The following is a 72,089-nucleotide window of genomic DNA, read 5'->3' as shown; positions in this document are numbered from 1 at the left end:
TTTTAGCTATTTCCTAAACTAGTAGATCTTCTAATACTTTGACTTGGCTAGGTGGTCTATATATCACACCTACACGAGTTACCTTATGATTATCAAGCTGCAAGGTAACCCAAACTGACTCTAAATTGGTCTTGCTAACTTGTATTAAATTAGATTTCATGTTATCTTTCACATACAGGGCTACCCCTCACCCTTTCTTGCCTTCTCTGTCTTTCCTATATAGAGAGAACCCTGGGATTGTTATATCCCAGTCATTACTCCCATTGAACCATGTCTCAGTAACAGCTACAAAATTTATATTCTCAGATGCCATTATAGACTCAAGTTTATTGATCTTATTCCCTAAACTGCTAGCATTTGTAGACAAGACTCTGAGCTTGTCATTTCCTAACCTATGTGCTACTGGCATCTTCTGGAATTGTTCCGGGGGGCAGTCGGACTGCTGGATTATCATCCCTTTGCCCCCCTTTCCTAGTTTAAATGCTCCTTAGCAAATACTTGGAACTGTTCACTGAGGACATTCATTCCCTTGAGAGAAAGCTGCAAACCATCTTTCTTGACACAAAGCCAAACACTTGGTTCAGACACCATTCACCAAGCCATACATTGAATACCTTAAGATGCATCTTCCTGTCATGCTGAAGGTTATTCACAGGCAAAACTGCAGAGAATGAAACAGTTAATGCAACCTCCCGTATATCATTTCCAAGTGTGTGAAAAGCTTCCTTCACCTTTGGAACCTCATTGCAAGCCAGATCATTTGTCCCAAGATGGACAATAACATCCACCTCCCTTTACTGCTTTGCTTGCCTAACAATATTAGGATACGTCGTCTATCCCTGCTAGCGGTAGCACCAGGGAGACATCTCACAAAACCATTTTCCTCAAACTTCACACCTCTTATGATAGAATCGCCCATTATTAATTTACTTTCAAGGTCAGGGCGGCTCAGCTGTATCATCTAACTTAAAGGGTCAATCAAATGTCTACTGCCTACTACTGATTGATGGTTTAGATTTAAATACAGATTTTTCTGACTGTTTCTAACTTGGAAGATATACAGTCTGTTATCCTGAAAAGAGTAATTGTGAGATACAGAATTCCAAAATATGGATCGGTTTGTTATCAAGAAACCAAAAAAAGCCAATACCTCAGACTCGGTGGCTAACACTGTGCCTGAGTACTTCATATTCCAAGCCATCAGACATACAAACTGATGAACCAGAACCAATGTGTATTTCCAGCGAGTGCCAAGCGGCAGGTCATGACCAAATAGAAGACATTACATATTTTAGTTCAGGTCTTTGTTCAACAAAGCAATCAATCATAGCAGCTGATGATCCAGTCTGTAGTATTCCCCAAAACAGATTTGAATGCCAGAATCGAGTAGCTAGAAGCCCTTATCAGCCAAAACTGAGCATGTTTCCGAGAACTAAAATAGGGAATAAAGAAAGAAATTTTCAGAGTGATTGGTATGGGAAATACAGGTGGCTCGAATACAGTCCAGCAAAAGATGCAGCATTTTGCTTCTACCGCCATTGCTTTTTTTCTAATGATGCAACACAAAGGGGTTGCGCTGATCCAGCCTTTATTGAAAAGGAATTCAGAAACTGGCACAGGGCTAATTAATGTTTTAAAACTCGCCAACAATCAAAATCTCATATGCTGAGCACTTCTGCATGGTCAAGCTTTAGTGAAGGAAAACCTACGGATGTGTTACTAGATGAGAGCAAGAAAGTTTATCTATCAAAAAAAGAAGAAAAAAGGTGCAAGAACAGAAATCTTGTGAAGCGACTGATTGACATTGTTCGTTGTTTGGCAACAGGTGGCAGACCATTTCGAGGTCACAATGAAAAAAACGATAGCAGTCAATCTACAAAAAAAATATGATCCTGTCATGCAAAGACATTTGCAAGAATCTCCTCAAAATGCTACATATCTGAGTAATCGCATCCAGAATGATTTAATTATGGCCTTACATAATATTGTGCAGCAATAAATGGAAAAATGATCTCAATAATTGCAGAAGATACTGCTGACTGTGGATACCATGAACAGATGTCTGTTGTAGTCCGATATTTTAATAATGAACAGCAAGGTCCAGTTGAGCATCTTGTTTCAATTCAAAGGCTCCTAAAAGCTGATGCTCAGTCGATTTTTGACCAAATAAATAATGTTCTTGAAATTATTAAAACCGACTGGTCATCAGTGACCTCTGTGTGCTTTGAAGGAGAATCTACTATGTCTGGATGCACTGCAGGTGTTCAGGTGAAATGTAAAAAAAAGAGAACGGAGACATTATATCTATCCCTTACAGTAGTTAAAGTGTCAGCGCAGGCCATGCGCACAGGCCATCCCACATCGCTATCAGATGTTGGCACGCATGGGCAGCAGGGCACCTTTTTAAAAGGAAAAAATGTATTTTCTTTTTTTCTTTTTTCTTTTTGTTAACCAAAGCTCACACATCGGCTGCTGCCGGCGCAGGACATGCGCAATGGGCATTTCTTGATTTCCCTTACTTTTTAGCTGGTGCGCATGGGTAAAGGCACTCAGTGCCTCGGCTACTAGAGACTGAGTGCTCACGCACCCGCTGCCTGCGCAGGACATGCGCTTTGGAAAGCATCATCTCTCTGATTTTCTAAGTTGGAGCGCAGTGACAGCTTGCGCATGATGTCATAAGGAGACCTCCTCTGCCCTGCTCTCATTTGTCAACAATAAAATAGGGAGGGCAGCTATTCCAAATCTCTTGCGTTCTCATTTGTTACTTGGTGTAGCTTGCTTAACAGCAATTGGCTACCACACAAATCAATCACAGAATTGCAGCATATGTACCACCATCATGTCTGTTGTCTTCAATTCTGCCAAAACCCCTGAAGAAGCCAGTGATCTGGTGAAACATGTTGGGGGGCAGTTGATTGTTTTAAACAATTGTTGTCCACTCCAATGTTGCTTATTAGCTTAGAAGTCCTTGTGTAGGACATTTCATTCAATATAGCAAGGTTTTTGAGCTAAGTGGTGCCCTTAGCAGCGTGTGTGCAGTCATAGGCATGCGCAGCCTATTGCATTAGGGTGTGCACCCTAAAGCACAAACACACACGCTGCATGCGCGTGTGTGTATGTATGTATATATATATATTTTAGATACATTTACACACACACACATATATATATATATGCAAATACACTCTGCATACATACATACAGACCCGCATTCATATAATTATCAATATAAACAAACATTTAAAAACCGTACTAAAACTTTTTTTTATTAAATAAGCATTTAGCAATGTAAACAAACATTTAACATTTTTTAACTTAAAAAAAACATTTAAAATAAATAAGCTGTTATAACTGTAAGAAATCTAAGTACACATTTTTACACAAAGTTCATGGTACATGGGAATTTTTCCTCATCTTTATGCTCTAGAGAAGAAGACGTCGCAGAGAAGGTGTTATGGACTTAAATTCTTCAATTACCTCGTGATAAGTAGCCGACCAAGCCAATTCTTGCTCAATATATAATATCATGAGTGCATCCAGGTGTTCTTGGGACATTGTACTCCGTCCTCAGTTTGGTTTTTACATGTGTCAGTTTTGAAAAGGCTCTTTCACATGAACAGCTTGTCACACTGTAAAGCACTGAACACACTGATAAAAAGTATTAAATCTGTTGGATCGATCTGATTCTTTAAACTAATCAAGCCACCCTTTGATGGCATTTGAGGTGCAACCTTTAGGAGTAGGTCCATCAATTATTTTTTGCTGCACAATATTATGTAAGGCCATAATTAAATCATTCTGGAAGCGGTTACTCAGATATGTAGCATTTCGAGGAGATTCTTGCAAATGTCTTTGCATGACAGGATCATATTTTTTTTCTAGATTGACTCGTGGCTAACAGTTTTTTATTGTGACCTTGAAATTATCTGCCACCTGTTGCCAAACACCGAACAATGTCAATCAGTCGCCTCATGAGATTTCTGTTCTTGCACCTTTCTTCTTCTTTTTTTGATAGATAAACTTTCTTGCTCTCATCTAGTAACCCATCCGTAGGTTTTCCTTCACTAAAGCTTGACCATGCAGAAGTGCTCAGCATATGAGATTTTGATTGTTGGTGAGTTTTAAAACATTCATTAGCCTTGAGCCAGTTTCTGAATTCCTTTTCAATAAAGGCTGGATCAGCGTGACCTTTTTGTGTTGCATCATTAGAAAAAAAGCAATGGCGGTAGAAGCAAAATGCTGCATCTTTTGCTGGACTGTATCCGAGCCACCTGTATTTCCCATACCAATCACTCTGAAAATGTCTTTCTTTATTCCCTATTTTAGTTCTCGGAAACATGCTCAGTTTTGGCTGATAAGGGCTTTTTAGCTACTCGATTCTGACGTTACAATCTGTATTGGGGAATACTACAGACTGGATCATCAGCTGCTTGATTGATTGTTTTGTTGAACAAAGACCTGAACTAAAATATGGAATGTCTTCTGTTTGGTCATGACCTGCCGCTTGGCACTCGCTGGAAATACACATTGGTTCTGGTTCATCAGTTTGTATGTCTGATGGCTTGGAATATGAAGTACTCAGGCACAGTGTTAGCCACCGAGTCTGAGATTTTTTTTGGTTTCTTGATAACAAACTGATCCATATTTTGGAATTCTGTATCTCACAATTACTCTTTCTAGGATAACAGACTGTATATCTTCCAAGTTTAAAACAGTCAGAAAAATCAGTATTTAAATCTAAACCATCAATCAGTAGTAGGCAGTAGACATTTGACTCTTTAAATTAGATGATACAGCTGAGCCGTCCTGACCTTGAAAGTAAATTAATAATGCCTGGAGTGAAATAAAATTCTGCAGCCTGATGAAGGGAAAAGAAACCATTTTTAAACTTACTTACTCTACCTGGCTGCCGCCCGGAACCCGTTCTGGGAGAAAACGCTGGGCTCTGCTCTGGCACTGCGCTGTGACACGGCTGGGCCTTACCCTAGCGTTGCCGTGACTCCGCCTCTGCGTGACATCATGGAACACGTGTATGCGAACGAATACGTTACAGGCAGTGGTGATTGTAGGAACAATATATAGGGGGGACACATAAGATTCCACAGTCAAAAATCGGGGGGGGGGGGGGGGGGAGGCACTACTTATTTACAACACTTAATCATACTACTGAAAAAAAACTAAATAAGTATAAATAAATAAGATACGAAAATACGAGAGTATTGCGGTACGCAGGGATACTTTTATATTGTACTAACCTAATACTTAAAAGACAAGCTTTCAAGAGTTTTCCTTTCTTCCTCGGTACACTTGAGTATTCAGAAACAATCTATTCCTAAGGGTGGGTTCACATCCGTTTCAAACGGAATATAACGGAATGGCCAAATGGAATGCAAAACGGAAGCCTTTAAGAGGCATTCCGTTTTGCTCTGTCCTAATAGAAGTTTATGAGAAAGCATAACGCATCCGTCTGGGTCCCGTTATGTACGACGCAAAACCTGTCGGCAGGACTTTGTTTTCCGTCTTGCATAACGGAAACCAGATGGTTCCGTTTTGATTCCTATAGACTTCTATTATGACGGAAAGCAAACGGTATGCCCCTTGCAGAGTCTGCACTGTACGAGAGAGAGATAGCAGTGGCTGTGAAGGGAGAAGTTCCAGAGCACAATGACCGCCCCAGAGCCTTTCTGCTGCCTGACCAACCGTATGCTGCCACAGTGCCAGCCAAGCCTGCAGGACATCTCAGAGGCCAGGGGTCCACATTATAGCACCGCTACATTTACCTTTATTTATTATCAAAAAGCATCATAAATAACTTAAAAAATTATTTTTTACTGTCACTTTAAGTAGAAGCCAGAATATAATAAAAGACACAAACAGACATATAACTACATTCATAATAAAACTATTTACTTACAAAAGAAGCTATTCAGTCGTCTGCTGTGCCGTCCTCTGCTTGCTTCCGCGGATTCTTTCCCTTCCTTTCTGTCTCTACTCATTGCGCAGGTGCACTGTTATGGGGGATCTGTGGATGACACACTGTTATGGGGGATCTGTGAATGACACATTGTTATGGGGGATCTGTGAATGACACATTGCTATGGGGGGTCTGTGGATGACACACTGTTATGGGGGCATCTGTGGATGACGCACTGTTATGTGGATATCTGTGGATGACACTGTTATGGAGGCATCTGTGTGGAATCTTACACTGTTATGCTGGGATCTGTGGGTGACACTGTTATGGGGGGATCTGTGAATTATACTGTTATGGGGGGGATCTGTAGATGGCACTGTTATGGGGCATCTGTGGATGATGCACTGTTAAGGGGATATTTGTGGATGACACTATTAGGGGGAAAGGTGTGGAATCTGACACTGTTATGGGGGGATCTGTACACAAGGGGTGGAGGCCGGCAACTATTGTTGGAATGCGGCAGGGTCTTTATGTAAAGTTTACTAACTTACATGGCGGCTGCGACTCCAGCTAGTACTCACTGGGATCTATCAAGCATTCAAACTAGGTCGGCCTGCAGCGTAACGTGACGTCACTCACTTCGTCACGCCACACGCACCTGCTCCTCCCACTTTATTAATGAAGCAGGCAGAGAAGGCGCGTGACGTCGGAGTGAATGACGTTACGTGGCCGGCTGGTGGTATTTTTTGCCATGACACGGAGCCGGCGGAGCACGGGAGCAGATGTCATTGTGGCTGTGTGGGGCAGCCGGGGCTCAAGAGGCAGCAGTGGCAGGCGGCAGTGCAGCAGCATGGAAGTGACCCTCAATTTTGAGCCTTGATTAGGTTGTGCCCAGTCACACCCGACACACACCCCGTGCGCGCGCCTATGGCGTCTGGTATAAAGAACTGTGCAGAGGCCCAAGATCCTACTATAGCGTGAAAGAGCGTGAAAGAGCGTGAAAGAGCGCACTCCTTTTACACCGTCGTCAGCTGATTTCCCATAGATAGAACCTGTTCTATTAAAGGGAACCTGTCACCTCCAAAAACCATCCCAAGCCGCCAGCAGTACCTGACAGTAGCCAGCAGCATGTTTCCGACGATAATTTTCTTCCTGAAGGCCAATGCAGCTAAAGCTCAGAAAACTTTATTTTATCCCCTGCCGGCGCGCTTCTCTAGTCATGCTTGAAGTCAAGGGGGCAGCGTCCTCCTTGCTTCAAGTCAAGATAACCACGCCCCCTTCCCGGCCCCTTTGCTGTCACTGACAGTGCTTATGCAGAGAGTTTGCCAGAAGAAGGGTCAAATAAATGATGATGTCAACCAGGCCAAAATAGCGGCCCAGTCATGGAGTGGGGAGGGTGGGAACAGCATGAGAAGTCCACAAAGTCCACAGAGTGGCCTAATGACAGAGTTGGGAGGTGGCAGCAGCCTGAGGAGACCACAGAGTTGTGATGTGGCAGAAGCATTAGGAGACCACAGAGTGGCCTAGTGACATAGTGTTGAGGTGGCAACAGCATGAGGAGACCACAGAGTGGTGATGTGGCAGCAGCATGAGGAGACCACAGAGTGGCCTAGTGACATAGTGTTCAGGTAGCAGCAGCATGAGGAGACCACAGAGTGGTGAGGTAGCAGCAGCATGAGGAGATCACAGAGTGGCCCAGTGACATAGTGTTGAGGTGGCAGCATCATGAGAAGACCACAGAGTGGTGAGGTGGCAGAAGCATGAGGAGACCACACAGTGGCCCAGTGACATAGTGTTGAGGTGGGAGGCAATACCAGTACCAGCTAAAGGTGGTGGGTGGCAGTAGGAGCACCTGGCAGCAGGTGTGGCATCAGGTGGGTGGCAGCATCAGTAGTCCAGAGGATCTTCGATGTGGGGTGTCAGGGTGCACTCCAAGTATGCCACAACCTGCTGGTTCTGTCAGAATATTTATACTGCTCTAAAAAACTGTTTAATTTATTTATGGCAAAACAAGCTAGAATCTATAATAGAAGAGATTCCAACTTATTTCCACAAATAAAAAACAAGAGCTAATGAGAGATCATTATCTGCACTAAGTTGAAGACAAAAGAAAGACAGTTGTGTACAAAATGTATCTATATTTATTAAGAATAGTTCAGTACAATAAAAAAGAATATAAGAATATAAAATTGGTGACAATTCAATAATAATAATCAATAATATGAAATCAAGAAGAGAAAATAAGTAGGATTGAGCGAACCCGAACTGTAAAGTTCGGGTTCGTACCGAACGTTAGGATTTTTGAACCCCAGACCCGAACCGAACACTTCAGTAAAAGTTCGGGTTCGGGTTCAGTGTTCGGCACTTTCTTGGCGCTTTTTTAAAAGGCTGCAGAGCAGCCAATCAACAAGCGGTTAACTGTCTGACCTTAGAAGCCATCACAGCCCATGCCTACTAATGGCATGGCTGTGATTGGCCAGTGTAGCATGTGACCCAGCCTCTATATAAGCTGGAGTCACGTAGCGCTGCACGTCACTCTGCTGTTACTAGTGTAGGGAGAGGATTCTGCTGGTGATTTCAGGGAGAGAATAGGAGGGACTCTTTGCTCAAAATCAAAATCTACCTCAGCGATCTACATACATTGTGTTATGTGGGTGCAGGGCACAATTTTTTTATTCTGCCCTGAGCCCAGTGACTGAAAAATAATTACTTTAATAAGTCAGTTTCGGTGGGCGGAGACGGCGGCCATTTTATGCAAGCTCAGTGCACCAGCGCTTTTTTGGCAATATACAACATCTGGATTAATCCGTGTGCAATTTAAGCTAGAAATACAGCCATCACTTTCTGGGGTTTTAAAAACACACTTTTTTTTGCCCAAAAACACTATTTTCCTGATCTGCAAGTGTTAAATTCAAGTTTAATATATACAGCTTTCATATTCTGTTACCAAAAAAACACTTTTTTGGCAATATACAACATATGGATTAATCCGTGTGCAATTTAAACTAGAAATACACCCATCATTTTCTGGGGTTTTAAAAACACACTTTTTTGCCAAAAAACACTATTTTCCTGATCTGCAAGTGTTAAGTGTAAGGCCGATTCATTGGCCTGGATTTGTGGGAGGGGCTGGGCTGCCTACTTCAATGGCTAGCGCCCCTCCCACCTTGTACGTCGTATCAGTGTTCGTTCCCTGAGCGCACGTACCTGGTTTCGATCCTGCAGGAGAGGGTAAGGAGCGTTCAGGTCCAGGCAGCGCGGTCGGCCCCTTGGTAAGTGGGGACCCCGTGCTCCGGACGCACTTACGACGGGAGAAGAGCTCTCCCCCCCCCCCCTTCCGGGTGCTGGAGAGTTGCGCTGCTTGCAGCCGGGGGCGGAACATGCTGGGGAGCTCTCCGCTCCGGTAATGAGCCAGGGGGCCGCGCTGGTTCCCCACGTGGCGGAGCGCACAGCCGGCGCGGGTCAGCCCCTTAGGCGAAGGGGGGCACCCCCGCACTCGGCGCTCTCCCTGGGAGCAGTGCGGCCTCCCACGTGGCACACATGTTTTCCGGGCGGGGGGCAGAGCCATGATGTTTAGGGCCTCCCCCTGCCCGACTCTATGTCAGGGGGTTGCGCTGGGTCCCCACGTGGTGGAGTGCCCAGCCGGCGGAGGGTCAGCCCCTTAGGCAGTGGGGGGCCCCCCGCACTGGGCGCTCTGCCTGGGGCAGTGCAGGCCCCCTCGTGGCACACATGTTTTCCGGGCAGGGGGCGGAGCCATGATGTTTAGGGCCTCCCCCTGCCCGGCTCTATGTCAGGGGGTTGCGCCGTGTCCCCACGTGGTGGAGTGCCCAGCCGGCGGAGGGTCAGCCCCCCACGTGGCAACATTTCACCGACCGATGGGGCGGGGCCCACGTCAGTCAGGGGCTCCCCCCTTACCGATTCATGCCAGGGAGCTGCGCTGCTCCCCATGTGATAGAAGCGTCCAGCCAGCAGGTGGGTCGGCCCATAGGTGTCGGAGGGCACTCCCACACTGGGCGCTCTATCAGGGAGTCGCGTATGCTCCCCACGTGGCTCACGAACGGTGTTGGTGTGGGGCGGGGGCCACCGCGCAGAAAGGATCCCCCTGCGCTGTCCCACGATGCCAGGGAGCATCACGCTCCCCACGCGGCTATCGTTGAGAGGCGTGGGCGACCCGGTGGCCCCGCCCCTCACCTACATTAAAGTCTGGCACGGGCCGCCGTGCCGCATAGATAGGCAGGGATCAGTGATAACACTAAGGTCGGTCCGGGGGAACAATGTTAGCCTCTGGCTAGCCTCCTCCTACTGGCTGCTCACAAGGTTCACTACCACGTCTTTCATGTCTTACTTATTCGCCTGGTTCTTTCCAACGCGTGCACATCCAGTGTTGATGATTATTGTTTTGCTTCTAGGTCCTAGTCTGTCTTACTTACGTCCTGAGGTTGTGGCCTGTCGGCAAGGTAGTAGGGGTACATGTGGGGGTAGGGGGAGAAGAGGCCGTACAAGCGGGGTCGTGTCTCATGCACTGTCTCACGTTCAGGTTGCATTATTTCACAAGGTCCCCGCGGTGGTAATTCTGTAGTTTTCTAAGCTGGTAAGTATATCATGTTCTCTCTGTGTGGTACTTCTGGGTGTCAGTTACGGTCCACTTCCTCACGGTCCTTCCGGTGTTATGCGTGGAGCTACACGGGGGCGGGTCACCTTTCTATACACGGCTGGGCAGGTCACTGGTGCTGGCGGTCGTTCAGTGTAGCCGGTCATTTACGTTACTGTTTCCACAGCTGTGATGTCGCATGCATCGGATATCGTCGAAGCGTCTGTGGACGAGAATGTGGCAGGAGTGTCTGAAGGGGGCAGTTTACCGTCCCTGAGAGCTTGGACTATCCCTAGGCTCATGTCGGAACTGACAAAGAGGGGTATCCCCTTCCCGGCTGCGGCCAGGAAGGCGGAATTATATCGGTTGTGGAAAGACTCTGTGGCGTCCAGTCCAGATGTTCTCCCCATGTCCACGGTGCAAACATCGCTCGCGCAGCTACATGTCATGCTGAACGGCCTAACGGCAGCTGTTACTTCCATACAAGCGAGGTTGGAGTCAGTTGAGTCTCGCGACTCGGTCGTTCCCGCTCCCCCCCCTGAGGTTCCGGTCGCCACTACCTCTGCTGTAGGGGAAACCCGTACTACCCTGGCCGTTCCCAATGTGGCTCCCTCTCATTTTGTCTCGACCAACGTCAGGAAAGACATCCTAGAGGGTAGGGATGTTAACCTCGCTTCTTTACTGATAGCATCCAGGGATTTGTCCAATAATAAGGTTATAGCTTGCGGGGAAGTCTCGGTGGTACTGAGAGGCCGTGACCACAGGCTTAACCGCAAGTTAACCATCCCCGAATTTGTCATGGCATTTAGCCTTTTCGGAGATGTTATATGTTCTGCTAGGCCGGACAGGAGGGAGGAACTTGATCTGTACCTTTTTCGCGTTACGGAGTTGGGTCATAAGTACGGAGGAGTTTTGTTTTATGATTACCATTGTTCTTTCTCAGCCAAGGCAGCAGCGGCTTTTACCCAGTTTGGATACATCACAGATTGGTCCAACTTGGATACTGAATTATTTTGCCGGCATTTTGCGGGTCTTAAAGCTCCCCCTGTTCGGCCTGTCAGTCCATCTTCCACTCTACTGAGTGGTGCCACAAATCAGCCATCAGTGCACAGTCATACCATTCTGGCTCGTCGGCTGGGCCACTCGATGTGTTCAGACCTCCTAGCTCAGTCGACAAGTTAGGCCGGCCCATCGTTCAGTTGGGCAGGGCCCAGATTTGTAATAATTATAATTACGGGTCTTGTAATTTTGGTCAATGCCGTCTGTTACACATCTGCACCAATTGCTTTAGGGCCCACCCCAGAGCCGCATGCTCATTAAAATCAGTTAAAGCCTACATGAGTGTGGTCAATACCGATTGTTTACAAATGTTTTTGCAAGGACACCATAATTCAGGGTTCGTGCAGTTTCTAGTTGCAGGATTCTGCAAGGGCTTTCATACGGGGTTAATCACGACACCCGAATTGACGTATGAGTGCAAGAACCTCCAGTCTGCCGACAGGAATCCTGAGTCTGTAGACAAACTAATAGAGTCCGAGTTGGGTAAGGGTTTCTTGATCGGTCCTTTCAAAGTGCCCCCCTTTCAGCGGTGGAGAGTTAGTCCTGTGGGGGTGGTCGCGGGCTAATTTAGTAAGTAGGAGAGACTTATTATCAACCTCTCAGCCCCACATGGTTCCCATGTCCCTAGTCTTAACTCCCTTATCCCTTCTGAGGAAGTGGGCATGAGGTATTCTTCCATCGATCAGGCCATCGCCATTATTTTACAGTTAGGGCCCGGAGCGATGTTGTCTAAGGCTGATATATCGGACGCCTTTAAGTTACTTCCCATTATGCCAGCGCTCTGGCAGTGGCACGGCATTAAGTGGAAGGACCAATATTATTTCTCCACCAAGCTCACTTTCGGTTCTAAGAGCAGCCCCTGGCTCTTTGATCAGTTGGCTCAGGCCCTTCATTGGATTTTAGAACATAAAGTCTGCTGCGAATTTGTCATCCATTATTTAGATGACTTCCTGCTGATCGAGAGGCCAGGTTGCCATCAGACAAGTTAGTTAGAATTAAGGAAGTCATCCACAGGTTTTCTGTCACAACGGTGGTCACCAAGGCGGACTTACAGTCGCTACTGGGCATGTTGAATTTTGCCATGCTCATCATTCCGCAAGGCAGGTCATTCATCTCCCGTTTGCTGGTGCTCCTTGCCACGGCCCCGAAACAAGACAGCCCAGTGCGTCTGGACAGTCAGGCCTTAGCAGACCTTCACATGTGGGACCACTTTCTTTGCCAGTGGAATGGGGTGTCTTTGTTTATCCCTGAGTTGTCCAGCCAATCCCCTGTAGTGTTTTCTGATGCGGCTGCTAGCTCAGGGTTTGCCGCTATTTTTGGCACCCACTGGGTCGCAGACGAATGGCCGGCTGAGGTGAGACAGATCCCAGGTTTCCTACAAACCTCAGCACTGTTCGAACTGTACCTAGAAAAATATAGCGTGCTCATAAAAACAATACCTTTATTGTACATAATTGGGTAGATGGAGCAGAATACTGCTCATTTAGTGATCAAGACTCAAAACTAATTGGTTTTAAGTCTTTTTACAGAAGCTCCTACTTAAGTTTGGATGCCACAATATGATTAAAATAACCTGATAAAGAGAGAGTATACGGTCAACTAGGTATTAGATCTAAGGACAGGAATTATGGGTTATCAGACGGGAGGGAAATCGCTTTCCCTAGATGTCCCTGACAAGCTAGGCCCTCAGCCCAGGGATATCCCCATATGGTAGAGATACCCTGTCCCCGTGCCTATGACTAAAGTTAACCTAAGAACGCCCTACCTATACAAATGATAACAGATTGGAAAAATTATAATGAAACGACCCCGACGCGTTTCACCTGCGCCCGGCAGATCATCAGGGGGTGATAAACAACCCTATTTTGTAGGGCAAAAATTAATACAAACAGTGATATAAAGATTATGAATATCTGATACTTAGCTCCTATTGTTAATCAGTGGGAGTGTAAAGATACTAGGTCCTGCCAGTAGATAGCCTGTGGAGGGATAGACAGGAAAGAAAAAAATCAATACAAATCCTGGCAAGACAACTATAGGTTCTCATCCAGTTTACTTACTGTGCAGGGCAATCCCACTGTCTTATTTCAATGAACTTCATAGGAGAGAGCAGATGTGGCCGGTTTACTTGTTGCCAGTGCTCAGCTTATGAGCACCGGACTTACTATTACTTCCGGACGCCGAAAAGCCAGGCATTTCCGGCTTGTGACACGCATGCAGAGTCGCGATACGTCACTTCCGGTTAATGGAACGCATGGTGAACCGCATGCCACCGGAAGTTATCAGCTTCGGGTTCCGGTCTTTGAACCGCATCTTTACATACAGCAATCGATGGGCCAGATACTAGTACTTATTCTTTAGGGTCTAAGTCCGTCCCCCCTATATGTGGAGAAACCGGAGACATATCTCTAAGATCGATAAGGGTATCAATGATATGTTAATTATAGACCTCTACTGTATATAAACTGCGGTCCACTGTTATGTATTATTGTAAACCGGCTATCTTTTTATCATAAGTGGGAGATTCAATTGATGTGGCTCTATTATGCAGCCCCATCTTAATTTTACAGAGGTCCACATATCTCATAGGTGGTCCATAAGTAAAAAATAGTTAGGATAAGGGTTTAGTGATGAAACTGTCCCTATTTATTATGATACTTCTCGTATCAGCATGGTCCAATACTGGGATATAAGTAGTTTAATGATACAGAGGAAGGTCAGTTTTGGACAAAAAGGTGCCAGTTAAATAAAACAAGTATATGTTAGTCTCTCATTCATTCCTCCTGGTGACTGGGACCGGAATCGATAAATCCATTCAGTTTCCTTCTGGAGTATCTTCCGGTCCCAGTCACCCTTCCTGGCAGGCATTGGGATGACCTCGAGGGCCGAAAAACGGATACATTCAAGATCGCCGTTATGACAGTGATTCATATGGTTAGCCACGGATGTGTCCTTCTTTTTTACAATGTCATTGACATGTTCGCATATTCTGCGCCTAAGTTCTCTATATGTTTTCCCTATATAATCTTTAGGGCAGGTACATTGACCTATATAGATGACTCCTTTTGTTTTACAATTGACAAAGTTGCCTATGGTGTACAGATCTTTTGTCATAGAGCAGGTCACTGTTTTGGTCTGATTGATGTATTTGCAGGCCTTACATGTCCCGCATTTGAATATTCCTTTTGGCTGTCTGTCAAGCCAAGTACCTTCTTTTTTTATTCCTGTATAGTGACTGTGTACGAGTCTATCTCTTAGGCTCCTCCCCTTGCGATATGTGATATGCGGAAAGGAAGAAATAGCCCTCGAGAGATCCCCGTCCATCATAAGGATTGGCCAGTAAGTTCGCAGAATCGCCAATACCTCTCTATTAGCGGAATCATATGTAGAGATTAGGCGAATAGGATTTTTTTCTTCACTGTCTTTTGATCTTGGTATTAGGAGATCTTCCCTCTTACTCTTTTCTGCTACATGAAAGGCCTCCCGTAGGATGGACTGGGGATAGCCCCTTTCTAGTAGTCTCTTTTCCAGTTTCCTCGATTCGATGTAGAAATTTTCCCTCCCTGAACAGTTTCTGCGCATGCGCAAATACTGTCCTTTCGGGATACCCCTTTTCACTGCAGGGGGGTGGTGGCTACTCCAATGCAAGATATTGTTTGTGGCGGTCGGTTTCCGGAAAACTGTGGTGGTAAGACTGTTATTCACCAACCTCACTTCTACATCCAGGAAGGTAATGCACCGAGAGTCAATGACACTTGTGAATGTTAGCCCAATGTCATTATTGTTTAGGGCTAACACAAATTTATTGAACTCCTCTAAGGTACCATTCTAGATCAGAAAAATATCGTCTATATAACGAACTGTACCCCATCGTGGTAGCCGCCCATGTGTGGGGCAGTAGCTGGGTAAATCGCTCTGTCTTGTTCATTACTGATAACGCTGCGGTGGTAGACGTTCTGAATAGTGGGTTGTCTAAATCCTCGCATGTCATGTGTCTCTTGAGACGTTTAGTTCAACTCTCCCTTCATTATCATTTCCGTGTCTATAGCTCGCATGTACCAGGCTCACAAAACGTGGCTGCTGACGCTTTATCAAGGGCTAATTTCTCCCTTTTCTTGCAGGTCATGCCAGAGGCAGATGTCGTGGGTTCTACCGTCCCTCCCCACGAGTCATTAACACTAATGTGACCAGTCACCTAGAGACGGCCCACGCTTTAATAGCCAAGTCCCTTTCACTAAACACGACCAGGGCGTATAACACCGGGTGGAGGGTATTTTGCAGGTTTCAGCGGGAGTGTCCTCAGGGGGAGTCCAGTTTCGTGGAGTATATCCTTGCTTTCATTGGCTACTGCCACTCAGAGCTTAGGCTGTCCCACAACACAGTGAAGACATACTTGTCGGGGGTGCAGCATTTCCTCTCGGTCAGTCATCCTGAACGGGCATCGTTTTTTTCCATACATGCCGTCAAAGCTGCATTGAGGGGTCTGGGCAGATGTGGATCTGGAGGCCAAGTGCGCAGACAAGCTGTCACCGGGCTCCTTTTCCGCAACTTGTCCGACGTCCTGGATAGGAGCCCTTTTGGGGCCTTGCCCAGCTTGGTGCTTAAATCCGCCATTTATTTAGCTTTCTATGGCTTCTTGAGACCTGGGGAGTTTACTTGTTCTCCTGGTAGTGGCAGGTTTCTCACGGTCAGCCAGTTGGTTCAGAGCACTGAGGGTTACGTGCTACTACCCAGGACGTCCAAGACCTCGCAGATGGGTCCCCCAGTTCCAGTGTCCTTTTTCCCCACGTCCCATCAGTGGTGCCCCGTTGCAGTCTTCCGTCAGTTGCAGTCAGCGTTAACTGGGTACGGGCCGGATAGTCCTTTATTGCCGTTTGGAGTGACGCCACTCACTACTCATCAGTTCGTGTCCCACGTACGCTCCTTAGTGGCCAGTTTGGGCGGTGATCCAGCTGCGATCTCAGGACACTCATTTCGCATAGGTGCCGCGTCCGCGGCCTCCAAGAATCAGGTGCCAACTGAGATGTCTATGGCTTTCAAAAGTTTGGTTTTGTGAGTTATGTTGTAATAAATTATTCCTGCTAACCAGTGTATCTTTTGCCCTCTTTCAGGCGTCCCCACTACGGCGCAGTTGCGGCATAACTCTAACCGCCTAGGGAACGGGGTAGTTAGGTAGGGCGGGGGCGCTCTCCTGGTTGCCACGACCACAAGTGTAAGGCCGATTCATTGGCCTGGATTTGTGGGAGGGGCTGGGCTGCCTACTTCAACGGCTAGCGCCCCTCCCACCTTGTACGTTGTATCAGTGTTCCCCACCCACCCTTACTGTCTACTACTCTCAGAAGGGATGCCCTCTTTCAGGCGTCCCCACTACGGCGCGGTTGCGGCATAACTCTAACCTCCTAGGGAACGGGGTAGTTAGGTAGGGCGGGGGCGCTCTCCTGGTTGCCATGACCACAAATTCAAGTTTATATATATATATACAGATTTCATATTCTGTTACCAAAAAAACACTTTTTTGGAAATATACAACATCTGGATTAGTAAGTGTGAAATTTAAACTAGAAATACACCCATCATTTTCTGGGGTTTTAAAAACACACTTTTTTGCCAAAAAACACAATTTTCAGGCCTTGCAGCATTAGCACGTGGGAAATTACAGGCTTATGTACTGCTGTCAAATTCAGTTGTTAAACAAACACTCATTTGGGCAGCAAAATATTAGTTGGCAACCTTTTATGCAGATGTCATTGTGAGATACACCCTTAATACAGCATTGATAAGGAGCATGACGTCATAATACTACCCAGAATGCAATTTTGCTACTGATGTAGTATTAACTGCTCATATCTAGGTGGCACTGTTGTATATGCAATAAGCATCATACCATTAAGGGTTAACTCATAGATGCCTGATATTTTCAATACTTCACAGCTCTGACATCTGGAGGCCTTGTCTCAGGGCTGAGGGACAAACTTTGATACATGAATATATACTTTGAGGAACAGCTAGACAATTCTCACACTGTGAAATTTATGTTCAGATAGGAAAAACAACGAAGCCTCAGAATCCGCAGGTGCGGTGTATTTTCTAACTTTCTAAATGTATAATATATTGTTACAATAACACTAGCTTTTGAACGGCACAGTAATATTCTCATGGACTTAGTGCCCTATCACACTTGCGTTGTCCGGATACGGCGTGTACTCCACTTGCCGGAATTACACGCCAGATCCGGAAAAACGCAAGTGTACTGAAAGCATTTGAAGACGGATCCGTCTTCAAAATGCTTTCAGTGTTACTATGGCAGCCAGGACGCTATTAAAGTCCTGGTTGCCATAGTAGGAGCGGGGAGCGGGGGAGCGGCATACTTACAGTCTGTGCGGCTCCCGGGGCGCTCCAGAGTGACGTCAGAGCGCCCCAGGCGCATGGATGATGTGTACATGCGTTCACGTCATCCATGCGCCTGGGGCGCCCTGACGTCACTCTGGAGTGCCCCGGGAGCCGCACGGACGGTAAGTATGCTGCTCCCCCGCTCCCCGCTACACTTTACCATGGCTGCCAGGACTTTAGCGTCCCGGCAGCCATGGTAACCATTGAGAAAAAGCTAAACGTCATATCCGGCAATGCACCGAAACGACGTTTAGCTTAAGGCCGGATCCGGATCAATGCCTTTCAATGGGCATTAATTCCGGTTCCGGCCTTGCGGCAAGTGTTCCGTTCCGGAACGGAAGACATCCTGATGCATCCTGAACGGATTTCTCTCCATTCAGAATGCATGGGGATAATCCTGATCAGGATTCTTCCGGCATAGAGCCCCGACGACGACGTGGTTTGCATGCTGTGCAATCAGAGCCTGAAGCGAGGCAAAAACGTTCTCAACCTGAGCACAACCTGCATGACCAGGCATTTAAGTGCTAAGCACGAGCTGCAGTGAAGTAGATACCTCAAAAACCAAGAAAGGTCTCTGGCTCCTACTGCTTCCTCTTCAGCTGCAGTCTCGGCCTCTTCATCCACCTCTGGAGTGACAGTGCCACCTGCCACCCCGCAAACAGAAGATCTGCCAGCAACACCAACACCTAGGTCACCAAGCATCTCCACAATGTCCCACGGAAGAATTCAGCTCTCCATCTCCCAAACACTGGAGAGGAAGAGAAAGTACCCCCCTACCCACCCGCGATCCCTAGCCCTGAATGGCAGCATTTCTAAATTACTGGCCTTTGAAATGCTGTCATTCTGTCTGGTGGAGACGGATAGTTTTAAAGGCGGTGGCTGTCCCACAGTACGTCGTGCCCAGCCGCCAATACTTTTCAAGGGGAGCCATCCCTTCCCTGCACAACCAAGTAGGGGAAAAAAATCAGGTGTGCACTGCGCAACTCCATCTGTGGCAAGGTGCACCTGACTACTGATACGTGGATCAGTAAGCGCGGTCAGGGACGTTATATCTCCATTGGGTACAGTGGCGGCTGGGACCGAGGCAGAGTTTGGCGCATGTCCTTTCACCACCGAGGATTGCAGGGCGCTTCAGTTTGCCTCCTGTTGCTTCCTCCTCCTACTCTGCTTCCTCATCCTCTACCAGCTCCTCATCCGGTCAGCGTAAAACCTTAACCACCAACTACAGCACAGCCAGGGGTAAATGACAGCAGGCAGTTTTAAAACGTATCTGTTTGGGGGACAAACCCCACACCGCGCAGAAGCTGTGGACGGGCCTTGAACAACAGACCGATGAGTGGTTTGTGCCAGTCAGCCTTAAGCCCAGCCTGGTGGTGTGCGATAATGGGCGAAATGTCGTAGCAGCTCTGGGACTAGCCGGTTTGACGCACATCCCTTGCCTGGCGCATGTGCTGAATTTGGTGGTTCAGAGATTCCTTAAAAATTACCCCGATATGTCAGAGCTACTGCATAAAGTGCGGGACGTCTGTGCGCGCTTTCGGTGTTCTCACCCTGCTGCTGCTCGCCTATCAGGGCTGCAGCGTAACTTCGGCCTTCCCGCTCACCACCTCATATGCGAAATGCCCACAAGGTGGAACTCCACCTTGCACATGCTGACCAGACTGTGCGAGCAGCAGCAGGCGATAGTGGAGTTTCAGCTGCAGCACGCACGGGTGAGTCGCTCGGCGGAACAGCACCACTTCACCACCAATGACTGGGCCTCCATGCGAGACCTGTGTTCCTTGTTGCGCTGTTTCGAGTACTCCACCAACATGGCCAGTGCCGATAATGCCGTTCTCAGCGTTACTATCCCACTTCTATGCCTCCTTGAAAAAACTCTCCTGGCGATGATGGAAGAGGATGTGGCACAGGAGGAGGAGGAGGAGGAGGAGGAAGAGGGATCATTTCGTAGGGTTTCCGGCCAGTCATTCCCAAGTGGCTCCGGCGGTGGGTTCCTGCACCCACAAACGCCAGGTACACAATTGTCCAGCCAGGGCACAGTTCTGGTGGATGACAAGGTGGAGGATGAGGAGGAGGAGATGGAGGAGGAGGAACCATGTTCACAGCAGTGTGGCACAGAGACCAGCTCATGGCCATCACTGGTGCATGGATAGGGGGATACAGAGGACACTGACGATACACCTCCCACAGAGGACAGCTTTTCGTTGCCTCTGGGCAGCCTGGCACGTCTCCGCAACGACCGCTGAGTGTCCCACATTCTAACTTGTGCTGATTACTGGGTGGACACTCTGCTGGATCCCCGTTACAAGGACAACGTACCGCCCTTAATTCCCTCACTGAAGCGTGATCGTAAGATGCGCGAGTACAAGCGCACGCAGGTAGACGCGCTGCTAGTGGCATTCCCACCTGACAGCAGGGGCACAGTGGAAGCACAAGGTGAAGGCAGAGGGCGAGGAAGAGGTCGCCAACGCAGCTGGGGCACCGCCAGCACCTCAGAAGGCAAGGTTAGCATGGCCAAAATGTGGAAAAGCTTTGTCAGCACGCCACAACAACCAGCACCACCAACTGATATGGAAAGTCTTAGCAGGAGGCAGCATTTCACCAACATGGTGGAGCAGTATATGTGCACACGCCTACACATACTGAATGACGGTTCTGCCCCCTTCAACTTCTGGGTCTCCAAATTGGGCAAATCGCCTGAGCTTGCCCTTTACGTCTTGGAGGTGCTGGCCTGCCCTGAATGTGTGTTTAGCACAGCAGGGGGCGTCATCACAGACAAGCGCAGCCGCCTGTCCACAGCCAATGTGGACAAGCTTGCGTTCATTAAAATGAACCAGGCATGGATCCCTCAGGACTTGTCTGTACCTTGTGCAGAATAGACATGTATACCAGCACTAACCAGCCATTGTTATACTGCAGCGCAATTGCTCATGTTTGTGTTTTGGATATTTCACACTCTTTTGGAGTGTACCCTAATTTTAAAAATTAAATTAACACCAAAAACCTGTGTTGGCTACCTCGTCCTCCTCCACCGCCGCTTCCACCTACACATCTACATCCATCGCCTCCTCAAACTCCTACTCCATATGAAACTCCACCTCATAAATCAAAAAAAAAAAATTATTTGTAAGTATTTTATTTTATGTCATTTCACTACTTTGTCATTTACATTTTCGGGTGAAATTCACCAATTTTTAGGTGTATAGTACCACTACTATACCTAGTAGTCCGGTTAAAAATAAAATAAAATTGTCATTAACATTTTCGGGTGAAATTCACAATTTTTTAGGTGTATAGCACCACTGCTATGTCTAGTAGGATGGTAAAAAAAAAAAATTGTCATTAACATTTTCAGGTAAAATTCACCAATCTTTTTGTGTATAGTACCACTGCTATACCTAGTAGGCCGGTTAAAAAAATAATAATTGTCATTTACATTTTCGGGTGAAATTCACAAATTATTGGGTGCATAGTACCACTGCTATACCTAGTAGACAGGTTAAAAAATAAATAAATTGTCAGTTACATTTTTGGGTGAAATTCACAAATGTTTGAGTGTAATATACCCCTCCTCTACCTAGTTGACAACTTAATAAATTTCAATAATTTTTCTGTTACATTCTTAGGTTGACAGTATACAATTTTATATGTGAATAAACACCTGCTATGCATAGGTGACAGGTAATTAATGCGAGCCATATCCTTTCATTCAATGCTTAAACTTTGAAAAGTTTTTACACTTTTGCGCTTTAATCATTTCTCCCATATTTCAACTCTATCATTTTAAATTTGAAAAAGTGAATCCTCCCTTGGATGTGGTCTCACTTTCTCACGCTCCCTCTTTGGCCTGGAACCCTGATTCCCCGCCACCCGTGATCACCATGGTAGGTGCATAAAAGAACATTGAAAGTTGATAGAGCAGATATTAAATTGGATCGTGAACATGACATGGTGGGGCAGTAAGTGTGCACACGCCTACACGAACTGACTGACAGGGGTCAGCCCCTGCAACTTCTGGGTCTCCAAATTGGGCACATGGCCTGAGCTTGCCCTTTACCCCTTGGAGGTGCTGGCCTGCCCTGCAGCCAGTGTATTGTCTGAATGTGTGTTTAGCACGACTGTAGCGGGTTATCATAGGTTATATTTCCCAATGTTTTGGGGTGTACCCTAATTTTAAAAAATACAAATACATTTAAAACAAAAAGCAATGTAGGCTACCTCATCCTCCTCTACCGCCACTTCCACCTACACCGCTACATCCACCGCCTCCTCAACCTCCTACTCCATATGGACCTGGTCCTCCTAGATCAAGATTATTATTTTTTATTTTTACGTATTTTATGTCATTTCCCTATCCACATTTGTTTGCAGAGCACTTGCCATGCTCTTAACCACATTTTGACAACATTTGCAGCCCTCTAGCCCCATGACATTTTTACAGCCCTTTTAGTGCTCAAAAGTTCGGGTCCCCATTGACTTCAATGGGGTTCAGGGTCAAGTCCGGGTCAACATCCAGGTGTCCGCTCAACTCTAAATATAACCCAAATGTATAAAGCGTGTATCTCACAATGACATCTGCAGCAAAGGCTCCCAACTAAAAATTTGTTTGTTTAATAACTGAATTTGACAGCAGTATATAACCCTGTAATTTCACACGTGCTGATGCTGCAAGGCCTGAAAATAGTGTTTTTTGGCAAAAGGGTGTGTTTTTAAAACCCCAGAAAATGAAGGCTGTATTTCTAGCTTAAATTGCACACTTACTAATCCAGGTGTATATTGCCAAAAAAGTGTTTTTTTAGTAACAGAATATGAAAGCTGTATATATTAAACTTGAATTTAACACTTGCAGATCAGGAAAATACAGTTTTTTGGCAAAAAAGTGTGTTTTTAAAAACCCAGAAAATGATGGCTGTATTTCTAGCTTAAATTGCACACTGACTGTAACAGATCTCTTGGCACTCCGACCGGGTACCTCCGTCGATGGATGCTCCTAACGCTTCCCGATGACTCCAAGCACTCCACTCAACACCGTAAGCACTGCAGACCCCACGAACCGCCGAAGCTTGGCTGAGGTCTCGCCGTCTCCTACCCACCCTGGACCTACAAAGCTCCAGGCTCCAGTGGGTGAACCTCTCTTCCTTCAGAGAGTGATGCAGGAACAAGTAACTGGAACAAGCTCTTAAAAGAGCTAGTAGTTATAGCCAGGGGAGTATAGCAAATCTCCAGCGTATAGCAATCCCCAGTGTCGATCAGTTACCCAAACACAAGCCTCAACATGATGAAGGGTAAAACAGGAACTCTTTATTGAACACACAAGCATTGACTTATACACATTTTCCAACTAGGTTACCACCCACAGGGTTTTGTAAAAACAACCAATAAACACGTACAATACACTCAGACACTCCCACACAAAATCCTCCCCTCTGCCTGTGATACAATCAACTCACACAATGGGTTGATGTAATTATCACAGACAGGAGAATACACAATGTCTTCTGTCCTGGAGACAACCGAGGAGTAAGTCAATTATCTCTCAGGACAAAGGGGAATCGCCAATACACACGTGGGGACAATAGGACAGACATCACTACTCAAATATGCAATGTCCCACCCTTTACAGTACACATAGACATTTAACATATCCCAAAATGGCACATATTTGACCAGGGGTTTAAATGTTAGTAAAAGTCCTTTGTGAACAAAGGAAGCACGGCTGAAGAGAGGGCCCATAATCCTGGGGCAAGAGGCTGATAGCCAGGCTTCTCCACCACCCAGTGGCGAGGTTGGTTTCGTCACACTGACTAATCCAGATGTTGTATATTGCCCAAAAAGTGTTTTTTTTGGTAACAGACTATGAAAGCTGTATATATTAAACTTCAATTTAACACTTGCATATCAGGAAAATAGTGGTTTTTGACAAAAAAAAGGGTGTTTTTAAAAACACAGAAAATGATGGCTGCATTTCTAGCTTAAATTGCACACTGCCTGCAAATGCACCAGATGTTGTAAATTGTCCAAAAAATGTGGATTTTCAATGTCCCAAAAGCTCAGATGCAGTGCTAATGCACTGAGCTTGTATAAAATGGCCGCCGCCCACCTAACTGACTTATTAAAGTTATTTTTTTTCAGTCACTGGGCTCAGGGCAGGATAAAAAAAATTGTGCCCTGCACCCACAAAACAAAATGTATGTAGATCGAGTTAGATTCAGAGTTTGAGCAAAGACTCTCTCTTATTCTCTCCCTGAAATCACCAGCAGCATCCTCTCTCTACACTAAGCACAGCAGAGTGACGTGAAGCACTACAAGACTCCAGCTTATACAGAGTCACATGATACACTGGCCAATCACAGCCATGCCATTAGTAGGCATTGCTGTGATGGCTTCTAATGTCAGACAGTTAAACGCTTGTTGATTGGCTGCTCTGCAGCCTTTCAAAAAGCGCCAAGAAAGTGCTGAACACCGAACCCGACCCTGAACTTTTACTGAAATGTTCGGGTTCGGGTCTGGGGTCCAAAAATCCTAACTCTCGGTATGAACCCGAACTTTACAGTTCGGGTTCGCTCAACCCTAATTAAGACTTGAAATGTTACATTGTTAATTATGTTTTATTTGGTTTTATACAGATTATACACAAGAAGAAACAGAGTGAAGATTAATTATTTAGTTTCCTTTCTTTCACAGTTCTTATCTATTAGGCATCACCGTTCAGCCTTTCCGTTCTCCTGCTCTGTTATAGGTGAGAGGTGAGTTAGGGAAACCTATGTATTAGGTAGAGCCCAGACGGGCAGGTGTTTATTTTGCTATGTTTATGTTTGTGCTGGTGCTTAACCTCCTCCCGTCTCGCTAACGCCGAAAGGCGTCAATGCTGCGGCGCTGCCAGGTCACACTAACGCCGATTGGCGTCATCTCGCGTGAGCCGAGATTTCCTGTGAACGCGCGCACACAGGCGCGCGCGCTCACAGGAACGGAAGGTAAGCGAGTGGCTCTCCAGCATGCCAGCGGCGATCGCTCGCTGGCAGGCTGGAGATCCGAATTTTTTAACCCCTAACAGGTATATTAGACGCTGTTTTCATAACAGCGTCTAATATACCTCCTACCTGGTCCTCTGGTGGTCCCTTTTGTTAGGATCGACCACCAAAGGACTCAGGTAGGTCAGTACAGTCGCACCAAACACTACACTACACCCCCCCCCCCGTCACTTATTAACCCCTTATAAACCCCTGATCACCCCATATAAACTCCCTGATCACCCCCCTGTCATTGATCACCGCCCTGTCATTGATCACCCCCCCTGTCAGGCTCCGTTCAGACGTCCGTATGATTTTTACGGATCCACGGATACATGGATCGGATCCGCAAAAAGCATACGGACGTCTGAAAGGAGCCTTACAGGGGGGTGATCAATGACAGGCGGGTGATCACCCATATACACTCCCTGATCACCCCCTGTCATTGATCACTTCCCTGTAAGGCTCCATTCAGACGTCCGCATGATTTTTACGGATCCATGGATAGTCTCATATTCCACTAACTTGTGTCAAAAAATAAAATCTCACATGGACGCACCATACCCCTCACGGAATCCAAATGCGTAAACATTTTTAGACATTTATATTCCAGACTTCTTCTCACGCTTTAGGGCCCCTAAAAAGCCAGGGCAGTATAAATACCCCACATGTGACCCCATTTCGGAAAGAAGACACCCCAAGGTATTCCGTGAGGGGCATATTGAGTCCATGAAAGATTGAAATTTTTGTCCTAAGTTAGCGGAAAGTGAGACTTTGTGAGGAAAAAAACAAAAAAAAATCAATATCCGCTAACTTATGCAAAAAAATAAAAAATTCTAGGAACTCGCCAGGCCCCTCATTGAATACCTTGGGGTGTCTTCTTTCCAAAGTGGGGTCACATGTGGGGTATTTATACTGCCCTGGCTTTTTAGGGGCCCGAAAGTGTGAGAAGAAGTCTGGGATCCAAATGTCTAAAAATGCCCTCCTAAAAGGAATTTGGGCCCCTTTGCGCATCTAGGCTGCAAAAAAGTGTCACACATGTGGTATCGCCGTACTCAGGAGAAGTTGGGGAATGTGTTTTGGGGTGTCATTTTACATATACCCATGCTGGGTGAGAAAAATATCTTGGTCAAATGCCAACTTTGTATAAAAAAATGGGAAAAGTTGTCTTTTGCCAAGATATTTCTCTCACCCAGCATGGGTATATGTAAAATGACACCCCAAAACACATTCCCCAACTTCTCCTGAGTACGGCGATACCACATGTGTGACACTTTTTTGCTGCCAAGGTGGGCAAAGGGGCACATATTGCAAAGTGCACCTTTCGGATTTCACCGGCCATTTTTTACAGATTTTGATTGCAAGGTACTTCTTACACATTTGGGCCCCTAAATTGCCAGGGCAGTATAACTACGCCACAAGTGACCCCATTTTGGAAAGAAGACACCCCAAGGTATTCCGTGAGGGGCACGGCGAGTTCCTAGAATTTTTTATTTTTTGTCACAAGTTAGCGGAAAATGATGATTTTTCTTTTTTTTTCTTTTTTCCTTACAAAGTCTCATATTCCACTAACTTGCGACAAAAAATAAAAAAATCTAGGAACTCGCCATGCCCCTCACGGAATACCTTGGGGTGTCTTCTTTCCAAAATGGGGTCACTTGTGGCGTAGTTATACTGCCCTGGCAATTTAGGGGCCCAAATGTGTGAGAAGAACTTTGCAATCAAAATGTGTAAAAAATGCCCTGCAAAATCCGAAAGGTGCACTTTGGAATATGTGCCCCTTTGCCCACCTTGGCAGCAAAAAAGTGTGATACATCTGGTATCGCCGTACTCAGGAGAAGTTGGGGAATGTGTTTTGGGGTGTCATTTTACATATACCCATGCTGGGTGACAAAAATATCTTGGTCAAATGCCAACTTTGTATAAAAAAATGGGAAAAGTTGTCTTTTGCCAAGATATTTCTCTCACCCAGCATGGGTATATGTAAAATGATACCCCAAAACACATTCCCCAACTTCTCCTGAGTACGGCGATACCAGATGTGTGACACTTTTTTGATGCCAAGGTGGGCAAAGGGGCACATATTCCAAAGTGCACCTTTCGGATTTCACCGGCCATTTTTTACACATTTTGATTGCAAAGTACTTCTCACACATTTGGGCCCCTAAATTGCCAGGGCAGTATAACTACGCCACAAGTGACCCCATTTTGGAAAGAAGACACCCCAAGGTATTCCGTGAGGGGCATGGCGAGTTCCTAGAATTTTTTATTTTTTGTCGCAAGTTAGTGGAATATGAGACTTTGTAAGGAAAAAAGATAAAAAATAAAAAATCATCATTTTCCGCTAACTTGTGACAAAAAATAAAAAATTCTAGGAACTCGCCATGCCCCTCACGGAATACCTTGGGGTGTCTTCTTTCCAAAATGGGGTCACTTGTGGCGTAGTTATACTGCCCTGGCAATTTAGGGGCCCAAATGTGTGAGAAGTACCTTGCAATCAAAATGTGTAAAAAATGGCCTGCAAAATCTGAAAGGTGCACTTTGGAATATGTGCCCCTTTGCCCACCTTGGCAGCAAAAAAGTGTCACACATGTGGTATCGCCGTACTCAGGAGAAGTTGGGGAATGTGTTTTGGGGTGTCATTTTACATATACCCATGCTGGGTGAGAGAAATATCTTGGCAAAAGACAACTTTTCCCATTTTTTTATACAAAGTTGGCATTTGACCAAGATATTTTTCTCACCCAGCATGGGTATATGTAAAATGACACCCCAAAACACATTCCCCAACTTCTCCTGAGTACGGCGATACCAGATGTGTGACACTTTTTTGCAGCCAAGGTGGGCAAAGGGGCACATATTCCAAAGTGCACCTTTTGGATTTCACCGGTCATTTTTTACACATTTTGATTGCAAAGTTCTTCTCACACATTTGGGCCCCTAAATTGCCAGGGCAGTATAACTACCCCACAAGTGACCCCATTTTGGAAAGAAGACACCCCAAGGTATTCCGTGAGGGGCATGGCAAGTTTTTAGAATTTTTTATTTTTTGTCGCAAGTTAGTGGAATATGAGACTTTGTAAGAAAAAAAATAAATAAAAAAATCATCATCATTTTCCGCTAACTTGTGACAAAAAATAAAAAATTCTATGAACTCACTATGCCCATCAGCGAATACCTTAGGGTGTCTACTTTCCGAAATGGGGTCATTTGTGGGGGTTTTCTACTGTTTGGGCATTGTAGAACCTCAGGAAACATGACAGGTGCTCAGAAAGTCAGAGCTGTTTCAAAAAGCGGAAATTCACATTTTTGTACCATAGTTTGCAAATGCTATAACTTTTACCCAAACCATTTTTTTTTTGCCCAAACATTTTTTTTTTATCAAAGACATGTAGAACAATAAATTTGGCGAAAAATGTATATATGGATGTCGTTTTTTTTGCAAAATTTTACAGCTGAAAGTGAAAAATGTCATTTTTTTGCAAAAAAATCGTTAAATTTCGATTAATAAAAAAAAAAGTAAAAATGTCAGCGGCAATAAAATACCACCAAATGAAAGCTCCATTAGTGAGAAGAAAAGGAGGTAAAATTCATTTGGGTGGTAAGTTGCATGACCGAGCAATAAACCGCTAAAGTTGTGGAGTGCCGATTTGTAAAAAAGGGCCTGGTCACTAGGGGGGTATAAACCTGTGGTCCTTAAGTGGTTAAGTGCTAAAATGAAACACCATTTGGACTTTAACCCTGTTGTCTGAGGAGAAATCTGTCGTCGCTGCCCTGCTTGAGAGAGCGATCCCTTACAATATGATGAAGGGAGGTTTTGCTTATCGGCAATTCGAGATTTTCAGTATGTCTATCTCCATATTCCGTCCCTTTTATTCTGTTTCTAAGTTGTCTTTGTTTCCTATATAACCTGCTTATTCTGTGTATTATATACACCCCTCCAGTCCTTCATACACCCGAGGAGTAACATACAACCCTCGCAGATACTTATGTATAAAAATAGTTTACTGATAACATAGAGATGACAAAGCAATGGACATTATACATAAAGATACAGATACAACACAGTACATAGAGGACACCCCCACAAACAGCTGTCTCCATTCCTGCCCTCCCTGAATGCTAAGCAAATGTGACTAATAATGTGTATGTATATAAAGTATATCCAGATTCCTCCAATATACTTTCCACTGGATATACTCTTCTAACCAGCTCACATCCAGTACCTGATCATATGTACATATAGAGACTCATGCATAAACAGCATATATAATCTGTTGGTAATACAATCGCAGACTACAAATACAGTGGGATGCGAAAGTTTGGGCAACCTTGTTAATCGTCATGATTTTCCTGTATAAATCGTTGGTTGTTACGATAAAAAATGTCAGTTAAATATATCATATAGGAGACACACACAGTGATATTTGAGAAGTGAAATGAAGTTTATTGGATTTACAGAAAGTGTGCTATAATTGTCTAAACAAAATCAGGCAGGTGCATAAATTTGGGCACTGTTGTCATTTTATTAATTCCAAAACCTTTAGAACTAATTATTGGAACTTAAATTGGCTTGGTAAGCTCAGTGACCCCTGACCTACATACAAAGGTGAATCCAATTATGAGAAAGAGTATTTAAGGAGGTCAATTGTAAGTTTCCCTCCTCTTTTAATTTTCTCTGAAGAGTAGCAACATGGGGGTCTCAAAACAACTCTCAATTGACCTGAAGACAAAGATTGTTCACCATCATGGTTTAGGGGAAGGATACAGAAAGCTGTCTCAGAGATTTCAGCCGTCTGTTTCCACAGTTAGGAACATATTGAGGAAATGGAAGACCACAGGCTCAGTTCAAGTTAAGGCTCGAAGTGGCAGACCAAGAAAAATCTCGGATAGACAGAAGCGACGAATGGTGAGAACAGTCAGAGTCAACCCACAGACCAGCACCAAAGACCTACAACATCATCTTGCTGCAGATGGAGTCACTGTGCATCGTTCAACCATTCGGCACACTTTACACAAGGAGATGCTGTATGCGAGAGTGATGCAGAGGAAGCCTTTTCTCCACCCCCAGCACAAAAAGTGCCGCTTGAGGTGGGCTAAAGCACATTTGGACAAGCCAGCTTCATTTTGGAATAAGGTGCTGTGGACTGAAATTAAAAACTAAAATTGAGTTATTTGGCCATAACAAGGGGCGTTATGCATGGAGGAAAAAGAACACAGCATTCCGAGAAAAACACATGCTACCTACAGTAAAATATGGTGGTGGTTCCATCATGCTGTGGGGCTGTGTGGCCAGTGCAGGGACTGAAAATCTTGTCAGAGTTGAGGGACGCATGGATTCCACTCAGTATCAGCAGATTCTAGAGACCAATGTCCAGGAATCAGTGACAAAGCTGAAGCTGCGCCGGGGCTGGATCTTTCAACAAGACAACTACCCTAAACACTGCTCAAAATGCAGAAGAACAAGTACAACGTTCTGGAATGGCCATCTCAGTCCCCAGACCTGAATATAATTCAAAATCTGTGGTGAGCTGTCTATGCTCGGAAGCCATCAAACCTGAATGAACTAAAGATGTTTTGTAAAGAGGAATGGTCCAAAATACCTTCAACCAGAATCCAGACTCTCACTGGAACCTACAGGAAGCATTTTGAGGCTGTAATTTCTGCAAAAGGAGGATCTACTAAATATTGATTTCATTTCTTTTTTGTGGTGCCCAAATGTATGCACCTGCCTAATTTTGTTTAAACAATTATAGCACACTTTCTGTAAATCCAATAAACTTCATTTCACTTCTCAAATATCACTGTGTGTGTCTCCTATATGATATATTTAACTGACATTTTTTATCGTAAAAACCAACGATTTATGCAGAAAAATCATGACAATTAACAAGGTTTCCCAAACTTTCGCATCCCACTGTATCTATATGTATACATATAAAGTCTACTGGGATATTATACTTATATACATATACACATAAGCAGACATATAACTTAGCTTGCTCCTGAAGTGCTGTTGGTCCAATGGGCTGACAGGAAAGAGAGAGAGACTCCCAAGCCTTATGTCACCTATATGTTCCTGTGCTCCAGCCCCCACCATGGACTCCACCCTGTGACCACCCAAATAAGTTGGCCAATAAAATGTTGTCCATCTGCTTTTGCAACATGCCCTTCCTGCCTTTGATATACTAACCAGGGATACAATGACCAAATGGCTACTGGCCATACTGATATCACTCAATGGGTGAATACCACTGGATATCAATATACACTATATCCAATTATTAGGCATATTTGTGTGGTCATCAGGGTGAGGTTCTGGCTGAGAGCCATATTTTCCTGTAACATATCCCCCTGTTGTTGATATACCAACATACTATGTTAGAAGCCTGGTCTATGTGTGGGAGTGTTTACAATGAGAAAAAAAACATGAGAAAAAGTAACAAACACAATACATTATAAGCTCATTGATGTTGCATTTTGGCCAATCTGTTGATTCATCTTCTTGTGCATGGATAGTTCTGGTGTTCATCTGGGATTTCACAAGGAAGGGATCATCTGGTGCCTTCATGATGGGTCTTGACAGATGTCTGGTAACCTTCTTAGATCATGGGCATTCATTGTCTCTCTGGGCATTTCTCCACCTGAAATCATATTAAAACACAACAGTCTGCTCCTCCTGGAATCACACCTCAACAGCTGCCGTTCTGAAAATCCATCAGGATATATCATGGCCTCCCCTTTTGACAGTATGTGTAGATAACACTTGACACTCCTATTGGATACATTACAAACCAAGGCTATATATCACAAGCCAATTTCTGCAAAGCGCCTCTGCGGATCACTGTAGGGTCAACCCACTCCCTTGCAGAATCCCCAATAGGGAGAGCTATGCCCCACAACCTATTGGCTGCGCCGCGGACTTTGTGGGCTAGCACCCAAATTACATGCTATGCCTCCATGGTAGTTAGTTACTACCATTAATGGGACCAGTCAGTTTTGGCCTGACTAAACGCTTACTTATAAGCGCCAGTGACAGACAGGTAGATAGACTGCCATTTCTCCATACTACTTAGGAACCCAATTCAGAAGCTGACAGTACAGGGTTTACCTGAATAAGACACACTGGAGATATGCAATGACATGCTCTTATAATGACACTCTGAGCCAAGTTTAAGGAGCAACAGACCATGGCGCCAAAAAATTAGAACTGCTACTAGAGGTGAGGTCTGCATCACACAACCAGACCTTTTTGAGAAAAAAAGAAAAAGTAATTGGCGGAGTGCCTAGTGGTCAAGATTAGAGATGGCCTTGCGGTTCGCCTGACGGTCGTTTCGCTGTGAACTTTGCTCGTTCTCTGTTCGCCAAACGGGCGAACATATGGCGATATTCACGCCCGCCATATTCTTTTACATTGTAAAGAACTTTGACCCATGACACATCCATCAGGTGGGACAGGGCAGCCAATTGAGACGTTTCAGCACATGGACATACCCCCTACCTTATAAATAAACCTGATCTGGGCGCCATTTTACATTCAACCTTTTGCCAGTATAGGGAGAGGTTGCTGTGTGGAGCAGGGACAGACTGTTAGGGACACAAAACGCTAGCAAATAGGTCCACAAAAGTCCTCTTAAGGACTGGTATAGGTGTGCTATCGATAGGTGTGACTTACTGAGGGGTGTAATATATTTTTAATACACTTCCGCTTCCGCACCCTCCTCATCATCTCTATCTGCACCCTCTTTACTCTCTGCTGTGTGCACCCCCAAAGACGACACCACCACCGCCACCATATCCCCTCCGCTCCGAATTCAAGGTTCTTCACCTGTCAGGTGAATGCCTATTGGCAAATTTTTGGGGCCTCTACTGTCCGACAGTTACATTTTTTTTATCTCTAGCAACATAATCACATCCTTGTCTTACTCCTCTGCCTCTTATTATGGTGGCGTATGAACCGCATTCACCATAAGGACCTTCTAATTTCACAGGGTCATGTGACTGTGCCCCCTTATACCCTGCATTGTGCCCTCTTACCACACCCTGTGCAGTGCCCCTTTTCATTCCCTGTACTGTGCCCTCTTATACTCTTTTATCCGGTCACTGTACAGAGGTGTTAACCGGTCAATGTGTGGTGGTATCCAATATCTGGATGGCCATAACTGTATCCCTTTCCCTGCCCACGCCATCCTTTTTTAGACCTGGCATGAGTGGAAAAAATATGCAGATTGCGGTGCTAATAACCTTTGCGCCACAATCTGTGTCAGAAATACGCCTAACATAGACGTATTTCTATATAATAAATGATCACCTAATTGTATTATCATTCGGGGGTAGGGCTAATATCGTTATATTATATAGATTCTAGTTTATTATACTGTGCCCTGTATTTCCCAGTAGAAAATGATCCTTGGGAAACACAGTCCTCATCCCTGACCACCAGGACCAGGTAGCGCTCTGTCAGTACATGGCGGCCTCCCCTCTCCGCCACGCTGCTCCGATGTATACTAGTGCTTATTCTGGCACTGGGGCTTGGTTCACATCCTATTTTTTGCCAATTATCCCCCTCTGGTATATCACTGTCCATGCTGTGGGACTATTTGTGTTCTTCTAGTAAGTGTTTGCTGGCTGCAAATATGAGCTGAATTTTTTTTTTTTTTTTTTTTAGGTTCGCCTGCCATTAAAGTGAATGGGGCCCTTGCCTGGCCGATGTTCGTCCATCAACTTACTATCCTAGTGTTCCTATATGGTACTTAAGGTTTCTCACTAAATGTATTTAGAGGGGCCTATCTTCCTATTATTATTCTCTTGCTACCCTTCCACTGGATCTTGACCGCGAGGCGTTCCACCGATTACTTTTTCTTTTTTTCTCATGTTGATCACCCTTTGTGGCCTGGGTATCCCTTGGTGCCTCTCTTTCTCACCCCCATCCCTTTATTTTACCTTTCTCCTCCTTTTCTGTCTATTTCCCCACCCCCTCACCCCCATTCTGTGGTACTTCATACCAGTACCCTTACTCATGCTCCTTTTTTCTACTATTTGTTGACAACCAGACCTTGTCATTTCTATTAAGGCACCTGCCCTTTTATTCGGAGATAGGACTTTCATGATAACTTCTATCCACCAATCAGCAAGCAATAAACCAATCCCAGACTAAACTGTTCTATTGAACAGAAGTTATAAAAGGTTTCATGCACAACAATTCTTTATGAACAACAGTATTGCCAATTGATGCAAGAAAAAGAGCTTATCTAAAATTCATTGCCTTCTCATGTCATCTGTTTGTGAGCTGTATGGCCTTACCCCTCTGGATTTTGTGGTAACCTCAGGCGATGGCCTCTACAATAAAGAGGGCCATAAATGCCTAACAGCTCCCCAACAGACACCTGTGTGTACAGATTAAAGACAAGAACTGCATTAAATGTGCATTACACTACTGAAGACAAAGAAACAAAAGGTTCTGCAACAGTAATCCTAATCCCTCCCCCTGTGCTGGTGACCATGTCACCATACACTAGGGGGTAATATAGGTTTACATTGATTGCAGACTCTGGCCAGTATATAGGGTCAGTGGTGTAGTGTAGGTTGCCAGCAGCTGGGGCAAGCCAAGTATTGTGCCCCACCCCCAACCTGTGACCACGCTCCTTTTACAAATAATGCAGTAGATGTCACCTGCAGTTCTACGTAACACCACAGATAACACAGTGATAACTCTCTCAGTACAGATAATGTAGTAGATGGGTGTGAGGCCCCAGAATTCAGAACAGGCACAGTGCGACCTGAAGTCTGACGCCAGGCTTTGGCAGTGTGGCCTAAATTCTATATTCACCCCCCAAAACAGATATTTGGATGGACATAACATACATTGCTATGAAATATACAGGAGAATACAGCCCCATACCTGTTACATCCAGTGACATCTCCTGTGATGTAGATTTTCCTCAGCGTCTTTATTCGGAGATAGGACTGTCATAACTTCTTTCAGCCGCGTCTCATCTCTGTAGAGTTTCACAGATTTTTTTTTCGATTTCTCACTTTACTGTCATTCTCAGATAACAGACCTACCCTCCCCCGTAGTACCCATAACTATAATGCCCTCTGTATAATTATAATATCTACTGGCCCCTCTGTATTACTATTATTTGCCCCTCTGTATTATTATTATTATTAGTATTATTAATATTAGTATTATTAGTAGTATTATTATTAATAGTAGTAGTAGTATTATTATTAATAGTATTAATATTATAATGGCCCCCTATTATAGTAATTATTATGCCCCCTGCAGCCCCTCCAGCATACAGTCCAATGTAAGATACAACCTACCCCTTGCTGTCAGCCCCTCCAGCATACAGTCCCATGTAAAATACATCACTCCCCCTGCCTTCAGCTCCTCCAGCATACAGTCCCATGTAAGATATGTTGGGCGGTAATAATTCAATTAAGAATTATTAATTATGGTCATAAAAGTTATTTAACCATGAAAAAAAATAATTTATAAAATTTGTCATAAATTCTTAAAATCATGACCTGGTGAATTGTGGACAACCTAATCGATACAATTCACATCTGAGTCCCACTATTTCCTCAGATAAATAAGTTCTTTTGACGTGAAATGACGTTAATGATAAACATGTAGTTCTGTATTATACAATAATACACAGGTATTATAAATAGCGTTGATATAAAGCATTACAAGCTTAACAATACATGTGAGTGGAAATAACTTGTCACATTATAACAAAGCTATTATTAGGTTAGGATATCAAAGTAGGAACATAAGTTATATACATTACCTCTGTTCAGAAGAAACCTCATGATATCTAATCCTAGACATCAATATGGAATTCTAAATACATTCCGCCCCCTTCTAACCAACTACACATCACATGACTTCCAGAATGGGCCATTCAAGGATATAACTTTGGTAAGAATATTAAGACAATTCCTATGGAGGAAGTCCTAATTATCAGTCGCTTCGAAAAACTAAAATGGATAATTGCCGGCAGCCCTGAAAAGTACCTCGGGATCTGGACCAAGTGGTGTAGCTATATCTCCACTGGCAAACTGTCCAAGTTCTTTGATTGAGTCTATACATTTGGATCTCTAATTACTTTTCTTTCCTTATGCGCTTGAACTATCTAATGAAACATGTGACAATTTTTTCTTCTCCCCCACATTGTTTGACCCTTTGTTTTGTTTCCCTCTTCTCCCCACCCCCTTCCCACCCCTCCTTTCCCTTCACCATTTTCTGAATCAACTTCTGAACTGATTTATATTGATGTTTTTTCAAATAATCACTTTGTTTAATATGCTTTTTGAATTTAGGAAGTGTCATTCCTGTGATGTCTCAACAGGTTATAATATATGCAAACTTCCATCTGTAATGGTGATGTTTTATCCCATTTTATATTATGTTAAACTTGTATCATTTTACTATTATACTTGTTAATAAAACAAAATTTACAAGAATATTAAGACAAATAACAGGGATCTAGGATCTTTGCTAGACCATATCTTAAATGGGAAGGACTTGAAACAAGTCTTTCCTGCGGGAATCCATCACTTAGTTTGGTGAAGAATATTACTATCAATATACAATATATATATAATTTGAATATTCTGATAAATTATGAGTCTTGATTCTTCTACAGGTAGAATGAATTAGAAAAAAGACCAAAGATGACCCAAGGGTGAGAGTGGGGATGAGTGCCCACCTGACAAAACCATGGGCCACCTATACAAATGACTCAGTAAAAGCTCCCGAGTATAACAAGCAAATAAACTAAAAACGGAGCTCACACAGTACCGTTATAAAAATATAATTTTATTGTAACATGATTAAAATATATATAATAAGCCGTTAAAATATAAAGGAGAGTGACAGTAAAAGCGCCACCCTGGCGCTGCACACATGTAAAAAAAGTAACCCCAGGGATAGCGCCATCCTGGTTGGTACATCACACTGTCACTATTAGGTGAGTCTCTGTTTTTGGCCCTACTGGCATTGAGTATAGGTGATATCTTATACCTGATTATCCCTGTGAATTTATTCTAGTCTATGTATGTGGTTTCTAATACCTCAGCCATGTGGCCAATGTCATTGAGACTCACCCTGTATATCCTTTATATGTACAAATCTTTTTATATCTAAATGTTTAGAATTATATTACATCTAGATACGCTTGTTACTTTTTTGACATGTGTGCAGTGCCAGATTGGCGCTTTTTTTTTTTTACTTTACTTCATTTTTTTAACGGCTTATTACATATATTTTAATCATGTTACAATAAAATTATATTTTTATAACGGTACCGTGTGAGCTCCGTTTTCTGTTTATTTGCTTGCAGGTAGAATGAAGCCTCACAATATCCTAGGACTACATCTCAATATGGAGATGATCAATTAATTAATTTATTTATTCGCCAATCTAGATGGTATAATTTCACCCACTATTAGTCTTAATAAAATGAAATATCATTCTTTGTGTGAAAAGCTGGGTGGTCCATCATCTCATGTCTCGCCATGGCTTTTATCTTGATAGACCCCTCTTTCTTTCTTTCTTTCCTTTTTTCCCCCTCCCATTTCTTTTTTTTTTTTCTCTAATGCGTGCGTTCTTTTCCAAAAACGTATTAAATGATCATACCCTTCCAGATTAGGGTTTTCCAATTACATCGGATGGGTGTGCTCATATGGTAATGATCCTATGAGATCTTATTTACCCAGAATGCAATATTGTTGTGAATGGTGTCATGATATCCACCTGTCTCCAGATGGCACTGTTGTGTAACATATTAACGTATTAACATAAGAATGATGCTACACTTTAACCTTTGACCTTTGCAACCTACATCAATGAGGAGGTATGCTTCTTTGACACCCTGAAACTATTTCTCCAGACGTAATGGAGCCATCAAGAGTTTCCCAGACTCTTGAATTTATTGGTTTGATAAGAAATACAATGGGCCTTACACTCACACTGTGGGTCAATATATTCTAACTGTCTAAACGACTGATTCATTATGGTTAGAATAACATCAGTCCCTCTGAATAAATCCCATTAGCAGAAAACCAACGTAAATGCTTTCCATATATCCTAAGAACACATTTTCCTATAGTGGGATACACATTATTATTATTATTATTATTATTATTACTATTAAAGCGCCATTCATTCCATAGCGCTGTACATATGATAAGGTAAAAATACACTTTAGGAACGTGTGGCCTTTCCATAAGCTCACACAAAATGGTGGACATATCACAACATGGCAGATGTCGCACTATTTAACATAACAATTCATGTTTGATTCATTTCAGGCCTATAATTATCCCGACAAATCCCCCCTTTTCAGCATTAGTGTTCAGTGCGACTATTCAAAAACCTAATTTTTATCTCTAATATCGGCACTTCGCGATTTTGCAAATATTTCGAATATAGTGATATATATTCGTAAAAACAAATTATTTTCTTTTTTTTTTTTTCCACAAATTCACAGTACACATATAATTGACTGTGTCTAAAAAGTCCAAAGGCTCCAATCTAACTCTCATTGACGAGTAAGTGATTGAAGCGCAAATTTTTGTAATGCGACCTTATTTGCGCTGCTGCGAATATCGGCACTTATCCCTGAAGAGAGAGGCAAAGTGCTTAGCATTCATATATATTACCATATTCGCAAATATGTAGAATTTCGAAATATTCATTTTAAGATTTTTACACTGTACAGATTACAATAATCTGTAGTGTGTAAAGTAATGTCATCATCCCCCACTGTTTCTCGATTGTGTCCCAAAAGCTCCAATCTTACTTACATTGCTGATTAAGTGATTGAGGCGCGAATCTTCCTAATGCAAATTTATTTGCGCAGCTGAGAATATCGGCACTTCCTGAGGACACTAATCCCTCCCTTATTTTAGATTGTGGGCCAATGAGAAGGAGTCAAACAGGTTAGCAATACCCCTAGCAACCAATCAGAAAGTTGCCCATAAGATTTTTTCACGGCAGCCATTTTGTGCAGTTTCATGTGGTGTTGATTGAGAGAGGAGCTGGAAACTGTGCAGTGCTGTTCTTTTTTAAAAGCAAATTACAAATCAAATTTATTATTGAAATGAATCTGAAGTGTTAGATAGGGTAGGTTAGTGTAGCTGATAGGTTAAAGTTTAGGGTACAGTGTTAGTTAGGTGAATTATATTCATTTATTTAGGTTAGGTAATAGTTAACTGATAGTTTATAGCGCAGGGTGTAGTGTAGGGTATAGTTAGGTGAAATATATTTATTTATTGTGAAATAGTGTAGGTTACAGTCAGTCCGGACAAGGAGCGCAGCGGTGGGGGAGGACGTCCATGAAGAGGCTTGGCCGGGCAGGACAGGTGAGGAAAGGGTTAGTGGGGAGTGGGGGCGGGAGCGGTGGTGAGGCGCGAGTTGCTGGGGCGACGGGGGGCGTGGCCAGCGGAGAGAAGGAGGAACGAGGCGGAAGTGTGAGCAGTCTGGCCAGGAGACGGAATCGCCCACCCGCCCGACCCTATTGGAAGAGGTGGTTGTGAGGTTGGGGTTGTTATATGTCGTGGCAGTCGTGGAGGCGGGGGAGGTCCTTGAAGTGGTGAAATATGGTGGTACTTGAGGATGGGAGGGCCCCGCGGGAGGGGCTGGACTCTCATTGAGGAGCTGATAGGAACTAAGTACGCGTCCATCAGTTGCTGCCTCCGAGCTCGGTTCAACGGCTGGGGGCAAGATGGAGACGCAGGTGTTCCAGTGTTTATAAAGTTATTGGGGCTTCTAGGACCTCCCTCGTCAGGGGTTAACTCATGTTATATTTATGTTGTATTTATTTAATAAACGGCTGCTGTGGCCGATTAAATCCAACCAGTGGTGTGGTGTGTTTTATTTATATGGGGTAGGGGGAGGGGTGGAGGTTATGGGATGGGCAGGCTTATAGGACTGAACGAATAGCCAATGCCTGCTTCATGAATAGTTTTATGATAGTTTCTAGTGCATGGTGTAGGTTAGGTATAGTGTAGGCTTTAGGTGTTTTTGAGTTTTCTAGTTTAGTGTCTGTAATTTACAAAAAATGTAAGCTTATTAGTTTTAGTTCATTACTGTTTAGTTTGTGTTGTGTCTGTGTTTTTTGTCTACGTCTTCTGTTATTTAAAAAAAGAGAGAATTTTTAAATTTATTAGTGTTTAGTCTTTTACCGTTTAGTTATAGTATCTGCGTTATTGTCTGCGTCTTGTGTTTGTTAATTTTAAAAAACGAAAAAAAGGTTATTAGTTTAAGTGTTTGTTTTTTTACTGGTTGTTAGGTGTATTGTCAGCGTCAGTGTCAGTGTCTGCTTCCTTTGTTAGTTAAAAAAAAAAAAGTTTTTTACAGTTTAGTTGGTGTATTGTCCGAGTCAGTGTCTGCGTCATTTGTTAGTTAAATAAAAAAAGAAAAAAAGTTTATTTCAGTGTTAGCTTTTTACTGTTCAGTTGGTGTAGTGTCTCAATTGTCTTTTTTGTCAGTGGCAGCAGGCGGCCGCACCTAGTCAGACCCAGGCGTCAGCGAGGGGACAGAGGAGCCAGGTCAGGGGCTCCACATCTGATGTTCCCCTCTGACATATTGGGGGACGAAGAGAAGGGTGACAGAGAATGGGTGCCACCTCCCTTTTCAGGCATCAGCAGCATTGATGAGGAGGAAGGTAGGCACCAGAGGCAAACGGTGCGACAGGTTGCCAGGGAGCCCAGCGCCAGGGGCTCTACTGGTAATGGCAGTAGGAGGAGGCAGCAGCAGCCAGCTCCACCTGTGCGCACCGAACCCGAAAAGGCACAAGTCAGCACCACCCCATTTGACAGGAGGTCGGTGCGTAAGTCACCTGTTTGGGCTTACTTCACCCTGGCAGTAGATGATGCAACAATTGGCATTTGTAAGCTGTGAAATGCCAGAGTGAGGAGAGGGAGGTCTGCAGCTCGGCTGGGCACCACTGCCCTCACCCAGCACATGCGAGTCAACCACTGGCGGGAGTGGGAACAGATGCAGGGTGGTCGTAGCAGCAGTGCCACCAGCAGTGTGCATGGGACAGCAGCTCCTGCCACTGTCCTGCAGCCACCCCAACCACTTCCAACAAGGCATTCCTACTCCCCCGCTCCCTCTCCTAGAGGTACTGGTACTGGCAGCCAGACCTCTGCCTCCACCGCACCCTCCTCTATGTCCTCCAGTGCTGTCCGGCGCCAGCCCACGGTTGCTGATCTTTTTGAAAGCCCTACACCCCCGGGGACCGATGAGTGCGTTCACTCAATGGGATCCTGGCAAGGGTTATCGCCCAACATCTGCTGCCTTTCAATCTTGTGGACAGCAATCCACTCCGTCAGATGTTGGAGCAGGCACATCCCAGATGCCGTGTCCCCAACCGCCATTTCTTTGCCAGGACCGGCATCCCTGCCCTACACCAGCACATTGTGCATAATGTATCCCTGTCGCTGCAGCATGCTGTCAGCGACAGGGTGCATCTCACAATGGATGCTTGGAACAGCAGGCATGGGCAGGGATGCCATATCAGCTTTACTGCCCATTGGGTGTCCCTCCAAGGTGCCAGGGAGGGATCTGCGGCATCTAACTTTGTGGTGCTGCCCCGGGTTGTCCAGGGGAGAACTGCTACTCTCCCCCCACAAGCCACTGTCTCCACCGCAGCTAAGTCCCCCAGGAAGCATCCTTGTAGCTACGCAAGTGTGGGGCACGTCTGCCGCCCTCCATGCTGGCAGTCTAACACACCTGCCCTGCATGGCACATGTCCTCAACCTTGTTGTACAAAAATTCCTCCGAACATACCAAGGGTTGAGTGACATTGTGCCAAGGGTACGGAGGATTGCCAGCCACTTCTGACGCTCCCCAACTGCTGCCGCGTTCCTGTCCAAACTGCAGCAGGACAACAGCCTGCCACCTCACAGGCTGATTGTGGACAGTGTGACGCGGTGGAATTCCACCCTCCTCATGCTAGAGAGGTTGTGGGAGCAACAAAGGGCAGTGAGGGACTACCTGCTAGACCAAGGCACTCCAGGGCCAGCACACCCACTCCCTTACATCACTAATGTGGAGTGGGGGCAGATACAGCAGGTCTGCCACGTGTTGGCCGCATTTGAGCAGGCGACCAAGATGGTCAGCGGGGAGCATGTCGGTCTCAATGACGTGCTCCCCATAGTGTTCCTGCTGGACAGGACACTAGATCGCCTGCTCGAGGCTGGGGAGAGTGCCTTGTTGGAGCAAGAAGAGCAATGCTCCAACAGGGCGAGGAGGAGGAGGAGGAGGAAGAATTTGTAGACGTCCAGGAGTCTGGGCCCGGTCAGGAGGGAGAGCCAATGCTGGGGGCACCATTGGTTCGGGGGTGGGGCAGCTCCTACCGGGAGCAGCAGCAACAGCAGCAGAAAGACCAAGAGGTCATGGTCCTGGCCATGAACAGTCACAGCGGGCTGTCTTCTTACCTATGGCTGCCCACATGCTGCGATGCCTCAAGAAAATCAAGGAGAGGGAAGATTATTGGTTGGCCACCCTTTTAGACCCTCGCTGCAAGGGGAAACTGGAGCAATTCATCTCAGCCAGCCGTAGACGAGCACGGATAGATCAACTGCGGGCCTGTCTGATCAAGCGGCTGGAGCAGGCCAACCCTCGGCCTCACACTCCAGTTCTCCCCGCCCATCTCACCCAGCAGGTGGCTGGCCCCAGCAGAACCAGCCGAGCAGGTGACCTTATGGGTGAGATGAGGTCATTCTACCAGTCTGCGCGACCCAGTAGCAGCAGCAGCAGTGACCACCAGCGGCTGGCCCGCATGGTGGCAGACTACATGGGGTCCGTTGGAGCTTCCGACAGCATGAGCACCTACGACCCCATGGAGTACTGGGTTGCCAGGCTGGACACCTGCCATGAGCTTGCTCAGTATGCGCTGGAGTTACTATCTTGCCCCCCCTCCAGCGTACTGTCTGAGGTGACATTTAGCGTTGCAGGTGGAGTGGTCATGGACAAGCGGACCCGTCTGTCCACTGACTCCGTGGACAGACTTCTATTCATTAAAATGAACAAGTCCTGGATCGGCAGTGACTTCTTGGTCCCCGCTGTCGGTTCAGGTCCCTTGTCCATCCCTCTCCTTGTCTCTCCCTCCTAAACTCCGTTGTTTAAAAAAAATATATATTATTTATTGATCTATTTAATTATGTATTTATTTGACATTTTTTATTTTATTATTCTCTATGAATAATGAATGATTAAATTATTGATGAATTATTAAATGTCTTTATTGATGTATATATGTTTTAAATGAAAGCTTTGACATTAATTGATTGCTACCACACAAAAAATTATTGATAAATTACAGACGTGGACAAAATTGTTGGTACCCTTTGGTCAATGAAAGAAAAAGTCACAATGGTCACAGAAATAACTTTAATCTGACAAAAGTAATAATAAATTAAAATTCTATAAATGTTAACCAATGAAAGTCAGACATTGTTTTTCAACCATGCTTCAACAGAATTATGTAAAAAAATAAACTCATGAAACAGGCATGGACAAAAATGATGGTACCCCTAACTTAATATTTTGTTGCGCAACCTTTTGAGGCAATCACTGCAATCAAACGCTTCCTGTAACTGTCAATGAGACATCTGCACCTCTCAGCAGGTATTTTGGCCCACTCCTCATGAGCAAACTGCTCCAGTTGTGTCCGGTTTGAAGGGTGCCTTTTCCAGACTGCATGTTTCAGCTCCTTCCAAAGATGCTCAATAGGATTGAGGTCAGGGCTCATAGAAGGCCACTTTAGAATAGTCCAATTTTTTCCTCTTAGCCATTCTTGGGTGTTTTTAGCGGTGTGTTTTGGGTCATTGTCCTGTTGCAAGACCCATGACCTGCGACTGAGACCAAGCTTTCTGACACTGGCTAGTACATTTCTCTCTAGAATTCCTTGATAGTCTTGAGATTTCATTGTACCCTGCACAGATTCAAGACACCCTGTGCCAGACGCAGCAAAGCAGCCCCAGAACATAACAGAGCCTCCTCCATGTTTCACAGTAGGGACAGTGTTCTTTTCTTGATATGCTTCATTTTTTCGTCTGTGAACATACAGCTGATGTGCCTTGGCAAAAACTTCGATTTTTGTCTCATCTGTCCACAGGACATTCTCCCAGAAGCTTTGTGGCTTGTCAACATGTAGTTTGGCATATTCCAGTCTTGCTTTTTTATGATTCGTTTTCAACAATGGTGTCCTCCTTGGTCGTCTCCCATGTAGTCCACTTTGGCTCAAACAACGACGGATGGTGCGATCTGACACTGATGTTCCTTGAGCATGAAGTTCACCTTGAATCTCTTTAGAAGTCTTTCTAGGCTCTTTTGTTACCATTCGGATTATCCGTCTCTTAGATTTGTCATCAATTTTCCTCCTGCGGCCACGTCCAGGGAGGTTGGCTACAGTCCCATGGATCTTAAACTTATGAATAATATGTGCAACTGTACTCACAGGAACATCTAGTTGCTTGGAGATGGTCTTATAGCCTTTACCTTTAACATGCTTGTCTATAATTTTCTTTCTGATCTCTTGAGACAGCTCTTTCCTTTGCTTCCTCTGGTCCATGTCGAGTGTGGTACACACCATATCACCAAACAACACAGTGATTACCTGGAGCCATATATATAGGCCCAATGGCTGATTACAAGGTTGTAGACACCTGTGATGCTAATTAGTGGACACACCTTGAATTAACATGTCCCTTTGGTCACATTATGTTCTGTGTTTTCTAGGGGTACCATCATTTTTGTCCATGCCTGTTTCATGAGTTTATTTTTTTACATAATTCTGTTGAAGCATGGTTGAAAAACAATGTCTGACTTTCATTGGTTAACATTTATAGAATTTTAATTTATTATTACTTTTGTCAGATTAAAGTTATTTCTGTGACCATTGTGACTTTTTCTTTCATTGACCAAAGGGTACCAACAATTTTGTCCACGTCTGTAAGTAGACACGCCACATGCATCGGTAGTCTACAATTTTTTCTTTCAAGCATATTGAGTCAGTAGCAGAACACTGCAGCTACACAGCCAGCCAAACCGTGTGATTCCTACAACCCAGAGGGCACTAGTAGTGGCAGTGTTTATCAGCGGCTATCTCATCCTCCTTTTGTCTGTGAGGAGTAATGGGTACCGTCGCTTTCAACACCCATACACGATCTTCACCGCACACACACTGGGCTCCAGGCCCACGACAGGACCTATCCACCCTGTGCCCGTCTGAGTACAGAAGGCACTGATGAGCCAGCTGTCCTCTGCCAGGGTCTTGAAGTGTCCCCTGCTCATGTGCCGGGATTAGTTCATCTTCCCGAAGACTCAGCTGCATTCCCCGGCTGCTGGGCGTGTCCTAGACTTTTGGCTCCAATGCGCATCCTAGAGGAACTATTGCACATCATCGTGCAGAATAAGACTTTAAATGCGAGGCTTGTCTACAACCCGGGGGGTGGGGGAGTGTCAAACAGCCTGTGGCAGACTTCACAGTTAGGCCTGTTTACCACTGGCATGTGTGCCCCGTTGCTGTATTGTGGACCGCATTTGCGGAACCAAAATACACGGCTGCTATCCCGTGGGCATTCCGCATCACTGATGTGGACCCATTCACTTCCATGGGTCTGCAAATCCGGAGATGAGGAACGGAACCACGGAACCCTACGGAAGCACTACGGAGTGCTCCCGTGGGGTTTCATCACATACTTCCACTTTGAAAAAAAGATAAATCATGTCCTATCTTTTTGCCAGACCGAGTACCGATTTAAGTGAATGGGTCCATGATCCGCTGGGGCTGCCCCACGTACCGAGCTCGTGTACTGCAGACCTCATTTTGCAGGCCGCAGCACGACAAGGGGGCTTTTAAGGGGATGACAGGGAAAGTGGATCACCTTCTCTGTCATTCATCAGAGTGCATTTTTGAGTGTCATTAGAAGGAACAATGTTTAATAGAGTAACATACAACTGCCGTTAAATTTTCCCTGCATTACGAATAAAGCTGTGCATAATTTTTTTTTTACTTTTAATATCAATTATTATTCCTTTAAGTTCAAGATAAACATACATTAATCAGGTCCTATACAATTTGCATGTATGGAGGAGGAGAATTATGCAGAGCTTCCCGGGAGAGATGGGGTAGATAGAGATATGCCAGTGGTCTGTCCTGCTATAATATATCTTTCTAACCCATCTCTCAATGAAAGCCATCAAATTTTCTCCTCCTTGAGACATCATCATTGTAGAGGACCAAATAATGTATGTTTTTCTTGAACTGAAAGGAATAATAATTTAAATTAAAAGTAAAAAAAAAATTGAGCACAGCTGCATTTGTAATGCGGTGAAAGTTTTAGTGTGGTTCTATTTTACTCTATTAAACATAGTGCCTTTGCAAGAGACTCCAAAATGCACTCTGCTTAATGACATAGAAGGTGCTCCACTTTGCATGTCATCCCCTTAACTGTGAAGTCTGCCACCGGCTGTTTGAACTCCTACCCCCCCCCCCCCCGCCTGGGTTGTAGACAAGCCTCGCATTTAAAGTCTTATTCTGCACCATGATGTGCAATCGATCATCCAGGATGCGCATTGGACCCAAACGTCTGGGACACCCACAGCAGCCAGGGGAACGCAGAAGACGCTTTTTCGACGCTGGGAAAGTAAACTAATCTCGGTGCATGAGCAGGAGACACTTCAAGACGCTGGCCGAGGACAGCTGGCTTATCAGTGCCTTCTGTGCTCAGACAGGCACAGGACAGATAGGTCCTGTCGTGGGCCTGGAGCCCAGCGTGGGAGCGGTGAAGATCGTGTATAAGTGTGGATAGGGGCGGTACCCATTACTCCTCACAGACAAAAGGAAGGTGAGATAGCCGCTGATAAACACCGCCACTACTAGTTCCCTCTGGCTTGTAGGAATCGTCACACGGTTAGGCTGGCTGTGTAACCGCAGTGTTCTGCTACTGCCGCAGTGTTCTGCTACGGACTCAATATGCTTGAAAGAAAAAATTATAGACTACCGATGCATGCGGCTTGTCTACTTAATTTATCAATAATTTTTGGTGTGTAAGCAAAATGTTACAATAATATAAATAATTGGAATTATTATGCATGTCATCACATTCCTTCAGGACACTGAATACCTGCTGCCGTCAGAGGTGTATTTTTTTAAGTTATGGTGTTGCCCTGTTCTGGTGGGTTCCCATTCATGGGTGCAAATTCCTGCTGCCCACTTTAATCCTGCTGCTGTCTGACATGTCTTATTTCATGTATGGTGTTGCCCTGTTCTGTTGGGTGCCCATTCTTGGGTGCCCATTCCTGCTGCCCACTTTGAACCTGCTACTGCCTGTCCTGATGAGTTATACAGAGCTATGTTTAGGCCTTATACTAGACATTTTCCATCTTCCATCCTGTTGATGCTGCTATTTAATTTGCTGATCATGCTGAGTTTTGTTTAGTCCTTACACTACATCATTAGCTTTAAATGTTGATGATGCATTTCCTACTGAGTTATGACGAGTTATGTGTAGACCTTATACTCAACCATGTCCAACTTCCATCCTTTTGATGTTGTAGCTGTCTGTCCTGAACATGCAAAGTTATGATTACTCTCTATACTACAATGTTGCCTTTAAATTATGATGCTGCCTGTCCTTCAGAGTTATGCCGAATACGTTTAGGCATTTTACTAAACCCTTTCCATCTTTCATCCTGTTGATGCTGCAGTGGTGACATTTGAAAAAAAAAACAAGCATATAACAAGCGTAAGTTAAAAACCTATAAGAGTGAACTGTGTGTGTTAAGATAAGATAAAATTTGTAAGTACTGCTAGGAAATCATGCATCTCTTGCTGAAAAATCTAAACTCATTAGTTAACACATTTTTGTAAAAGTGAAACTTGAAAAAATAACTAACCAATCAAGTGGTTACATCATAAATCACTACCGCGCTGTGTGGATAAATATATATATATTCTCAGTGAGGGAGAGATGTATGAGGTAAATAGATGATTTGCTATGTGTCACACCAGGTAATATGTAATAATTTGTAACGGGTGAAAAAAAGTACTTGGGCAGACTGTGACTGAGGGTGCCTCCTCTTAAAATCAGACCATTTTTTGACAATGGCGATTTCGCTGTGACAGTGGCCAAATTTTCTTTCTAGGATCTGCTTGACCCCCGTCACTATCACCTGCTTCCGGGTCCGATCATATCCCTTCTTCAACATGCGCTGCAGGATAAAGATGCAAATATATAATCTCAAATTTATGAAATACAAGGATTATTAATAAATATCATCAAAAACACAGCAAAAAGTATTTAATTGTTAGAAGGTGGAAATATTAGATTTAATGTTCACATTATAAGATCAAATTGTTTTCCAGTTGTATGTGTATGGGGTCTGAGCAATTGTATATATTGCTGAGCTGAGATGTACCTGTCTAGTGAAGTGACGGTACGGTATGGGGTGTACAGCTGGTTCGCCTCCCCGTGGTGAACCCTGGGTAACGCTAAATGAACCAGCAAATACTGGCGGGAAGAATTTATTTTTTTCTCCAGACCAACAAGACATAAGCTCTAATATATAGACTATGTAAGGGTGGTATACAGTGTGTGGTAGGAAAATTTATATGCAATGTGCATGTGCTTGATATTCCTTTGCTGTCCATACATTCATACTTGCTACAGACAAAGTGCTGTGATGAAAAAACAATACTTATTATAACAATGATGAATATCTAATCAGACTTGATAAAAGATGAAATTATATTTATTGCGCAAATATATTCGCATATTTGCGCATTCACGAATATTTAAATACACTATTGCTTACTAATTATTATACAGATATTGTTAGAACATGCATTCAAAATGTAATCACATAAAGTGTTGTACTTACAGTTAGCAGGAGTTTGTCCTCTTCGTCTCGAAATTTGCTGCCCACCATTTTCTCTGTACACTATCGCAGATTGTGAAAAACGAACTCACGTGCGTGCACACGCTAAACCACGCCTAAAATGCGCACGCACCTGCGCATCACACTAATATTAACTTAGGTGGTGATAGCGAATAAGCGAATGATCAAATAGCGAATATGTGAATTATCGAACAGCGATTAAGCGAATATTTGAAAAATATAATTAACCCTGCGCAGTAGTTAGAATATACCTTCGGATCTGAGTTTTCACGATCGCATGGAAAACTCAGATCCGATAGTATATTCTAACCACATAGGCGATCACATGGTGACGTGACGCTTGTCAGAGAGGAGTATGTTAAAAAGTGTAAAGATAGATAAAAAAAAATCTAATATTCTAAATAAAGAATATATTCGCTTTTGTTTTTCTAGAATATTCATAATAATCTAAAACAAGAATATATAGTAAGTAATATAGAGAATATTCGCCAAATAAAAAAAAATTGTAATCTAACTAATATAGTTGTAGAATCTTTTTATTATAGTCTATTCGCTATATTGGTATATATTAATGTTTTATAATATGACTAATATTATTCGAAAGAATATATAGCACTAAATGTAATGCTATATGTTCTTTTTTTTAAATAAATTCACATTATGCAATTTTTTTTTATAAATTACGATTTATCGCATATGCGAAATAATCTCGAATTCAAATATTTAACGAATATTTAACGAATATCCTTTTGAATATTCGCTAAATATTGCAATTTCAAATATGGGACATGCCGCTCAACACTATTCAGCACATTCAATTTCGTTATTAGAAGGTTGAATAGGCTGAAATGCAATAAAGGGCTAAATGCTTCAAATCATTATGGATTGGAGAACACAAGCTTTACCTTGGAATAAATGTATCACAATTTTGTGTGTACTTTTACGACACAAATCTAACGCACAAACTCTATGATTAATTTAACTACAAGTATGTTACGTTCCTTGCATTAGTGATAAACACGCCGGTTCATAGAACGCATATTATAAAATTGTTTTTTTTTCTTTTATGACCACTGTAGAGAGAGACGTTTTGGTCGTTTTTTGGACTTTCTGGAAACGTGTCTCTAGTTAAGATCTTTCTTTGGTCCTCTAACTTAATAACGTTGCTGCTAAAATAAAAAACTCAAAGTAATAGCTTCCTGGCTTGTCAGCAACTTGGCAACTTGAATTAGCAAGCGGTGCTTGGCATCATATCTTCATGTCTGCGATCTCGGATACTTTGTCATGTTGCATTGGTGTGATGTACTTTTGCAGCGGCTGTCGAATCTCCTCGGGCTCTGCCCACTTGTCCCTCCTGGATACATCTTGGATACATCTGGGTTGGCTCCGACTGGACGTCTCTTGCGTCACGGATAACCTCGTCCTCAGGTTCTCTTGATTCCGGATACAAAGACTTTTAGGATTCCACCATCTGTCCTTCCATCAACATGTGATCCCATCTTGGGTTATCATCTAGGCTTAGGAAAACAACACAGTATGAGCAACAATGCAGCAAAAACTTTATCAAACAGATACCTGCCTATTTTAGGCCTTTGACATATGCCATACTTTAGCCATCGGCTAGTTAAGGACTTTTATGTTTCTTTTTAAAGAAAAACAAACTACAGGGTATCATGAATAGATATAACTATTCTTCCTCTGCTAGGCTAATACAGCCATAGGTGTTGTGCCTATTTAGGATAATAACCCAATCAATACTTTGAGACTACCTCGAAACAGAGTAATATATATATATATATATATATATATACACATCCATATATCTGCATTGAATACAAAGACGACAAGTTAGTCACAATTGATAGACAAACAATATGGTTAGTAGAACTGTTCAGTATCTTTTCAGTCATACGATACCATCACCAATCACATGAAATTTATGACTTGTCTCCATCTTCAAATTTTAGATTTTTCGATCTCGGTTCAGCTCTTGACGTTTTTAGCACTGAAATAAAACTCTACACAAACATCATGTTAATGATCCTGTGAAAAAATGTGATTAATAATCAATATCATTACTCATTTATTGACTTGTTATAATTATTAATTCAACGAAGCAGTTCATTTTGTTTACTGTACATTCCCATCTCAGCAGTTTTCCTTTACTTTTTATTCACTTCATGAGATAAAGATTCAATAGAGATTTAATAGAGTTGGGAGAATCTTACTATTCCTTTCCATTAGGCTGACTTAAGAAATTAGCTCGCAGCGCAGCTCTGCGACCTCTGACCTCTTCACTGACATGTATCTAGACTTACGAATGCGCTCCCCTCCCCCATCTTTAAGATGTTGGGTAAAACTTTGGGACATACAGCATCTGCAGGAAAACTAATTGTAAACATGACACAGCTCTGTGACCCTGGGAGTACAATGTGGTCTGTTGTTACCGCAAACTTCCCCTCACCCCTCCCAAAGGAGACTTTTTAAGGCAATTAAGGTTAGTTACAGAGCTATTTAAATACAGTTTTGCGCTTTTCACTACTAAAACTAATTAACCATCCCAGGACCGCAGTATGCAGGATTGTGTCCTGGCAGCGGCCCTGTCATTCCTCCTAGACGCACCAGCGCGTCATCTCGCGAGAGGCGAGATTTCCTGTGAACGCGCGCACACAGGAGTGCGCGTTCACAGGAACCGAAGGTAAACCAGGGGATCTACAGCCTGCCAGCGGCGATCATTCGCTGGCAGACTGTAGATGCGATTTTTAACCCCTGAAAGGTATATCAGATGCTGTTTTGATAACAGCGTCTAATATACCTGCTACCTGGTCCTCTGGTGGTCCCTTTTGCTTGGATCGACCACCAGAGGACACAGGCAGCTCTGTAAGTAGCATCAAGCATCACACTACACTACACTGCACCCCCGTGGTCACTTATTAACCCCTTATTAATCCCTGATCACCCCCCTGTCATTGATCACCCCCCTGTAAGGCTCCATTCAGACGTCCGTATGTGTTTTGCGGATCCGTGGATCCATGAATCCGCAAAACACGGACACCACGGATCTGCAAAACACGGACACCGGCAATGTGCTTTCCACATTTTGCGGATCCGCACATTGCCAGAACTATATAGAAAATGCATTTTCTTGTCAGCAATTGCGGACAAGAATAGGACATGTTCTATAGGCTCTATAAAAAACACAGCGTTCGCCTGATCAGGCCTGATCTTGTGCGCACACTTGCTTTCAGTCCGCCACACCGCAGTGACAGAATTATTTTTTTTCTGATCACTGCAAAGACACCGTAAATATCGCTGCGGCGCTATAAAGATCACTTTTGAGGGGCATGGCGAGTTCATAGAAGAATTTTTTTTGCCACAAGTTAGCGGAAATTTATTTTTTGTTTTTTTGTTTTTTCTTACAAAGTCTCATACTCCACTAACTTGTGACAAAAAATAAAATCTCACATGAACTCACCATATCCCTCACGGAATCCAAATGCGTAAAAATTTTTAACATTTATATTCCAGACTTCTTCTCACGCTTTAGGGCCCCTAAAATGCCAGGGCAGTATAAATACCCCATAAGTGACCCTATTTTGGAAAGAAGACACCCCATGGTATTCCGTGAGGGACATGGCGAGTTCCTAGAATATAATTTTTTTGGGGACAAGTTAGCGGAAAATGTTTTTTAGTTTTTTTTTCTCTTACAAAATCATTTTCTGCTAACTTGTGCCAAAAAAATTATATTCTAGGAGCTCTCCATGCCCCTCACGGAATACCTTGGGGTATCTACTTTCCAAAATGGAGTCACTTGTGGGGTATTTATACTGCCCTGCCATTTTAGGGGCCCTAAAGAGTGAGAAGAAGTCTAGAATCCAAATGTCTAAAAATGCTCTCCTAAAAGGTTACTGTTCTGGCATTTTGGGTGGGGCTAAATTGTGAGCAACCCTGTAAAGCCTAAAGGTACTCGTTTGAATTTGGGCCCCTTTGTGCACCTAGGCTGCAAAAAAGTGTCACACATGTGGTATCGCCGTACTCAGGAGAAGTAGCGCAATGTGTTTTGGTGTGTATTTTTACATATACCCATACTGGGTGAGAGAAATATCTCTGTAAATGACAACTTTGTATAAAAAAATTGGAAAAGTTGTCTTTTAGAGAGATATTTATCTCACCCAGTATATGTAAAAAGACACCCCAAAACACATTGCCCTACTTCTTCTGAGTGTAGCGATACCACATGTGTGACACTTTTTTGCAGCCAAGATGCGCAAAGGGGCCCAAATTTCAATGAGTACTTTCAGGATTTCACAGGGCATTTTTACGCATTTGGATTCCAAACTACTTCTCACGCTTTAGGGCCCCTAAAATGCCCGGGCAGTATAAATACCCCACAAGTGACCCCATTTTGGAAAGAAGACACCCCAAGGTATATGTATATAGAAATGTAGTTTTATTTGAAAGATTTTACAACCAAAAGTGAAAAATGAAATTTTTTTGCACAAATTTCAGTAAATTTTCGATTAATATAAAAAAAGTTAAAATGTCAGCAGCAATGAAATACCACCAAATGAAAGCTCTATTAGTTAGAAGAAAGGAGGTAAAATTCATTTGGGTGGTAAGTTGTATGACCGAGCAATAAATCGTGAAAGTAGTGTAGTGCAGAATTTTAAAAAGTGGTCTGGTCATGAAGGGGGTTTAAGCTAGGAGGCTGAAGTGGTTAACAGGTCCTAGGTACTCTGCTTAAAAAAAATTCACAAACAGATAAAAAATCTGAAACGATTAATAGGAGATAAAACAATTCCCTCCTTGTGGGATTATCATATCTGCGGCAACTGTAAATTGTACATTAGGATTCTAAAAGAAAGCATCGTTATATTAGCATAAATAGCAATTAACCTGTTTAATTACCTTGTGGTTGCCCTGAGTTAATACTCACATTCCACTGTAATCTAGCACTTCCTATGGAGTAAAATTAGTGACTGGAGTGCATTACTTTTTAAGGGTATATTCCCCAAATATAAGAGGAGGTACTGGGCCTAAATTGTAGGAAAATTCTGAGTCATAATATGGACGATAGCCATAGACCCATTTTCTCACCTAGGCTTGCAAAGCCTGTGTTGGTTCCCTAAGTAACTTAACATTTTGGGAACAACTATTTATATTTTAGGTGATTTACACAATTATTTTTCATAGACAATACGGCTTCCTATAGCCGGTTTATATGTCTTGCATTTATGCAACTTAGAATCAGGAACATTAAAAAGAAAAACAGGGTTACATCAACATAACTAACCTGTTTAAAACTGTTTTCTTATAGATTCTATTTATCAATAACATTGGATCAGACTTTATGTATAAAGTTCCTCTATTATCCCGTAACATCCTGAGCTACTAAACTCAACTTCCCTGTAGTGATGAGCAGGAGGTGGCATATTCGATTTCGCGATATATCACGAATATTTAGTCGAATATTCGTCAAATATTTAAGATATATTGTGATTTCGTGATATTTGTTAAATTCTTTTCTATGTGGCTCGCTATTATGTGCGCGCGAACGAACGTGCACGCGCATGTAAGTACGTACGTACTCACGCACGCTTAGCAATAGCTAATTAGTACATTTGAGAATGGTTGCCAGCAAGTTTTTACAAGCTGAGGAAGATGTCCTGATCACGGTAAGTAATTGGACATTTCAGAACTGTGTTCGATTTAAATTCTATACATGTCTTAGCAGTAGCTTTATATGCAGATTGAGGTTATTGAAAATGTTTGCGATTATGCAATGCGCTAATTCCCCTCTAACGATTCAAATATTTTATCCTGTTACTTACAACTTCGAATTTAATCAGGCCTGACAACATAATACTGATTGTTGAGTTAATAACACACACTATATACCCCACACTATATTCCCCACACATACATAGTCGATAGATTAAAGTTTTTGTTGGTCAGGAGGAGAAGCTTTCTTAGTCAGACCGCTATAATTTGCTGGCTCATTTAGCGTTACCCCGGGTGCACCACACGGAGGCGAACCAGCTTTACACCCCATACCGTACCGTCCCTACACTGGACAAGTACATCTGCTCAGCTGGGCAATAGATGATTGCTAAGACCCCACACACATACCAAAGCAATATAATGCGATCTTTTAATGTTAACTTTATGAACGTGTGCCGCCCGTGGCCGTATTGCGGCTTGCATACAGCGGGTCCGGTATACACGGCCACTGGCCGTGTGCAACCTGCATGACAGATCACGTACCCATTCACGTCAATGGGTCCGCGATCCAGGAGATGCGGTGCGGAACCCCGTGGAAGCACCTCAGAAAAGTAGTTAAAGGGCTTCTGTCACCCCACTAAAGTCTATATTTTTTTTTTAACTGAAGACAGGTACGGCGCAGGCGCCAGATTTTGAATGTAGACGGGGCCAGCAGAGGATGAGCGCGTTCGCTGGCCCTGTCAATCAACATGCGGAGGGGGCGTCTTTATGAAATGAGGATGCGGCTGCTACCAGCAAGTAACCGCCCTACTTGCTGGTAGACAGGTAATTTGCATATTATAAAAGTCAATTTTTTAAATTAACTACTGAACCAAAATGAGTAATAGCATTATAGATTGATATATCGCAGTATAGGGATTATAAGTAACCAAAAAAAGAATAATATAGACTTTAGTGGGGTGACAGAAGCCCTTTAAGGCACTCTCCTTTTTTTTTTTTGTGGAACGGACAGATCACAGACCCTTTCAAGTGAATGGGTCTGGGACCCATCTGCAGCAGACGCATGGATGTTGCCCGTGCATTGGGGACCGCTATTGTGTTCCCAATGCACGGAAGCGGCGGCACACGTTCATTTGCATGATCCCATTAATAGAAAATGTGACCATTAAATCCTTATATATTTTTGCCTGTGTTGTTGATGACATTATTTCCAATACGTATATGTAACAAATTTGGGATTATATGCTTGCATCTTTATCCTGCAGCGAATGTTGGAGCGGGGCTACGATACCACCCGGTCCCATGAAAAAAAACTAAGGATCGTCAGGGGGACACGCTATGAGCTGTGGCTGGAATTTAATAAAGGCCACAAAAAGTCGGCCATCATCAAAAGATGGTCCGATATAAAGAGGAGGCACGGTGCCCGGATCAGAGACATCCCTGCAGTAGCGTAGCTAAAAGCTCATGGGCCCTGGTGCAAGAGTTTAGCTTGGGCCCCCGTCCCTCAGTGCTTGTTGGCAAGGGGCAGGGGAGCACATAGCCTTCCTGCTGCCTGAGGCAAACATTGAAAGGGCACCCCTCATGCCGAATTCTTAACCTAACCCCTTCCCTCCAGCCAGAGGTGTAAATTGACCAGTATGCACTTTCTGTAATGCCAGTGTTATACGTGGCACAAGGGTCTTTGGGCCCCCTTAGGCTCCTGGGCCCGGTAGCAACTGCTACCTCTGCACCCCTATAGCTACACCCCTGCACCCGTGATAGAAAATGCCCAGGTAAAGGGCTTACATTACTTTTGTATCTTTTGTCAACACTGTGTAATGTATGTGTGTGTGTATATATATATACTGTATATATATATATATATATATATATATATATAATATATACACACACACGTATATACAGTATATATTTATGTGTGTGTGAAATGTACAAAATCACCTGGTTACATCATACAGTCCTGATCAAAAGTTTAAGACTACTTGAAAAATGGCAAAAAATCATATTTAGCATGGCTGGATCTTAACAAGGTTCCAAGTAGAGCTTTAACATGCAACAAGAAGAAATGGGAGTGAGACAAAACATTTTTTGAGCATTCAATTTAATTAAAACAACGAATAAACTGAAACAGGCTGTTTTTCAGCTGATCAAAAGTTTAGGACCACACCTCAAAAAAAATATAAATAACCCCTCCCCAAAACAGAAATCCAACTTGTAAACATGAACTCAGTAATGAGTAGCTCCGCCGTTATTGTTTTTCACTTTTCATGCTTGATGTAAGCGTTTCCATGAGGTGAATGGGAACATTTCTCCAAGTAGTGAAGACGGCCGCACGAAGGCCATCTACTGTCTGGAACTCTTGTCCATTTTTGTAAACTTCCCTTTCCATCCATTCTCAAAGGTTCTCAATTGGATTTAGATCAGGGGAACACGCAGGATGGGCCAAAAGAGTGATGTTATTCTCCTGGAAGAAGTCCCTTGTCCTGCAGGCATTGTGTATTGTAGAGTTGTCCTGTTGAAAAACCCAGTCGTTACCACACAGACAAGGGCCCTCAGTCATGAGGAATGCGCTCTGCAACAACTGGACATAGCCAGCGGCCATTTGACGCCCCTGCACTTCCTGAAGCTCCATTGTTCCACTGAAGGAAAAGCACCGCAGACCATTATGGCGCCCCCTCCACTGTGGCGCGTAGAAAACATCTCAGGTGGGATCTGCTTGTCATGCCAGTAACGTTGGAAACCATCAGGACCATCAAGGTAAAAAAATTCTCATCAGAGAATAAAACTTTCTTCCACCTTTGAATGTCCCATATTTGGTGTTCTCTTGCAAAGTCCAAACGAGCAGTTCTGTGGCGTTCAAGGAGACGAGGTCTTTGAAGACGTTTTTTGTTTTTGAAGCCCTTCAGTCTTAGATGCCGTCTGATGGTTATGGGGCTACAGTCAGCACCAGTAAGGGCCTTAATTTGGGTCAAGGATCGTCCAGTGTCTTGACGGACAGCCAAGTGGATCCTCCGGCTCAGTGCTGATGAAATTTTTTTGGGTCTTCCACTTCACTTTTTTGTTCCATAACCCTCAGGATCATTTAATTCCAAATTACTGTCTTACTGCGTCCCACCTCAGCAGCGATGGCGCGCTGTGAGAGACCCTGCTTATGCAGTTCAACAACCCGACCACTTTCAAAAAGGGAGAGTTTTTTTGCCTTTGCCATGACAACGTGTGACTACCTGACAGAAAATGACAATGAATCCACATCTTTGCACAGATTTGGCCTTTTGAAGGCATGTGGTCCTAAAATTTGGATCAGCTGAAAAACAGCCTGTTTCAGTTTAATCGTTATTTTCAATTAAATGAATGCTCAAAAAAATTTTGGGCTCACTCTCATTTCTTCTTGTTGCATGTTGAAGCTCTACTTGGAACCTTGTTAAGATCCAACAATGTAAAATATAATTTTTTGCCATTTTTCAAGTGGTCTTAAACTTTTGATCAGGACTGTATATCTCTACCTTGCTGTGCATAAATATATATACTCACAGCGAGGTAGAGATGTATGATGTAATCTTGTGAGTGGATGAAATAATTATTTGCATAATATACATAAACTGCAATCATTAATCTTTATTATAGTAAAAGGCCCCTTCCATCATTATATTACATAAATCCCCCACTTAATTAGCATTTATTATAAGTTAAGATTTTTTTTGTAAGATTTCTGACCATTGTGTGAATATTACAGGCGTGCCCCTTCCCTCCGTCCGCCACAGAACCTCAAGAGAGGATCTGACGGTGGTGGAGGTCTCTGAGGAGGAGGAGGAAGAGGAGGACGGAGAGAAGGCCGGACCCTCTGGCCAGCAGAAAACCCCTACCCCACCAGATGTAGGTGAAGAGGGCGAACCCTCACACCACCCTGCTTCACCCCCCCAGCTTCTCATGACGAGGACGAGGAGGAGCTTGTGACCACCCCCGGCCAGGAGGGTAAATATGTGCTATGGGTGTTTTAACTCAGTCAGTGTACACACACACACACACAGGTGTCAGTGTAGTCTTCACTAGTGATGTCCCGAACTATTCGCCAGCGAATAGTTCCCGGCGAACATAGCTTGTTCGCATACAGAAGTGAGGCGGCACACTAAAGAGGGAAACACTGAATGGATGATTGAATGATAGTTTAATACTCTAAAAACAAACCCCTAAAATACACATAACACATACATCAAAAAATATATATAATATGCAGTAGCCTACACAATGCTTGACGTGCAATGTGGCGGCACAGAATTCATACAAGCAATGTCCCAATCGTGGTTATAGTATATAGTGTGCAGCAGCCTACACAATGCTGTAAGTGCGATGTGACAGCACAGAACTCATACAGACAATGTCCCAATTGTGGTTGTAGTATAGTAAGTAACAACCTACACAGTGCTGTAAGTGCGATGTTGCAGCCCAGAATCCATACAGACAATGTTCTAATTGAAGTAATGGTACTAAATGTCCGGATCAATAGTTTTGATTATGCAGTACCATTAGGTAGATGGGGCACTGCAACCACTTGGGGCAGTGATATAGCAAATCAGATGGGGCAATAGTGATATTTGTATGCCAATGTCCGGTATTGTAGATATACAGAGATGCGTACAAGTTGTGTACGTTAGAACGTTAGAGCTAGCCTCCAGGTTACTTACAATATCTTGCCGCTTGTGATCTCCCGGTCTCACCCCTCCTTGCTGCCTGACCGCAGCGCTGGTTTCCCAGGTGGCCGTACACGGCCGAATGTGGCGTCCCACGTGACCTGGTCGTCTGGGGTTCCGGGCAGACGCTTGGATGACGTCACTACTGTGCGGCTGTAACTTCAGTTGTGGAGGTAGATCTCATGCGCTTGAGACTTCTGATATCCAGCTTCTTTATTCTTTTCTTGGAATCCACGCTCACTCTGTAATGCCAGACGCGTTTCAGGGTATTACGCCCCTTCCTCAGTAGCTTGTTCGGTCCGCCCCCTATACATCATCATCGAGTAAACTTTGACCCTGTACCTCACAGTCCAGCCAATCAGCAGCAGACCCTCCCTCCCAGACCCTCCCACCTCCTGGACAGCATCCATTTTAGATTCATCCGGAAGCTGCATTCACAGTGAGAGGAGGGAGAGTACTGCTGCTGCTGATTCAATAGGGAAAGCGTTAGCTAGGGCATTGTTCTGTGTCCACAGACTCATCTGCTGTAAGGACAGCGTCCTGACAGCACCCCAAAAAGCCCTTTTCAGGGCTGGTACATCAGTGTGTTTATTTTTATTTTATTTTTTATATATATATATATATATATATATTTCAGTTGCCTGGCTGCCCGTGTGAGAGAGGCTGCAGGCTCAGTCACAGACAGCACTGTGTGCACTGCACACCATTCATACAGGGTGTGACAGAAAATACCTTGCAGATAAAAAAAAATCTATTTAATATTTTTCTGTGACATAATCACATTTGCAAGCCCGTGTGTGTCAGGCCCACACATACTGTATTGTGGCCACTGGCTAGTGGCTAGGCCTGCACTCATACCGTTACAGGGTGTCATTCACCCAAATACCTTGCAGAAAAAAAAATCGATTTAACATTTTTCTGTGATCTAATCACATTTGCAAGCCCGTGTGTGTCAGGCCAACACATACTGTATTGTGCCCATGGGCTAGTGGCTAGGCCTGCACTCATACCGTTACAAGGTGTCATTCACTCAAATACCTTGCAGAAAAAAAATTATATTTAAAAAATTTCTGTGATATAATGACATTTGCAAGCCAGTGTGTGTCAGGGCCACACATACTGTATACTGCTAGTGGCTAGGCCTGCACTCATACCGTTACAGGGTGTCATTCACTCAAATACCTTGCAGAAAAAAAAATTGATGAAAAATGTTTCAGTGATCTAATCACATTTGCAAGCCCGTGTGCGTCAGGCCCACACATTCTGTATTGTGCCCACTGGCTAGTGTCTAGGCCTGCACTCATACTGTTACAGTGGCTGACCCCACACCAACTGGAGATTGGCAAAGTGGTGTGTGACAATGGAAGCAATTTGTTGGCGGCATTGAATTTGGGCAAGTTGTCACATGTGCCGTGCATGGCACATGTGTTGAATGTCTTTGTACAACGTTTTGTGTCTAAGTACCCAGGCTTACAGGACGTCCTCAAGCAGGCCAGGAAGGTGTGTGGCCATTTCAGGTGTTCCTACACGGCCATGGCGCACTTTTCAGACATTCAACGCCGAAACATCATGCCAGTGAGGCGCTTGATTTGCGACAGCCCGACACGTTGGAATTTAACACTCCTAATGTTCGACCGCCTGCTCCAACAAGAAAAAGCAGTCAATAAGTATTTGTATGACCGGGGTGCGAGGACAGCCTCTGCGGAGCTGGGAATTTTTTTGCCACGTTACTGGACGCTCATGCGCAATGCCTGTAGGCTCATGCGTCCTTTTGAGGAGGTGACAAACCTAGTCAGTCGCACCGAAGGCACCATCAGCGACCTCATCCCATTTGTTTTCTTCCTGGAGCGTGCCCTGCGAAGAGTGCTGGATCAGGCTGTAGATGAGCGTGAAGAGGAAGAGGAAGAGTTGTGGTCACCATCACCACCAGAAACAGCCTTGTCATTATTGCTTGCCGGACCTGCGGCAACGCTGCAAGAGGAGTATGAGGAAGAGGAGTCAGAGGAGGAATGTGGCTTTGAGGAGGAGGAAGACCAACCACCGCAGGCATCCCAGGGTGCTCGTTGTTGTCACCTATCTGGGACCCGTGGTGTTGTACATGGCTGGGGGGAAGAACAGACCGTCAATGACATCAGTGAGGAGGAGGAACGGGAAATGAGTAGCTCGGCATCCAACCTTGTGCAAATGGGGTCTTTCATGCTGTCATGTCTGTTGAGGGACCCTCGTATAAAAAGGATGAAGGAGAACGACCTGTACTGGGTGGCCATGCTACTAGACCCCCAGTATAAGCAGAAAGTGGCGGAAATGTTACCAAATTACCGGAAGTCAGAAAGGATGCAGCAGTTCAAAATCAAACTAAAAAATATGCTTTACACAGCTTATGAGGGGGATGTCACAGCACAATGGGAATCTAACAGGGGAAGAGGGGAAAGTAATCCTCCTCCTACCACGACCACGGCGGCAAGGACAGGATGCTTTACAGATGTGTTGTTGATGAAGGACGTGCAGAGCTTTTTCAGTCCTACATATCGCCATAGCCCTTCGGGATCCAGCCTTCGAGAACGACTCGACCGACAGGTAGCAGACTACCTCGCCTTAACTGCAGATATCGACACTCTGAGGAGCGATGAACCCCTTGACTACTGGGTGTGCAGGCTTCATCTGTGGCCTGAACTATCCCAGTTTGCGATAGAACTTCTGGCCTGCCCCACTTTAAGTGTCCTGTCAGAAAGGACCTTCAGTGCAGCAGGAGGCATTGTCATTGACAAAAGAAGTCATCACGGTCAAAAAAGTGTTGATTACCTCACCTTCATTAAGATGAATGGGGCATGGATCCCGAAGGGACTGACAGTAGGGGATACGTTTAACTAACAAAAAGCCTGATGACATGCCTTGGCCTCAAAATGGTCCCCACGCTGCTGTATTTAATGTCTGCATACCGGATGACTTTCGTGAATTCTCCGCCACCAACTAGGGTTCAAGCCGCAATGTTTTAGTCACCTTTCTGCCTTGAAAACATCAATTTTTCCGGCCGCTGCTACAACAGCGGCTGCAACAATAACATTATTTTTCATGCATGTGTACATGCCTAATTTTTCTGGCCTCTGGTGCTGCACTGTGGCTGCAAAAACAAAACAAAAAAAAATGCACATACAAGTGTCAATTCCCCTTTCGTGATCGTTACCTTGTTGTGGTGAAGGGGCTTGCGTATCACAATGAAGCGATCATCACCTCTATGAGTGTGTTGGCAATGTTGCCACACCCCAGATGATAAGGCTGTTGCTTCATTATGATCAGACCAAAAGCGATCGGCTGGATGTTTTTTCATAGAAAAAACGTACATTTTTATATGGTTGTATGGGTGGGTTTTTAATACATAAAATAAAAAAATCATAATAAAGTCTCTTAATAGTTTATTAGAAATAATGCAGACAATTTAAAAAATGCCCATCAATTCCAATACAAAGCAAGTACAGAGCTCAGAACTAAATTATTCCAGGATGTCGTAATGGTTCGTTAATTCGACAATGATTAATCAATTCGACACACGTTCCCGGATAGGGGACGTAACAGGGATTAAACTGATAGGAATAGTACAAGTTAAGACACCACTCATATAGGGTCAGGGTGTCACAGCACATTGCTCCGTGCACGCGCAGTGCCCCAACTTGGGAGTAAGAGGACTGACCAAGCTGCTTTTTCCATCTCCCGGTTCCTAAAATCAATTCAGTTTGGTGTATCAGAGTTTGGTCTGTCACTGTGAAGGCAGTCGAAGGTACCCGGCCTAAGTTTTTTTTCACAAACGGCAATCCCTGATATGGGACGTAACAGGGATTAAACTGATGAGAAGAGAACTACAGAAAATACCACTCATATCGGGTGTGACAGTAAATTGCACGGCGCAGACGCAGTGACCGTGGCGTAGATTCAAACAAAGGGGAGGGAGCCAGCAATTTTTTAACCATCTCCCCGTTCGAAAAATCCATTTAATAAATGGACCCCAGATTGGGGACGTAACAGGGATTAAACTGATGAGAAGAGAGAACTATAGAAAATAGCACTCATATCGGGTGTGACAGTAAATTGCACGGCACAGACGCAGTAACCGTGGATTCAAACAAAGGGGAGGGAGCCAGCGCTTTTTAACTATCTCCTCGTTCGAAAAATCTATTCAATTCACCTTTCCGGGACCCAATGTCTGTGAAGCGAGCGTAACCCTTACACTGAGGCCTAGTTCACACGACCGTATGGTTTTTTCAGTGTTTTGCGGTCCGTTTTTCACGGATCCGTTTTTCCGTTTTTTGTTTCAGTTGTGTTTCCGTTTCCATTCCGTTTTTCCATTCCGTTTTTCCGTATGCCATGTACAGTATACAGTAATTACATAGAAAAAATTGAAATGGCACCATATTGTGTCAACGTCAAACGGATCCGTCCTGAATTACAATGCAAGTCAATGGGGACGGATCCGTTTGCCGTTGACACAATATGGTGCCATTTCAAACGGATCCGTCCCCATTGACTTGCATTGTAATTCAGGACGGATCCGTTTGGCTCCGCACGGCCAGGCGGACACCAAAACGACTTTTTTTTCATGTCCGTGGATCCTCCAAAAATCAAGGAAGACCCACGGACGAAAAAACGGTCACGGATCACGGACCTACGGACCCCGTTTTTGCGGACCGTGAAAAAAAACTGTCGTGTGCATGAGGCCTTATGGATTAAAATCCAACACTACGTCAACTATGTAATTTTCCATGGGAGTTTTGCCATGGATCCCCTCCGGCATGCCACAGTCCAGGTGTTAGTCCCCTTGAATCAACTTTTCCATCACTATTGTGGCCAGAAAGAGTCCCTGTGGGTTTTAAAATTCGCCTGCCTATTGTCACCACCAGACATCTGAGAAGCTCTGACAGACGTCCTTCAGAACCTCCTCCTTGAGGTTCCTTTTGTTTTGCTTTCATTTTCTCATCTCGTTAGCCTCTCTCAGCTGTCATGTAGTTGCACTGATTGCATCCCTTTAAATCACTTCCCATACTGCATCACTTTGCGGTTTATATTACTTCCTGGAGTGTGTGCATGCTGATGCTACTACTGAGTCTTCTACAGATAAGTTTTGTTCATTAATTTGTGTTTTCCTATTTGCTGGATCCCAGGTCACCCTGACTCCCTCCGTATCAAGTGTAGGGAGCCGGTGGTCGTGTCCCCTCACTATTATAGGGTGTTCAGGTGTTATACAGTCAAGGTAAGAGGATATGCGATTATCTACCATTGAGATTTTTGCATAGGCTGAGCAGTTAGGGAGAGAGCCAGGTCTGTTGCAGGGCTCCCCCTTTTGTTCCTTAGTTTTGGATCCAGTCAGTCGGATCTTCTAGTTTTCTGTACACCTTCCGTGACACCTATAGAAGTCAATGGCGGTTTGCCCGGTTCGCCTGTTCGCGAACATTTGTAGAAATTTGCGTTTGCCGTTCGCGAACGGAAAATTTTATGTTCGCGACATCTCTACTGGTGACTTCTTAACTTCCCTTGGGTTTTCTGACACAGGTTCCTATAGACATCTTTTGAGTAGGTTGCGGGACACAAGCTGATTACGCCTACCTTCTAGGTGGATCTCATAGACCTCTCGGTATGGGACTGAAGTCACAACATAAAGTTCACACTTCTGGTGACTATCTAGTTTGCTATATCGATGGTTATTTTTAAGCCGAACCTGGTCTCCTACTTGATGTGGCTCAGCCTTAAAGCATGTTACTCAAAGTCCTGTTTTTGGTGGATTTATTTAATCTGTGAATCAACTACAGTCATGTGAAAAAATTAGGACACCCTTTGAAAGCATGTGGTTTTTTGTAACATTTTTAATAAAAGGTTATTTCATCTCCGTTTCAACAATACAGAGAGATTAAAGTAATCCAACTAAACAAAGAAAACTGAAGAAAAGTCTTTTCAAGATCTTCTGTAAATGTCATTCTACAAAAATGCCTATTCTAACTGAGGAAAAAGATAGGACACCCTTGCCCCTAATAGCGAGTGTTACCTCCTTTGGCTGAAATAACTGCAGTGAGACGGTTCTTGTAGCCATCTACCAGTCTTCGACATCGGTCTGAGGAAATTTTACCCCACTCCTCAATGCAGAACTTTTTCAGCTGTGAGATGTTTGAGGGGTTTCTTGCACGTACAGCCCTTTTCAAGTCACCCCACAGCATCTCAATGGGATTCAAATCTGGACTTTGACTTGGCCATTCCAGGACTCTCCATTTCTTCTTTTTCAGCCAATCTTTGGTTGATTTACTAGTATGTTTTGGGTCATTGTCATGTTGCATGGTCCAGTTCCGCTTCAGCTTTAATTTTCTAACTGATGGTCTCACATGTTCTTCAAGCACCTTCTGATACACAGTAGAATTCATCGTGGATTCTATGATGGTGAGCTGACCAGGTCCTGCTGCAGCAAAGCAGCCCCAAACCATGACACTTCCACCTCCATGCTTCACAGTTGGTATGAGGTTCTTTTCTTGGAATGCTGTGTTTGGTTTACGCCAAACATGTCCTCTGCTGTTGTGTCCAAATAATTCAATTTTGGACTCATCTGTCCAAAGAACATTATTCCAGAAGTCCTGGTCTTTGTCAACTTTATCTCTGGCAAATGTCAGTCTGGCCTCGATGTTTCTCTTGGAAAGCAAAGGTTTCCTCCTTGCACACCTCCCATGCAAGTTAAACTTGTACAGTCTCTTTCTGATTGTAGAGGCATGTACTTCTACATCAACAGTAGCCAGAGCCTGCTGTAGTTCTCGAGATGACACTTTAGGGTTTTTGGAGACCTCTTTTAGCATCTTGCGGTCTGCTCTTGGGGTGAACTTGCTGGGGCGACCAGTCCTGGGCATGTTGGCAGTTGTTTTGAAAGCCCTCCACTTGTAGACTATCTTCCGGACAGTGGAATGGCTGATTTCAAAATCTTTTGAGATCTTTTTAAATCCCTTCCCAGACTCATAGGCTGCTACAATCTTTTTTCTGAAGTCCTCTGACAGCTCTTTTGCTCTCACCATGGTGCTCACTCTCACTTCAACAGTCAGGAGCACACCAAACTAAATGTCTGAGGTTTAAATAGGGCAAGCCTCATTCAACATGCAGAGTAACGATCTACTAATTATGTGCACCTGGTGTGATATACCTGTGTGAGATCTGAGCCAATTTAAGAGGGAATACATGTGAGGGTGTCCTATCTTTTTCCTCAGTTAGAATAGGCATTTTTGTAGAATGACATTTACAGAAGATCTTGAAAAGACTTTTCTTCAGTTTTCTTTGTTTAGTTGGATTACTTTAATCTCTCTGTATTGTTGAAACGGAGATGAAATAACCTTTTATTAAAAATGTTACAAAAAACCACATGCTTTCAAAGGGTGTCCTAATTTTTTCACATGACTGTATCTCTCTGGCATCTTTTAGATATTTCTGATGTTCTTGGACCCACTCAGTTTTTGGTAGGGAATCTCTCTATCCAGTATGGTTATGTCAAGTGAAATGTCGACTAAAGATAGTATGGGGTGCACCTGATGGAGCAATGAGTGGTACTGTAAGGCCCCTTGTGAAAACTGCACGATTTCACAAGCAAGTTTTATTTGCGAACGCGTTCAGTTGTTCAGTTTTTATCGCGCGGGTGCAATGCGATTTAATGCATTTTGCACGCATGTGATAAAAACTGAATGTTTGCAAAAAACATCTCTTAGCAACCATCTGTGAAAAACGCATTGCATCCGCACTTGCTTGCGGATGCAATGCGATTTCACGCAGCTCCATTCACTTCTATGGGGTCAGCATTGCGTGAAAATCGCAGAATATAGAACATGCTGCAATTTTCACGCAACGCACAAGTGATGTGTGAAAACCAACACACATGTACACAGCCCCATTGAAATGAATCGGTCTGGATTCTGTGCAGGCGCAATGCGTTTGCATCACCCATTGCTCCCACATGGAATACAGAATCCGGACCCATTCAATTCAATGGGGCTGTGTACATGTACATTTGTTTTCATACATCACTTGTGCGTTGCGTCAAAATCGCTGCATGTTCTATATTCTGCGATTTTCACGCAACTAATTTAGCGCAGAGGATATCAAGACCATCGCAGAAAGCACTGGTCTTGTTAAATCTCCCCCATAGTTCTTGAAACAATTGAGACTCAAAGGCCCCTTTCACATGGGCGAGATTTCCACGCGGGTGCAATGCGTGAGGTGAACGCATTGCGCCCGCACTGAATCCAGACCCATTCATTTCTATGGGGCTGTCCACATGAGCGGTGATTTTCACGCATCACTGCATGCTCCTCTTTGTGCGTTTTTCACGTAACGCAGGCCCCAAAGAAATGAATGGTGTTGCGCGAAAATCGCAAGCATTCGCAAGCAAGTGCAGATGCGGTGCGATTTTCACTTACAGCTGCTAGGTGACGATCGGGATGGGGACCTGATCATTATTATTTTTCCTTATAACATGGTTATAAGGGAAAATAACAGCATTCTGAATACAGAATGCATAGTAAAATAGGGCTGGAGGGGTTAAAAAATAATAATTTAACTCACCTTAATCCACTTGTTTGCACAGCTGGCATCTATTCTGTCTTGTTCTGGGAGGAATAGGACCTTTGATGACGTCACTACGTTCATCACATGGTCTGTCACATGATCACCATGGTGATGGATCATGTGACTGACCATGTGATGTGCGTAGTGCCGTCATCAAAGGTCCTTTTCCTCACAGATGAAGACAGAAGAGATGTCGGCTGCGCGATCAAGTGGATTAAGGTGAGTTAAAAAATAAATATATTTTTTTTTAACCTCTCCAGCCCTATTTTACTATACATTCTGTATTCGGAATGCTGTTATTTTCCCTTATAACCATGTTATAAAGGAAAATAATACAATCTACACAACCTTGAACCAAACCTTAACTTCTGTGAAGAAGTTCAGGTCTGGGTACCACAGTCAGTTTTTTTTATCACACGCGTGCAAAACACATTGCACCCGCGCGATAAAAACTGAACAATGGAACGCAATCGCAGTCAAAACTGACAGCATTTGTGTACCTACTCACACAGGTTTGCCACAATGCACCGGGACGCATCCGGACCTAATCCGGACACGCTCGTCTGCAAGGGGCCAGAAGCAGCGTCTGGTAGTAATATCGTTTTTTGATTGCCAAAATGTCCTGATCTATTGTAGTGCATCTCTAAGACCATTTTTGTATCTCTGTGGGATACCACTACTTGATGTAGCTACACAATGGTGATGGGATCAAGCATCCTCCTAAGCAGAAAACCTATCGAGGGGGAAAGATGGGGTCTTAGATCCCTGGGACCGGTACTTTGGATGGATGTCTGGCTGGCAGAAAATGCTGGTACAGATAGGCGTTACTATTCTGATCGTTCTGATACTCTTTGCAATTGTCAGTCACCCATTGTCTACTTCCTTGTTTTCGTAAACTCACTGATAAGATCACTGATGCTCCCATGATGACTTATCAAGATATGGCTCCTATGACGCCTACCTGGTCTGAAGCTCCACTCCTCCCTCGGCCCCTATATCAGCCAGTCTTGCCATCCCTGGAAGACCCAAGAGAAGACAATACCTCCTCCTCCGGAAATTGACTGAGAAAATAGGGTAAAAGATCCAAAAGCAATTTCCGTCCCTCATCATGGGCCTCATCTGCTAGAGATGGGGCGGGTGCACTGGGGGTAAAGAAGTACCACCTGGTGGGCATTCTCAGGGATCGCAAGGCAGGGTCAGTCATCAATCAAGAATACAAAAGGGAGGACTGTTAGGGATAAATAATGTATTCTTGCCTTGTCTTCCCATTTTTTGCTTCTGTTTCATTTCTGAATATAAACAGATGATTTTTCTGAAACTTTTTTTCAGCGCTGAAAACAGGAGGCAGGGTTCTTGCATGATATTTTTGAAAAGAAAGTAAATTTTATTCTTTTTGTCAACACGTTTCAAGGGAGTGGAACTACACTACAAAGATCGAAAAATGGACTATTTCCTGCAAAGGATCCAACAACGAAAATCTATGGTATCCCGATATACATCAAAGAAAGACTGTCCGCAACAAGACACACCAACAGGTGAAAATTACAATACGCCGTTTTTTTCCCCTGATGACACAAAATACATGTGTGAACTGTTCAACAATTTGGAGGATAATCTAAAGTCTGAACTTATCCACTCTCTGGACATTATGTTTTTAAATATCTATCTGCAAGAAAATATGGCCCCTAGAGGTCTTAGGATAGATATTCCCCCCACCTTTCCTGACGATAAGAATTTTGTGTATGAATGGAATGATTACCTTGACCAATGCGCAGCAGGCCTAATGAAAATCATCACTAACAAAAGAAAAGCCCTTGCTGATCACCACAGTAACAGAATAGATGCAAAAATTAAAATGCTACAGGATTTCACATCCCATCCAGAATTTTCAATGATAAATCATAATCTTACAAACAGAATATATCACAACGAGCAAAACATCATAGGCAACAAAGCCAATAAATTACAAAGGGATAGAGCTGACAAAGAGCACAATAGATACAGATTACCTAAAAATAGAAACCCCTATACCCCTGAAAGGACCAAAGAACCCACGGCAATACCGCCCAGCAATAATATGTTGCAAAGAACAAATACACAAAATCCAAGGCCCACACCACCATATAACACAAAAACCCGTTCATTTGCAAACAATCTCTACAAAAAACCCAGCAACCAGGTTTCCAAAAAACCAGCAAACATTCAAACCACAAGTAGGGATCCATGCTACACATATACAAACCCTGCAACACGTCACCACTACCAGTAGGACGGCACCAACTCTACCATCACCCCTTCTGCCTACACCTTTCCCAGCAAAATATATTTCTACCCACTTACCTAGCCGCCCCCCTGTGCATACACACAGGGATCCCTTAGAATCCTCGTCCCACCACCCTGAGACCAGCACTCACAGTGCACCGACCACCCCTATGACACTGGACAATACTGACCATTCATCCTCAGATGAATTCCTAACAAAATTCAGAGCTCTCAGAACCAAATACCTTGAATATAAATCCAAGCACAATGTACCATCCAGGATCGTTCCTGACAACATAAATACACCCCTCATTCCAATCCTTCCGCCTGAAGAAAAGAGCATAACCCACACCAGCCACTGCAACAAACCACACGAGGTCCCCTCTGTCCTAGAAGAAACCAAATTTTTACTGGACACCTCAATCACTAATATAACTGTGCATGAGACATCATTACATAACAGTACTAATACAGCTGGTCATACCACCATCAACAATACCATCCCGGGAGCAACCATCCTGGTTCCTTTTTTAGGCTCTGCAAGAATTTTACCTCCTACACACTTACTACCGAACCAACAAGTGCCAAGGAGGTCCCCCTAAAAAATCATTCCATCTCTCATCACCCAGTATTACAAACCCAACCCGGGAAAAAGAAAATTAGAACACGAGGATGTAGGGGAGGCAAACAAAAAAGGGAAGTCCGTTTAGACAAAACAAGACAGTATAAACCCTCTCCTGAGGACAAAACAATACCCCAGAAAAACTCAGCAACTACAGTAAAAATATTCAACCTTTCTTCACATATCCTTTCCACATCTGAGAACATATTAATACAGAAAGGCCTCTCTTTCTGTCCATATAATCCAGTCGACCCGTTTGAACTATATCTAGACATACAAACATTCAGAAAAAATCTCACAATCAAAAGGCATTTCGAATCAATAAATGTAAAAAAAAACAGATACCCCAGTGCAAAACTCTGAAATCACCCATGACCCCTCGATGTATACACATCAAGAGGTACACCCGAAGTCAAATTTCTTCCCCCTGCAAAGCCAGGGATACTTCATACTAACCTTCTTTGATCTAATATCAACAGATATAAAAAAGATGACAGCAAAAACAAAAAGATCTATGTACACAGAAAATCTAAATAGACAAGAAAAAACTGCCTTGAAAAAACTAAAAGACAATAAGGAGATCATAATCCGTCCTGCCGACAAGGGAGGTGGCATCGTCCTACAAAATTATATAGACTATGAGGAAGAGGCACAGAACATCTTAAAAGACCCAATCTACTACAAAATAGTCCAAGAAAAGCCCTTTCCAGCCCTGAATAAAGAATTGACCAACCGAATCAAAAGGGCATATGAAGAACACCTTATAAATAAAAAAGAAAAAAACTTTTTAATACCAAAATCCTCATGCATCCCATATTTCTATCATCTTCCAAAAATCCCCAAAAATCCTGATAAACCTCCAGGCAGACCAATCGTATTCAACACCAAATCTGCCACCAGCAACCTGTCCCATTATCTAGATCTATTCTTGCAACCATATGTCCGCTCACTCCCCAGCTATTTACATGATTCCTGCCAATTGATCCAAGAATTGAGCGAAATTCCATACAAAGACACATACGCCTTGTTCACCATGGATGTCACCGCACTATACTCAAATATACAACACGACCTAGGGATAAAATGCATAAATACAACCCTATCCAACGATGAGAAACTAAAACCACCGCAGGTAACTTTCCTCCTAGAAAGCTTGAAATTCATTCTCGAAAATAATTTTTTTAATCTACAATAACACCACGTATCACCAATGCAGGGGGACCGCGATGGGGACGAAAGTGGCACCGTCTTTCGCTAATCTATTCATGGGCGAATTCGAAAAGAAATACATTACAAACATATCAAAACCAAACAAACACATTGTCTATTATAAAA

This window comes from Bufo gargarizans, chromosome 11 (assembly GCF_014858855.1).
Source record: "Bufo gargarizans isolate SCDJY-AF-19 chromosome 11, ASM1485885v1, whole genome shotgun sequence".
Taxonomy (NCBI): Eukaryota; Metazoa; Chordata; class Amphibia; order Anura; family Bufonidae; genus Bufo; species Bufo gargarizans.
Note: the sequence above shows the minus strand (reverse complement) of the source record.